The sequence below is a fragment of the Sparus aurata genome, chromosome 9, assembly GCF_900880675.1.
Source record: "Sparus aurata chromosome 9, fSpaAur1.1, whole genome shotgun sequence".
NCBI lineage: Eukaryota > Metazoa > Chordata > Actinopteri > Spariformes > Sparidae > Sparus > Sparus aurata.
The window spans coordinates 6779386-6851132 of NC_044195.1; the positions used below are offsets into that span (position 1 = coordinate 6779386).

The 71747-nt window shown below is 43.1% G+C and overlaps 3 protein-coding genes, 1 long non-coding RNA gene and 1 pseudogene across 6 annotated transcripts; all 5 read left to right on the forward strand.

Moving 5' to 3' along the window:
* Window positions 1–9085: 9085 nt before the first annotated feature.
* LOC115587694 (uncharacterized) lies at window positions 9086–13874 on the forward strand. Of its 3 annotated transcripts, none has more exons than XR_003985134.1 (4): window positions 9086–9158; window positions 12080–12211; window positions 12307–12398; window positions 13527–13873. It is a non-coding gene; the product is annotated as an uncharacterized LOC115587694 (long non-coding RNA). The 3 variants fall into 3 exon arrangements; XR_003985136.1 differs by lacking the exon at window positions 9086–9158 and adding an exon at window positions 9440–9489 and having other exon boundaries at window positions 13527–13874; XR_003985135.1 differs by lacking the exon at window positions 9086–9158 and adding an exon at window positions 11461–11569 and having other exon boundaries at window positions 13527–13874.
* Window positions 13875–23435: 9561 nt separating this feature from the next.
* On the forward strand, window positions 23436–24647 carry LOC115588565 (trace amine-associated receptor 13c-like; annotated as a pseudogene).
* A 2438-nt stretch (window positions 24648–27085) lies between these two features.
* On the forward strand, window positions 27086–43967 carry LOC115587560 (zonadhesin-like). Its single transcript, XM_030427458.1, has 19 exons — window positions 27086–27173; window positions 28664–28732; window positions 29386–29483; window positions 30459–30686; window positions 30842–30925; window positions 31118–31223; window positions 31313–31442; window positions 31670–31913; window positions 37315–37471; window positions 39397–39484; window positions 39630–39692; window positions 39869–40071; window positions 40944–41081; window positions 41559–41743; window positions 41827–41981; window positions 42132–42377; window positions 42469–42631; window positions 42803–42895; window positions 43395–43967. The coding sequence occupies exons 2-18, from the start codon at window positions 28687–28689 to the stop codon at window positions 42893–42895; spliced, it is 2427 nt and encodes an 808-aa protein (XP_030283318.1). The 5' UTR covers window positions 27086–27173; window positions 28664–28686; the 3' UTR covers window positions 43395–43967.
* Window positions 43968–52488: 8521 nt separating this feature from the next.
* On the forward strand, window positions 52489–53605 carry LOC115588522 (trace amine-associated receptor 13c-like). The gene is made up of 2 exons (XM_030429175.1): window positions 52489–52661; window positions 52789–53605. The coding sequence occupies exons 1-2, from the start codon at window positions 52489–52491 to the stop codon at window positions 53603–53605; spliced, it is 990 nt and encodes a 329-aa protein (XP_030285035.1).
* A 16140-nt stretch (window positions 53606–69745) lies between these two features.
* LOC115588537 (trace amine-associated receptor 13c-like) lies at window positions 69746–70964 on the forward strand. The gene is made up of 2 exons (XM_030429192.1): window positions 69746–70022; window positions 70148–70964. The coding sequence occupies exons 1-2, from the start codon at window positions 69850–69852 to the stop codon at window positions 70962–70964; spliced, it is 990 nt and encodes a 329-aa protein (XP_030285052.1). The 5' UTR covers window positions 69746–69849.
* The last annotated feature ends 783 nt before the right edge of the window (window positions 70965–71747 follow it).

Sequence of the window (71747 nt, forward strand, 5' to 3'; positions counted from 1 at the left end):
GGGAAGCACGGACTGCATACATTCGTTGACAGAAAAGAACAAATAACTGATAGTACTGAATTATGCCAACTACTGAACCAAATAACCAGCAGTCGCAACAGCAACTGCATAAACTGTAACATTCTGGATGTGTTATTTTAAGACTGGTTGTCACACATACCAAAAAAACAAACAAAAAAACAGTCCAGTACACATCACTCCATGGCTATATTTTTGACATCAGATTTTTTTTGCACTGGTACCCCGCACAGATAGAGTATTTCTGTTCGATTGCCATAAAACCCACATTTGTCAAACTGTTTAAAGTCTGCTCTCTGCTTTCAGCTGTTAACGCTGTGTTGCTTATGAAATGTTCTTTCCAAAATGGTCCTAGCCCTGTTTCTGCGACCATAATAGAGGTAACCAGTTACACTGAAGACCCTCTCTGTAAATGCCTGAGAGGCTGGCATCGACAGGAGGTTCAAGGCCAGAAGTTTCAATGTTGAAAACGCAGTGGAAGAACACTGAGTTAACCAATACTCAATGCTGGATTCCTCTACCTCAGCAGCAGTATGGTGGAACTCGGACAGCTCCCCTTGATATTTCAAAATCTCCTGCCTAATGTTTGTTGTCTTGGGCCTCGATGGACGATTGGCACTGAAGAACTTAAATCTACGCCGTTTTGCGGGGGTTGACTCTGGGGCCTCTGTACCCTCATTATTTGCGACTTGCTCATCATCAGTCAACTGCTGTTCTCATACTTGCACTCTTTGTGGCACAAGATGAGCAATGTAGTCCTCTGCCTTTCTGACAAGATCCTGTACTTCGATGTCATCATTTTCCAGAAGGGTTTCAGCTACACAAGTGTCCACAAAGCATGCTGCTGCAGGAACTGGTGAGAAGTTATCAGCTGTTATGTCAAGAAACACACTAAAGCGCCTATCCATGCTGGATAACATGCTGTTTTTTGAGATGCAGGAGTGCTGGCACAACAAAGAAAATGATTGAGTGTCACTTTCAAGCAACTTAGTGTGCTCCGCAAACTGCAGAAGAAGGTCTCTCTACATTCCGATGTTCTGCCACTCACTGGGCAGGCTGTCCCAGCCCATGGACTCAGCCAGAGCTGTGAGGTGCTCCTTGACTTCAGGCCAGTCTGACATCATGGCAAAGCAACTTGACCACCTGGTGGGACAGTCTTTTACCAGAACCAGAGCACAATTCTGCAGCAGCCGCTCTGTGGTGACAGATGACTTCCTAAACTTGTTCACCAAATACCTCACTTTCTCCAACAGCCTTTGGATTGGATTATTATTAAAATAACTTCCGGGGGCATTTCCGGAGCAATGCTGCAATGACATGTGCAGCCTGTAGATACATGCTAAGCGGCAGCACTAGCTAGCATAACAACAGTAGCCTCTTTCACACTCCCGTTTGCATGCGGGGATCCTGCGCCAATTCTCCGCACCGTCCTCTGTGTGAAAGTTTCAGATGCAGAGAGGGGGGAAATTTTGCTCCGGCGCTGATCTGCCTCTGGAGGTAGTATCAGGGCCGCATTATTGGTGAGCCGTCCCAGTGTGAACGGATAATCCGGAGGCGCGGAGCGGGGGCGTGTCGGTTGTGCAGTCTGATGACTACACAGGTCCTTCACTCAACTAGATACAGAGAAATGTCCCACAAAGCAACGTTACCCACATAGCAAGCAGGTCCGGGCCAGATCCGGCATCAAGCCGGCACCTCTGGCCTACATCTGGCATGGCAAATAGTATGTTAGCCAGATGTGGGCAAGGTCTGGCAGTGATGGCACCGTTTATGATATGGCATGCCAAATGTGGGCCAATCGTGGTTAGGTGTATGTGGCCCAGATCTGTAACAGACAGGTCTGGGCCAGATCTGGCATCAAGCTGGCACTTTTGGCCTATTTCTGACCTGGTAAATAGTATGTTAGCCAGATGTGGGCCAGGTCTGGCAATGATGGCACCGTTTATGTAATGGCATGCCAAATGTGGGCCAATTGTGGTTAGGTGTATGTGGCCCAGGTCTGTAACAGACAGGTCTGGGCCAGGTTTGGCAGTGATGGCACCGTTTGTGAAATGGCATGCCAAATGTGGGCCAATTGTGGTCAGGTGTATGTGGCCCAGATTTGTAACAGACAGGTCTGGGCCAGATCTGGCATCAAGCTGGCACTTTTGGTCTATTTCTGACCTGGTAAATAGTATGTTAGCCAGATGTGGGCCAGGTCTGGCAATGATGGCACCGTTTATGTAATGGCATGCCAAATGTGGGCCAATTGTGGTTAGGTGTATGTGGCCCAGGTCTGTAACAGACAGGTCTGGGCCAGGTTTGGCAGTAATGGCACTGTTTATGAAATGGCATGCCAAATGTGGGCCAATTGTGGTCAGGTGTATGTGGCCCAGATTTGTAACAGACAGGTCTGGGCCAGATCTGGCATGAAGCCGGCACTTTTGGTCTATTTCTGACCTGGTAAATAGTATGTTAGCCAGATGTGGGCCAGGTCTGGCAATGATGGCAATGTTTATGTAATGGCATGCCAAATGTGGGCCAATCGTGGTTAGGTGTATGTGGCCCAGATCTGTAACAGACAGGTCTGGGCCAGATCTGGCATCAAGCTGGCACTTTTGGCCTATTTCTGACCTGGTAAATAGAATGTTAGCCAGATGTGGGCTAGGTCTGGCAATGATGGCACCGTTTATGTAATGGCATGCCAAATGTGGGCTATTTGTGGTTAGTTGTATGTGGCCCAGATATGTACCCTGCTGAAAAAAGTCAGACAAACCATTAGGCATATTCTATTGGTTTCTAATGGTTCCTGGTGGTTTCTAATGGTTTCTAATGGCTACTTATGTTGTCCTAATGGTTTGGTTTGATTTTCTAAGGTTCTAATATCTCCTACACAAATCTACAGGACTTCAACGTACCCTACTAACGTTTCCTACGGGAGTCTAATGGTTCCTACAGGTGTCAGGCCTAGGCAAAAATGAGGACTCAGGTGCAGACAGAGAACGGTGAAAGCAAGCTTTTATTCTGATACCCAAGTATCGACTTCCGTTGATGTGACAACTCAACAGGCTATGAACTCTATACTCGTCTGAGCAGACGAGGGACTAAGAAAACAAAACGTGGCACATACACCAGAAAAAACAGAAAATCGCTCCCGAGGGAGGAAAACACAAAGGCTATAGCTACTCTGATCTGAATATGACAATTAAATCTATGAAATGTTAAACAACAGAAATCGCTCTCAAAAGAGGAAAAAGCAAAAGGCTATAAACAGAACTGAGCTACACTGAGCTATTAAAATTACAAATCAAAACGCTCCCGAGGGAGAAAAACACAAGATACTAAGAAATTAACTGAAGCACAAAAGAACACGCTGACCAAAACTTAAACAGTAAATAAAATCACTCAACATCGGAGGAATACTAGAATAAACAGAAAATCAAGCAAGACAATACTTCTCAAACTGTGGTAAGGCTGTGACTCGGGGGCTGGAGGTACATGACAGGACAAAATACTCTGGCGACGAGACAGGGGAAGACACAGACAATATATACAACAGGGAAGGGAGCACAGGTGGAAACAATCAGGGATTAGGGGAGACGTCAGACCGGTGACACGAGAGGAAGGGCAAGTGACCTGAAACGAGAGGAGAGTTACTTTTCAAAATAAAACATGAAATCCACGAGACAAAAAACCCGAGACAGGACAGCCCTCACCACAGTGTGACAGTACCCCTCCCTCTAGGGTCGACTCCTGACGACCCAGGAAGTTCAGGATGGTCCCGGTAGAAGTCGTCAATGAGGCTGTGGTCAACGATGTGACGCGACGGAACCCATTGTCTTTCCTCCGGTCCGTAGCCCTCCCAGTCCACCAGGAATTGTCTGCCCTGGCCCCGGTTGCGTACTGCCAACAGCTGCTTAACCTTGTACACGGGGCCTCCATCGATCACCTCTGGTGGAGGGGGGGGGTGCGGCAGCTGGAACCATGGAGCTCTCCTTGACCGGTTTCACTTGGCTGACATGGAAAGTGGGATGAACGCGGAGGGACCGGGGCAGACGCAGCCGGACCGCTGCTGGACCGACGAGTCTGGTGACTGGAAATGGTCCCACGAACCGCGGCGCCAACTTCCTGGAAGGTACTTTGAGGTGCAGATCCTTGGCCGACAGCCACACCCTTTGGCCAGGCTGGTAAGCGGGAGCAGGCCGTCTCTTGCGGTCAGCCGCTCTTTTGACGCGATCTCCCTGTCTAATTAATACCTGTCGGGCAGCTGCCCAGATGTGGCGGCAGCGGCGGACCATGGCATGGGCGGAGGGGACTGACACTTCCAGCTCATTTTCTGGGAAGAGAGGGGGCTGATAACCAAGAGCACAATTAAATGGTGAAAACCCAGTGGCAGATGTGGGTAACGAATTGTGTGCGTACTCTACCCAGACCAGGTGTTTGCTCCATGTGGAGGGGTTCTGTGAGACCACGCACCGGAGGCCAGTTTCCAGCTGTTGATTGAGGCGTTCGGTCTGGCCGTTGGCTTCCGGGGGGTAGCCTGAGGTCAGGCTGACCTGGGCTCCGATGAGCCGGCAGAACTCCCTCCAGAACCGGGACACGAACTGGGGCCCCCGGTCTGAAACGATATCCCTGGGGAACCCATGGACTCGAAATATGTTGGTCATCATGACCTCCGCCGTTTCTTTGGCGGATGGTAATTTGGGCATGGCGATAAATCTGACCATTTTAGAGAATCTGTCGACCACCGTGAGCACAGTGGTGTTACCTTGAGAGACCGGGAGCCCCGTGACGAAGTCGATGGAGATGTCGGACCACGGTCTGGAGGGGATAGGAAGTGGCTGAAGTAGACCCATGCGGGCCCTGGAAGTCGTCTTGTTACGTGCACAGACCGAACATGCCTCTACGTACTCCCGGACCTCCGGCTCCATGGATGGCCACCAGAACCGCCGGGAGATGACGAACATCGTTCGTCTGACTCCCGGATGACATGAAAGCAGCGAGGTGTGAGCCCAGTGAATCACCTGTGGACGTAGCTCGGGGGGAACAAATAAACGGTTATCAGGACATCCACTGGGTGACGGTGCTCCACCATTAGCCTGCTTTACCTCTGTTTCTATTGGCCAAGTCACCGCTCCCACCACACAGGTCAGTGGAAGGATGGTTTCTGGTTCCTTGGCCTTGGGCTCGGGGTCAAATAGTCGGGACAGGGCGTCCGGTTTAACATTCCGGGACCCCGGCCTGTAAGAAAGGGAGAAAGCAAAACGGTTAAAGAACAGCGCCCACCTGGCCTGGCGAGAGTTTAATCTTTTAGCTTTTTTAATGTATTCCAGATTTTTATGGTCAGTCCAGACTATGAATGGTTGGTCAGCCCCCTCCAGCCAATGGCGCCACTCCTCCAAGGCTAGTTTTACTGCCAACAGCTCCCGATTACCGACATCATAATTTCTCTCCGCTTTAGACAGCCGCCGCGACAGGAAGGCACAGGGATGCATCTTGCCGTCCTTTTCCGAGCGCTGCGACAGGACTGCTCCTACTCCCTCGCTGGAGGCGTCGACCTCCACCACGAATTGCCGCTGTGGGTCCGGCATGGTGAGGATGGGAGCCGAGGTGAAGCGTTGTTTGAGAGACTGGAAGGCTTTGTCCGCTTCTGGCGACCAACAGAACTGCACCTGGGTGGAAGTGAGAGCATGGAGAGGAGCAGCTATTGCGCTGAAGCCTCTGACAAACCGCCTGTAAAAGTTAGCAAATCCCAAGAATTGCTGAACCTTCTTGCGGCTGTCTGGTGTAGGCCAATCTGCTACAGCGCTAACTTTAGCCAGGTCCATCTGTACTTTTCCAGGGGCTACAATGAAGCCCAGGAAGGAGACAGTGTCGGCATGAAACACACTCTTTTCGGCTTTGACATACAGGTCATTATCTAGCAGTCTCTTTAAAACCTGGTTAACATGATCCTTGTGTGTGTCGAGGTCGGGTGAATAGATCAGGATATCATCTAAATACACATACACAAAATGGTCAAGAAAATCTCTGAGTACATCATTGATCATGGCTTGAAAGACAGCGGGTGCGTTGGTGAGGCCAAACGGCATGACGCAGTATTCGTAGTGACCACTGGGTGTGTTGAAACCTGTCTTCCACTCATCCCCTTCCTTAATCCGGATCAAATGGTAAGCGTTTCTAAGGTCTAATTTAGTGAATACCTGGGCTTGCTGAAGTTGGTCGAAAACAGATGACATGAGAGGAAGGGGGTAACGGTTCTTTATTGTGATCTCATTTAAGGGGCTATAGTCGATGCATGGTCTAAGAGACCCATCCTTCTTCCCCACGAAGAAGAACCCCGCCCCTGCTGGGGAAGATGAGGGGCGAATCAGGCCCGCCTCTAGCGACGCCGTGATGTACTCCCTCATGGCCTCTTTTTCGGGTCCCGAAACGGAGTATAGCCGGCCCTTAGGAATGGTGGAGCCTGGGATCAGTTCAATGGCGCAGTCGTATGGGCGATGGGGAGGAAGAGACAGGGCCTTGGTCTTGCTGAATACCTTTTGAAGGTGATGGTAACAGGAGGGGACCACGTTCAGGTCCGGGTACTTGGCGTCTGTGGCAGGGTTGGCAGAGAACAGGTTAATTTCGGTAACAGTCTTCTCCTGCATAGTCGGGGTAAAACAGTTTGTGATGCACCCTTCTCCCCACTCTCTGATCTTTCCCGTTCTCCAGTTAATGTGCGGGTTGTGAAGGAAAAGCCAGGGTTGTCCCAGAACCAGAGAGTGGGATGAGGAGGTAAATAGATAGAAGCGAATGAGTTCGTGGTGGTGGTCAATGTGCATCTGGATGGGCTCGCTGATGTGTGTGATGGCAAATAACTCCTTGCCATTCAGTGATCTGGCCCTGATGGGTTTAGCTAGCGGCTCAGATTTAAGTCCCAGCTTATTAGCTAACCCCCAGTCCATCAGACTTTCGTCGGCTCCTGAATCGATGAGCGCTTCTAAATCAGTGGTGGTGTGATGGTTTACGGTAATTTTCGTGAGGATACGTTGTACAGGACTAGAAACCGTAACATGACTCACCGTTCGAGACGTTTTAGCTGGGCATGAAATGACAAGATGGCCGACCTCACCGCAGTAGAAACACCTCCCCTCCAACTGACGCTTCCTCCGCTCTTCAGGCGTCAGTCGAGCTCTCCCCAGCTGCATGGGCTCCTCCTCTCGTTCTGCGCTGGTGTGAGGAGTCAGCTCAGGTGGTAGAAGATGTCTCTCCGTGGCTGTCGGCCTCCCACCTCGCTGTCGTCGGAGTTGGCCGAGTCGGTTGTCTGTCCGGATGGCCAGCGCGATGAGTGAATCCACATCTGATGGTAAGTCCAGCGGAACGAGCAGGTCTTGTATGGGGGCTGCCAGCCCCTTCATGAACACGTCGTAAAGCGCGGCGGCGTTCCACCCGCTCTCCCCCGCCAGGGTGCGAAACCGGATGGCGTAATCACACACCGATCCGCTGCCTTGCCTCAGATTGCTCAATTCTTGAGCCTTTTCCTGGTTGGTGGAAACCGGATCAAATGTCTTGGTGAGTGCGCCCTGGAAATCTCGGAGAGAGTTGCAGATGGATGAACCCCGGCCCCATTCAGCTGAGGCCCAAGCCTTGGCTCTGCCTCCCAGGTGCGAAATCATAAATGCAATCTTGGACCGGTCCGTGGGAAAAGCATGGGGTGTCAGTTCAAAATGAATCGAGCAGTCAATCAAAAATACCCTACACAGTCCTGATTCTCCGGTGTACTGAGCTGGAGGTGCCAACTTACAACCGGCTCCGCTGATAGCTGTGGGCGGAGCTGGTGGAGGCGGGGCTGCCGGACCCGGCCGAGTGACGTGCCCCAGCAGGTCTTGTAGCTGGGTGGAGAGCTGGCCCATGTGCGCCGCCATTGCCGTCTGGAACTCCTCCTGACGGACGAGACGCACCTCCTGGGTCCGCAGGACCTCCGACACCCGTTCTGCCTCTGCTGAGTCCATGTCTGGCCAGAGTATTCTGTCAGGCCTAGGCAAAAATGAGGACTCAGGTGCAGACAGAGAACGGTGAAAGCAAGCTTTTATTCTGATACCCAAGTATCGACTTCCGTTGATGTGACAACTCAACAGGCTATGAACTCTATACTCGTCTGAGCAGACGAGGGACTAAGAAAACAAAACGTGGCACAAACACCAGAAAAAACAGAAAATCGCTCCCGAGGGAGGAAAACACAAAGGCTATAGCTACTCTGATCTGAATATGACAATTAAATCTATGAAATGTTAAACAACAGAAATCGCTCTCAAAAGAGGAAAAAGCAAAAGGCTATAAACAGAACTGAGCTACACTGAGCTATTAAAATTACAAATCAAAACGCTCCCGAGGGAGGAAAACACAAGATACTAAGAAATTAACTGAAGCACAAAAGAACACGCTGACCAAAACTTAAACAGTAAACAAATTCACTCAACATCGGAGGAATACTAGAATAAACAGAAAATCAAGCAAGACAATACTTCTCAAACTGTGGTTAGGCTGTGACTCGGGGGCTGGAGGTACATGACAGGACGAAATACTCTGGCGACGAGACAGGGGAAGACACAGACAATATATACACCAGGGAAGGGAGCACAGGTGGAAACAATCAGGGATTAGGGGAGACGTCAGACCGGTGACACGAGAGGAAGGGCAAGTGACCTGAAACGAGAGGAGAGTTACTTTTCAAAATAAAACATGAAATCCACGAGACAAAAAACCCGAGACAGGACAGCCCTCACCGCGGTGTGACAACAGGAGTCTTCTATAGGAGTCTTAATGGTTCCCACATAAGTCTTATTGGTTCCTACAGGCGTTTCTATACACTGAAACAAGTCAGTCTAAGAATAAATAATTGTAACATAATTAATCCTGTGATAATAACAATACAAAACAAAGTTTGTCTCTAGACATGAATATATCAAGTTGTGAATTATTCTACATTTGTTCAAAACATAAGTCATTTTGATTGTTTTCCCTAACAAGCTGTATGTAAGCGGATCAACAAATCTTCTACACTTTGTATTTACTCCGACTGCCCTCCACCCCCCTGTGGTGCATTCTGGGTATTCGCGCCAAACGCCTGAGCAAAGACAGAAGGAGAAATTTGAAAAATGGGAGACTGAACTGTTAAGGTAAGAATTTAGTTAATGTTAGTGATATAGTTGGTTACTTACTACAATCTTTCAGGTTTAACATTGTTGTAGAAATAAGTAAAATAACTGGAGGCACTAGATGTAATTTGTAATTAACAATAGTGGCTTCAACAGACTTCTGTGTAACTTGAAACTAATGTTAGCAAGTTTTAAAATACTTGCTTCAAATGTAATTTGAACCTGACGTTTGCAAGTGACTATAATTTAAAGTAAGCATGGATGTGTTTCTTCTTTCACATTACGCTAATCAGACAGCGCTAGGTGCCGGTTTATGGCTGCATGCAGAACCAGAGTGATAGAGTAAACTAACGTTAGCAGGGCTCGACAGTGCGACTGTTTTGCTTGCATTTGCGAGTTGATTATTTCCAGTGCGAATAGAAAATTACATTCAGTCGCATCAGTGCGACTCCGACAAAACTGTAGTACATGCACCGTTTTGCTGTTTACGTGAGCACTGAGCAGTAAACACCCACATTTTTTCTGCCGTTTATCCGCAGTTTTGAACAAACGCCTCACTACAGTCGCTCAGTTTCTCTGGCCGCTCTGTGTCTGCGCTCGCTGCAGCTGCCTCCTCTGACCCTCCCTCTCCTGTTGCTGCTTCAAACATGACACCAGCTTTGGGACTGACCGGCTGATGATTGGCTGTTCGGCCTTAAGTCCCGCCTCTCTTGCTGTGTTAGATTTATTGTTCAGCTCGTACTGATGATGCGGGAACTACCGCAAAATACCCAATAATAGCCGGGCGTTTATTTGTCTCAATCACTTAACAGACCAGGCGTTTATTTGGGACAGGAGTTTAATTCCCTCCTCACAAAAATCCGGGATGAAAATGTCACAAACTTCGCCAGCTTCTCTGTGAATTCTCTGGCATCCTTCTGGGCACAACACGTGAAAAAGGCGAAAAAGAAAAACGTGCAGTGTCAGTGGTCACGTCTTCTTCCTTGATGTTTTTTCAAAATAAATTAGACTCGCAAGACAAGCATATATATAGTTTATTATTATGGTTATTATTATTATTATTATTATTATTATTATTATTATTATTCTGCATATTCTTGACTTTGAATGGGAACTGCTGTAAAGCATTTCTGTTTCTGATTCATATATTATGCAGTCAGTTTTCCATATTTTAAGTTAAATTAAATGAATCAAGACAGATGTCACATTTACATGTCAGGGTGTGGTTATTATAGGTAACTTAAAAAAAATTATCCAGGTATACTGATCCCTCCACTTTGGGATAATTAATGGTACTGTTTGTACAGTGCTTTCAGAAAATCAATCACCTGAAAAATGATAACAGAATTATAGGAGTGAGAGAAATGATACATACAATACTTGTTATTACGCAAACCCTTATTACTTTTTGCCACCATTGCCAGATCATACTGATTTTGCAGGGAAGACTCTCCAAACAATTAAATGGGAACAATTTCAGTTTATAAACAAGTCTTTTTTTTCTTTTTTTTTTCCAGAAAAACAGTTATTTTAATTTTTTTCGTGGCTGGGCCACTATAATTACACATGGGGCCAGTAAAACTCGAATCTACTGGCCAAGCGGGACAGTAAGGAAAAAATGTTATGTTGGACACTGGGAGGCAGCCGGGGCACTGTAGCTGTGAAGCTTTAAGACCTCCACACGAAGCAGCCTGGCCGTGTCCACAACAGAGGACCTGATGCGCATCAGCCTCGAGGAGCCTCCACTGGAGAGCTATGACCCAAGTCCAGCCGTAAAGAGGTGGCTTAGTTCCAAGCGGGTCAGGAGACCAGACTATGTTGACTGCTGGAGCAGGGACATTCTTCCAGTTTAAAAGAGCCAGTTCTAACATTAAAAATTAGTCTACAGGGTTAGGATTAGGCTAAATAAGTACTTTATTTGTTTGAAAATGACGTTTTTACCAAAATTGCTGAATTTTCATTGTGCTACTAGAAAATGTTGTGTGCTACTAAATTTTTCAGCATGGTAGCACAGTGCTACTTGGAAAAAAGCTTAGCGTCAAGCCCTGGTTAGTATGCATTTCTATCTATGGCACTGTGCAGAATCCCTCTCTATCGGCTAATACCGGGGGGGTTAGCCGTTAGCCAGGGGTGTACGCGACACACGGCGCCCATCGGTAACTGCTAACTCCTCACTAACGGCTAACCGTTAATGGCTAACACCGTTAGCGAGGCAGTAGCCGTTAGCGTGGGGCGCCTGGTGCCGCGAACACCCCTCGCTAACGGCTAACACCCCGGTGTACGGGGCCACCCCTCGCTAACGGTGTTAGCTGTGAATGAGGGGTTAGCCATTAGCTAACACCGTTAGCGAGGAGTGTTAGCTGTAAGTCGGCCGTGTGTGTTTGGGTTTGTGTGGCCGGTTTTTGGTCGCAGCGGTGGCTGCTAACTAGCAGGTAACTTAGCCTACATCTAGGTTGTTAAGTTAGGTCTGCTTGTTAGCCACGAACCGCAGCATAGGGCAGAGCGAGCCACGCTGCAGGTGATACACCGCGCCGAGTTCTCAAATAGAGAGCCCACAGTACAGGGGGCAGAGTGAGATGCGTGCTGCATAGACGATCTCTTTAGTGGTCAGTTACTATGTCATTGTGTGCTTATCAGATGATTTATCGTGTCAAGCACACTGGTGAAGGTATGCAAAAACAATTGTTGTGGGGAAAGTGGACACATGTTAGATTATTTCAGTTTATGGACCAGACAAAAAGTAATTTTTGGTGGCAGAGATTCTGGTCTTTCACTGAAAAAAATGTTGTGACAGCCCAGTCTAAAATGCAGCAAAAGTAAGCCTGATGAGGCTGTCAGAATAAAATGCATGACTGTTCTGTTTTTGTTGCTCTGTGTCTCTGTTATTCTTGTTCTCTGTATCTCAAGATGTTTCTCCATCTCACTTCTGACCCCTTTTGCAGATCAAGGATGAATTATGGAGGATCACACTAAAGCCACTACAGTTCACATTACTGGGGAAGTTGGACCAATACACACCCAGGCTGTTGAGCCTCTAAGCTGTTGGGAAGAAACTTGATGAGACCCGTGACATGGTAAATGAGGCATGTACTTATTGCAGTTAAATAGTTAGTTATATATTAGCATTCTGATGTTTGTACTTAGCATGATCTCCTTTCTTTTTTTATAGCACAACAGCATTGAGTCTAGAAGAGAGGCTGTGATCAGAGGCCTCATTCTCTATCTTGGTGAAAAACAGAGGAGCTAATCAAGGCCTACAAGGTAAAGAAAACTGTTTCAAAGCCCAGCCTGTTTGAGATGAGGTTGTGCAATCCAGAGTAGCTGATGGCTCAGTGGTATTTTAATTATTTTTTTCTTTTTTTTAAAGAGTGCCTATGTAGAAATGGATGGAATGTTATGATTTTAGCATCTAATTATTAATGATTTAGTAAAAGTTGGAAAATCATCAAATGTGGATGTTATCCTGCACGGAGAGCAGGCTGCTGCTAGCACTGCTAACGGTAGCCACACAGCATGTCAGCGGTCAGAGAAGATGACACATTTCATTAACATAGTTCAGTTCATTAATGTGTGCCACTAAGTGCCAGCTATATCAGCATTTGGTTGTTGAACAGTGGGATCAATGGTATCTATCAAACAGCTCCTCATTTAAATAAAAACGGAGTTCAGTTGTGTTCAGTGATGATGGAGAAGCTGCTGCTGCCGAGCTAAATGCCATCCCAATGTCTGACAATGCATGGAACATGACGTATAGCAACAGCAAAAATATTAACAGTAATGATAGCAATAATAATTATTGGGGGGGGTGCAGCTGTTATTTTCTTCTCTGAGGGGGGCTGTTGTAGAAATTTGTTTGGCAAGAACTGCAAGCAGGCTGATGTGAATGTGTGTGTGATGTGGGTACTGAATGTGGTTATGCATTGCTCCGGTCGAGCACTTATACCGGTATGCCAGTTTACTCTGACACAGGCTACATCCTTATTTTCATTTTCTATGTCGAGATACTGCCGGACTCGCTGCCACCTTTTACACTAGATTACACTATTTCTGGTGACGACAAGCGATGTTTGAAACATTTACATGACCAGTCGTTTAATCAGGAACATCCCTAGTGCTTTATATGTGTATTCTAACAACTTAAATTGCAGCAATGTGATTGCATTCGTCATCACAAAATTTAAATAAAGTAAAAAAACTGTGAAATAGTTTCATGAATTTCTTTTCCATTCAATGCAGGGCATGTTAATGGCCAAACACACTGATGGCTGTTGGAATGAGGTGGCATTCATATTTATTGAGCTAGTCATCAGATGTGTCACTTGTGAACTGTACTGTGATATTCATTAATTTGTGTGTTTGTATGTGTGTGTCTGACTTCTGATGCCACAGACCAAGAAATCGAGACCAGGATTACAAAATGGTTGCAGAAAGCACCTGATGGGAACAGCGGAGGAAGTGAGTAAATGAGAATGATGGACAGTGAGAGAAGCTCTCATGCGTAATGCATTTTAGACTTTTGATCTGAACTCTCTTCACCTTTTGTAAGGTGCTACTGCTGGTGGAACACATGGAGACGTGATGTTCCTATGCATGGTGTGAAAGTCTATGCCAAGTTGTTTTGTCTAAAATGTTCAGTGTTGGTTTTTAAACTGAAGATATGGAAGTGAATGTTAAATTCGTAATAATGTTCTGTAGACTCTTGACATGTTGTGTTTGCTGACAGATATGTTGTAAGTATATGTTTAGGTATTATGCAACATTCCGCTGCATTGTATGTTTTTGAACAGTCTATGCTAGAGGCTCTCAACTGATGGGTCAGGACCCAAGTGGGTCGTATATGTGAATGGAAAAATCTCAGAGTTTTATTTTGAAGTCTATAATTTCTGATACTGTGCTTTTATTATGAAGGATGTGTGTTTACCATGAATGCAGCATGGCTGCAGTCATATACTGCCAACTATACAACTTTTCAGTGTTAAAGGAGTCATCACCTGGTTTTTTACATATCCAGTCCCTCTCTGATAGCTTTGGATCAATTCTTAAAACTTATTAGAAAAAAAATAAATAAAAAAAATCAAACATAGAGCTTGTTCTGACACTTTTTCATACCGCGACTTTCTCACGCGAGATTATGCGCGAGGTTTTGACCGGTCCGGATGTGCATTGTATTAATATGTAATGAGGCGCACGTTGATTAGCCGCAGGAAGGACAGAGCCGGAATGGGGGGCGAGCCTGCATGTACACAGACTCCAAAACATAAACAGCCCCCTGTCATGGCACACACACTAAATGACGAACCTTACAGAATTCAGGCATTTATGTACGAGCCGGAGTCGGAAACCGAACGGGAGAGTGAAGAGGCAGAGACGGTGGAAGAGACACGTTTACAGCAGGATGTCTCTGAATGGTATATTCTTTTTTTTTCCGTCTTACTTTTCACACTCGTGTTTTACATGTAAGACCTGAGTTTTAATGCTGGCGGTCCCGATGTATGGCGTGAAAATGACAGAGAAATAAGCAGATTTGGCGTGCTCACTCTGGCTGAGGACGGCTGTGAGCTGATGCATATGCAAGTAGCCTCCTGTGGTAACGTCACCACAGGAGCAGAGTCAAAATCTCGTGCTTTAGGAACACGCACTACTGTGCGTTATTCCTGTTCAGAAAAAGAGCCAAAGCGAAAAAAATAAGCCACTTTCAAACTCCAGCTTTTCAGGCAAGTTTCAACAGAGGTCCGACACCAATATGCATGATTTAACGAGAGAAATTGCGATTTCCGGGTGATGACTCCTTTAAAATGTTGCCGCTTTTTGAATTGTGAAAAAAGTACTGAATGTTCCGATGCATATTGCACTTATCTGATAACACTTTGCATTGATTATTCAATATTGGAAATGTATTTTGGCAATTAGCTGTGAACATAAAGTCATTTGTATAATTGTACCTCTGTTGTTTTTTAATCCGGGCCAGATGCAGCATGGATTAGACTGACGTCTGGCCCAGCTCTGGTCCACATGGGGCACTTGCACTTGGCTGACATACTGCAAAGAATGACGCCCCCCCAGTGGCCCAGATCTGGTTAGCCAGAGCTGGCTCACACATGGGCCAGCTCTGGGCCAGCTGAGGTACTTGCATTCGGGTGACATACCGCAAAGAATGACGGTCCCCCAGTGGCCCGGATCTGGTTTGCCAGAGCTGGCTTACACATGGGCCAGCCCTGGACCAACTGAGGCACTTGCATTCGGGTGACATACCGCAAAGAATGACGGCCCGCCAGTGGCCCAGATCTGGTTTGCCAGAGCTGGCTTACACATGGGCCAGTTCTGAACCAACTGTGTGTCTTAGCAGTTGGCCCAGAGCTGGCCCATGTGTGAGCCAGCTCTGGCAAACCATATCCGGGCCACTGGGGGGCCGTCATTCTTTGCGGTATGTCGGCCGGGTGCAAGTGCCTTATGTGGGCCGGAGCTGGGCCAGACCAATTTTGCTATGTGGGTACAGGACCGAACAACAGTAACGTAGTAACTGTAACTGTCTTTGGCAACTTATATGAGGAAAACAAATACCACAGCTGTACGTGGAGAAGCGTCTGTCCTCCTGTCCGTCCTCTGCCTGTCCTCCCGACTCTTCCTCACATTTTTGCTCAAAAAACAGCGTCTGTCACCAGCAAAAAACTTGAACTCACCGAGTGTTTGTGACGAAAATAAATCACCCCGACCGTCAGCCCTCCGAACCGAGACTTCAGGGAACTTTCCCCCAGAAAACAGCCTCCGTCCCCGCGAGTGACAGAGTCAGACAGTGTCCTGTTTACTGATGGTGATTATGTATAATTATGTAATTTAACGCGAATAACTTAACTTCATCACTTTCCAGGATGTTTGGTGGGTAAGGATCTCAATCACTACACATTATAACAGCATCTATATGATTATAAACTGTCCACGGGTTTGGATTAACAGAGGGGAACACCTGGGGAAACAGGAGAGTGATAATACACACATAGCAGCCAATAAAATATGTTGTTCAATATCTGACTGCTTGTATTGCCTCATGACTGATGAAAAGTTTGCCTTGTTGTGTGCAGTAGAGTTTTGATGCATCGCAATGCATCGTAGAATTGAATTGAATCGAATCCTTACCTGGTGAATCGTAATCGAATCAAATTGTGAGGGCAGTGCCAATGCACACCCTCATACTATATTATTATTATTATTGTTATTGTTATTTTATATATATATATATATATATATATATATAAATATAAATATATATATATATATATATATATATATATATATATATATATATATATATATATATATTGTTGTTCAGAAGTTGTGACACCTTCTGCATGTGTGTGGAACGAAGCAACCAATATTCTGCCATTGTCAGTAATCATTGTGAGGACCTTCTCTCTGGGGATCCCCCATTCTTCCATTGACTCCTCCAAAAGTGTACTAATCGACTGGATCTGACCACACTGGCCAGCCATTGTTCCCCATCAATAGGCACTCTTAAGACTTAACTGGCACAATAAAGCAATTTATACAGTGCCAGGATTCTCACAGGCTATTATGGCATGGCCATGGCTTTCCTATTTTTTGCCTGAAAACACACATTTATCATTCCCATCTTCTGTAGACAAGCAAACACCACAGCCTATAGGTGACCTATTGCCATTTCCATCTTCCATTCAATATTGTGAGAGAGTGACCTGGATAGACATGCAGCAAAGAGCCAAACTACCTTGCAATGTTTCAATATGGCTCACTCTTATCACCCCTGGCAAAGCCAGCATGCCCCACTGCTTCACACCAGCCAACAACATCTTATTTCACAACAGAGCTACACCTGGCGCATCAGTGGGTCCACCATTCAACAGTCCTTGTGTGCTTGAACTGCCAGAAAACTCTAAATAACCTACGAACGAGTGATTAGGTGGAAAAATCTTAATACGATAGAGACCTACATGTGTTGCTGTCCTTCAGGTAGTGATTGGTTCACTCTGTTTTAAGGGAATTATTTGTTTTTCTTCATTGCATACAATTTTTGTCTCCAGGGCACTCCAATCTGCGCAAATGTAGTCAATTTATATGCATGTCAAAACTGTTCATAAAACTGCCATAATGTGTTGCTCATATCATTGTGTGAGATAGCTGGAATGCCATATTCTGATTTAATCTTATAATTGGTCCTGTCGCTTTTTCTTTTCAACAGCTGACTTGCTCAACATTGAAACTGGTCCTTGTGGCAAACATGAAGGCTCTAGAAATTCTCTTTCACAAGCATTCCAAGCTGGTATTTGACAGTCTTTTGTCTTTAAGTGGATGGTTGAGTGTTATGTTTCTTTTGTGATGATTGATGGAAGATAACACACCCACTCATATTTGCTTGAACTCTTCCATAACAAAACCGGTGAAACGTAAGTTTTTATCATCTAAGTCAACAAAAATGTCAATGGTTGGAGAGCATAACGTTGTGTTTTTTGGCATTGTGAGCTCCAGACACAAGTTTTCCACCTAGTGTATATATTGTGAACTTATTGACAGTATTGTCATATTGTTGATATGGGATTTTAGAAAATTGGACGCATTAGATGCTGCCACTCTTTTAGCTAATGAGCTAAAAAAATGCACATCATCCCAGTTTGGCCTATAAATGTCCAGCAATCTAACTGGTGTGGGTTGCATATCACCTGTAGCCAATAATATATCTCCCCTATATCCCTGTATATCTGCAAGCCTTTGGCTGTAAATTCACCATGTTTAAAAATGGTTTGAAAATGGTTCAAATGCATCTCTTGTAAGGAACTGGCATCCACATGCAGCTCTCTTAGATGAGACAATACCTTACCCCATTTTACTGGCTCCTTAATTCTATTCACATTTCATGTGGAATTTCCTCATTCTACACCAGACAGCCACTGAATATACAGTTAAAAAAATCATTTACGCTGACAGATTTTCTTGTCCTGGTAGTCGGCTGGATAAGTAGGTGGGGGAGATCACTTGGACCAACACCCATGGCCTAGGGTCTGTTCTTAGCTGCCCTGCTGCGTCCACACCACCCTGGGCACCCTGATAATCCCACTCTACAACCAGATAGAGGAGGGAGTTCAGTGAGCTTTTATAAATTTACAGTTTAATTAGGCTACTAAAGAGTCAAGAATTAGCTGTCTAGTGTGCTATATACTAACAGTACGTTCTGTGGCTGTGTGGGCTGTGCTTGTGTTATTCATGCAGTTGTTTAAAAGCAGCAAGCAGTGTAGTTGATGCAGCGGACTGTGAGCTATTGTTGCCGTGGTAAACTAATGTCCATGACTGGCTGTTTGTGCTTGTTTGGTAGAGTGGGCAGAACCTAGCAGCAGCATGTCAATCTGCTGTACCTAAAAGCCCAGAGATGGTCTGACAGCAACAAGCGACTCAAGAAGATGAGTGATTTAGACAGGAATATCAGCATACCCGGAGAAGGGCCACAGAAACTTACAAGCTAAGATTTTGTAAACCCCCCAAAACAGACATTTCCAGAGTGACCCCCCCCCCCCTGCATCAGACCCCTTCTATTAATGCCAAAGTGGTGACGGAAAGTTGAAACTGAAAAAATGACACTGAAAAAATACTGACATCATCGAAAATCCTGTCAGTGAAAAGACAGACATTGAGGAGAAATCTCAACATTTTAATGATAATTTATATGCCACTAACAACTATAAGACAAAGTGAAGAAATCTGTGATCAGTATGGCATTGTCCAATACTGCTGCGATCAGGAGTTTGCCCCAAAGATCCTGATCAGTGCACCCTTAAAGATATAAAATTTATTAATTCTGCAATAAAAAAGATTTTAACGACTTGACCAGTGTTATGTATATTGTTAAGGTGTACTTTCATCTTTCTAAACCCAGACAGATCTGCAAGTTTACTCAAGGAAACAATTGGTTGCTTCTGGCATCGGTTGTTGTTGTTAAATGTGTTAACATCAGCAGTTTAAGCTAGTTTGATGGCAGGAATGCATTACTCATGCAGTGTCTATCTGCCCTTAGCTAGTTTACACTAGCTGTAAGCTAACTTTAGCGACCAACAGCACATACCAAGGGTGCATGTCTGTGTGTTTAATTCAGGACAGCTTTTGTGTATTTTCCTTCTCACCAGAGACTGCTTTTCTCCCTTATATCCTCTCTCCTTTCTGTAATGCTGATTGTGAGGTTTAATAAAATTGGAAGATGAAAGTCAACATTACAGAACATAAACACCTGAAAATGGAGGTTAGCACTGCAGATTGATGCTGCAGCCATGCGGAGGAGTGAAGATTAATAGAGTTTTGAATTTCAGAAGTTTAAAAGTAATCTCTAAGGTCTCTTGGTTTTGGCAAACTGTCCCAAATTAGAGCAGTATTCAAAGTTACTCCAGGTGTCCAGTCCAGAGGGTTTGGCTATAATCCAGGCTGGCTGTCCAAACAATACCATGCAAACATATTTTGTGTTATAAAAAAGACACACTCAATGGAGTTGTAGGGCTGACGTGTATGCTTTGAAACCTCTACCAAGTCATCATGTCAGTCTGTATTTGAATGCTTCATTTTTGGTTTGTTTTTAATGATGACATTTTGTCGGCTGCTTTGAAAATGAGGCTAAAGACTGAAATGCCAATAAACTGGCTATGTTGTTTAAATAGTCTCAAAACCCATTTAAAAACCAGGTGTGTGCACATCATACAAGTGCACTAAATAAATACAGTGCTGTAATCATAGCTGTAATGAAAGCAACAAGAAGAAACAGTGGCTGATGTCTTTCCTCCTGTCATCAACTGTATCTCAATTCCGGGGCTGCATCCTTTCAAGGCTGCATTTGAATACCAAATGTGTCACAGCAGAAGTACAAGAATGGACCATTTCAAAGGCTCCTTAAACCCTTTCCCAAGAGTCTATGTCCCGGTGAGATTTATGCCCAATAATGTTGAGTCCATTTATAATTCATAATCCTTACACATAAGGAACAAGAACCCTATTTCTATTCATTATTAGGGCCCGAGCAGCTCTCAACCTGTGAGGTCCCTATTGTTTTTGTAGTGACGACTTTTTTGTCCCAAATGATTGCATTTTTCACTGCCTGAACATACCCCAAAACTCACCAAACTTGGAATATTAAGTCACACCTGCCGTAAAATGTTATAATCTATCGTCGTCCTGACTTTCCACCACTATCAAAGAAAGTGCGTCTTGGATTATAACTCCCACATACTTTGTCGCACACTCAAAAAAGGTTTAATTTGCAAATAGATGTTTAGCCTGTGTAGAAATGAATAGGATATAGCTATTATTTTAAAGAAAAAAAATCAATCGTCATGGCTATGTGTCAGCGCCGATGTGCCTTTCCATATAAAGCCATGTAGCTTTCAGAGTTTACCATGGGCACCAAAATGTAACATGGTATGTCCGTGTGGTAGCCCAAATGTTCACAGAGGTGAAAGGGCCAAGTCATCACTGTTTGCAGTTTTAAGAAACATCGTACTAACAAAGGACATTACCTGTCTTCCTTTCAAAAACATGCAGTATTTGTTGCCACAAACAAAGTTGGAAATTTACCAGCAGTCTCATTAAAAACATAGTGTCCAAAACAAAGTGTCCAAAGTTTATAGAACATCGGTTTTGTAAATACTTATCTTAGTCTTGTGGTCAAAAACATTGATCTAAAGCTATATTCTGAGACCTTTCTGTAAATAGTGTTATAAATATAGCAACCTATGTTCAAGCCATATCAATTTCAGGCTTAAAGGTACCATATCATAAAAAACACGTTTTCACTGGTCTCTATATATATAAGCTGGTCCCCCCTGAGCCTGCCAACTCCCAGAATGAGGAAAACAAGCGAGTCCTGCATGGTCTCTGCAGCCCACCCACTGGTAAAACGGTGCTCCTACAGGCTGTTCAGATTCTGCTCCTTTCATTACGTAACGAAAGGAGTCATTATCATAGGCCTACCTCCTCTGCGCGGTGATAGGAGACATCAGAGACGGGGGCGTTCATCCCCGAGGTGAAGTTCGGTGTGTCCAGCGGAGAGACAGCAGTGTTTCTTAACATTGTCGCTCAGAGCTAGACACGCAATTGCTCTGCTGTTGTTGTATAAATCAACATAAGTGCCTATATTCTGTCCCAGCTACAGAACAACAGAAGAGACAGTGGTTGTGTTTCATTTTTAACGACAACATGCCGGCTGCGGTTCGTGTTAGCTTGTATGTGTGTGCTAACCACTTTACATCGGACTGCTTCAGTAACGAGGTTCAGTACAAAGCTGGCTTTGCCTCGACACTGATCCTCGTAAAAGGATCAGTCTCAACCATACCGGACGCAGCAACTGCACCCGAGCCATCGATAATTGTCCCTGTGGTTTGATAGTAACGTTAGTTGCCCACGAGTATGGTGAAGTCAGCTGGAAATTGGCTAACTAGTTAGCTCCACTTCGGTTCGCTATGCAATGGTGTTTGAAACGAGTTTGATGTTAATAATATTATGATGGAGCTTGGTTGTCACAGTAGAAAGTCTGGAAACGTGCAGACTGGAGACACAGACGATGCGAACAGTGTATAATCGTTTGGAGACTGTGTTGGAGAAAAACACAGCTTTCGCTAGCTGTTAGCCATCAGCTACATGGTAACATTAGTAACTGTAACAACACATACAAACAAACTAACATTATTTAGACACACTAACCATTCTGAAACGTCCTGCTGCAGCCGCAGAGTCTGTACTACTTCAGGAGCCTCTCCTTCTGGGTCAAACTGGTTCGGTTGAACGAAAAAATCTCCGCGAGCCATAGTGTTACATCTACCGTAAACATTAGCGTATGCGACCGTTAGCATAAGGGGCTTCCTCTCCCTGAGAGTGACGTGGCAGGCAAGGCTCCCCAAGTAGGCGTTGACAGACGGCGCTCATTAGCATTTAAAGGTGCAGGCACAGAAACAGAGTGCTGTGAACAGAGCTCAGCAGAGCGACTTTTAGACAGCTGGAGTTCAGGACCATGGATGTGTTTGGGGCAATGCATATCGAATACAGAGTTGTTGGACCTCTGACAGCTGTGTGAAATTGATGAAAAACACTATAATATGGGACCTTTAAATCAACAACGAATATGAATACAAAATATCTGGCTAATGGTGTACCTGTTCATCCCTAGTTTGCAGGGGCTGACTCAATCAAAGGCTGCCATAAAGTTTGCCCCGAACACTGTCCTCAGTGCTGGACTCACACACCTTGTATCTGCCTTTTTTTAGGGAGTTATGAGGAGATTGTTGTAGGCATGGGTATCCCCTCTCTGGAAGGATAAAGTGCCGTGGAGGATGGTAGAGTAAACTCAAGTGGGCTGTGGCACATCATTGGATGACCCAGCCCAGCCCATATACATGTAAGTGAAGTTGCCTTGATGGTCACAAACTGTCTGATGGACAAAAAACATGTACTGTTCCTGCAGCACTGAGGGCTGCTCAGCTGCCTTACACGGACAGCCTTTGACAGCCGTCAATTGCACCAGCTTCTTCAATAATAAATGCTCGGTTTCATACCAGCTCTGCAAACCCACTCAATGTTGCCTCAAGTTTTTACGGTATCTTTGGGATGTGAATGACCTTGTGGTGAATGGGCACCATATCCTCTGATACTTTGTGGGCAATGTGTTGGACAGTGGAACAAGGCATTCAAAAACACTTTGGAGACCACCCTGTATGATGCCCCACTTGCTAGCCATCACAGAAACACCAGGGTTTAAATTGTGGCTCAGTCTGTGTTTCCATTCCTGATTGAGAATGTCCAGTAGCTCTGCAAGGTCCTTCTAATGCCCAACCTATAATGTATTTATCTACTTCTACTACTACTTTTACTTCAGCAAACTTTTAAAACAACAGTGTTCCCACTAGTACTACTACTACTGAACTGCTGTGATTTGAAGCATAGGATACAGTTATGATTACCTCCTCGTCGGTGTGCTTTTCAGTTGGCGGTGGACAACTTTAATGTATAATTTGTCAATATACGTTCTATATTTTTTATATGTTTTTATTTCTACATTTATATTTTTACTCAAACACATTTACAAGAGCAGAAAATTCTTCATCTATCATTTTCCTGAAGAAATGCAGAGGCCACACCTTTCAACAGCCTTTGTGTGTGGGTGATACTGTGGAGGAGGATGGACCTAAATCTGAAAATGAAAAGATAGATGTAGTTGGGGAAAAAAGGGGATGAGATAAATCAGATGTTTGACAGAACAAACAGCCAGAGGTCAGCAGCCTCTCGTTTCATCATTTTTCTTCAATGATGGAGACACTAGAAGAAACTGAACTCTGCTTTCCAAAACTCCTCAATACATCCTGTAGGAGGGCAAAGCGCCCACACACTGAGGCTGTGCTGATTTACATTCTGCTGTCCTTCATCTCTCTGCTTACTGCAACTCTCAACCTGCTGGTCATCATCTCTATCTCCCACTTCAAGTAGCAAATGATTGAATCAATTCATGAAAGTGACAGACATATAAATTAATTGTTCACAGAAAGAGAATAGAAAGTGTCAGATCTTGCTATGTGTTGACTCATGATTATAAACTCTGCTTTTACATTTTACTCATAGCTCATGTCTGCTAAATATAATAATGGAATAGAAATTGGCACTACAAACAATAACACATATGATGCCCCTCTTTCAATACAGGCAGCTCCAGACGCCAACCAACCTCCTCCTCCTCTCTCTGGCTGTTGCAGATTGCTCAATGGGCCTCCTCATGTCTTTTCAGATCCTTCTCACAGATGGCTGCTGGTTCCTTGGTGACCTCATGTGTGCTTTGTTTGGTGTTTTAGACTTCATTATTACTTCTGCTTCAGTAGGAACAATGGTGCTCATATCTGGTGACCGCTATGTGGCTATTTGTGACCCTCTGCATTACTCCACTAAAATCACTGTTAGAGTAGTTGTGTTCTGTACATGCCTTTGTTGGGTCTGCTCTGCTCTATACAACAGTCTAATAATGATGGATTTAACTTAAAACAGCAAGGCATTTCAAATTCCTGTGCTGGAGAGTGTGTGATTGTCATTCACTACATTGCAGGAGTTATTGACCTTATTTTGACATTTATTGGTCCTGTCACTGTCATTATAGTTCTGTACATGAGAGTATTTGTGGTGGCTGTGTCTCAGGCTCGTGCCATGCGGTCCTACATTACAGCTGTGACACTTCAGAGCTCAGAGACTGTTTCTGTCAAGAAATCGGAGTTGAAAGCAGCCAGGACTCTTGGTGTTGTTGTAGTTGTGTTTCTGTCATGCCATTGTCCATATTACTGTTCCTCTCTCGTAGGTCAGAACACCTTGTTTAGTGTGACATCTGTGCCCTTAGAGACATGGCTCTTCTATTTCAACTCTTGCCTAAACCCGGTGATCTATGCTTTTTGCTATCCTTGGTTTCGAAAATCCATAAAGTTTATTGTAACATTAAAAATACTTCAGCCTGACTCCTGTGAAGTCAACATACTGTAGAGACTGTGTAGGCACTGACATGTATACATTTCTACCACTTCTCTTGTACGTATATGTATTTATTGAAGAGCACGTCACAGAAATCTCTTGAAAGTCTGATTATATGTAATCTTTATGATCTCAATTTGTTTTTATATACTGTAACCTCAATATTATGTGCTACCTTTGACTGGTCCTAGTGTTAATGGTGAGTCAGCGTTCAGTGTTCAGTGTCAACTGAAGAAATAGCCCTCACATTTACACTGAAGAAAGGATAACTGCAACAATTATTGTGCTCAAATCAGATGTCAGATTTACTTTAGCAACAAGTACAGACACCTGTTCATCAGGACACTCAGAGGGGGAGCAGCTGGAGTTTTTGTATTGTTTGACTCTGATGAAGACACACATCAAATTAAAACATTAATACTGAATAAATGTATATCGACTTAATCTATGTGCTCCAGTATACTTTGGACTCGTTCCTGTGCTCTTACATTCCAGACTTCATAGCTCTTGATTAATACTTTGCTGATGTTTTTCCTGATTTGAATACCCTACTCAGAGAGTATCAGACATGCATTCAGCTCCATGTGCAGTGGCTGAAGAACATTTTTAAAAAATGAGTTTGTGAATATATATAGTTGTGAGTTGATCAGCATTTGTTCAAAGCACATCATTTTCAACGGCCTAGCCATTCTTCTTCGGTGCAACCAAGCAACAAGTAATAATCAACTTCTATGTACTTTAGGTGGGAGGAGCTGCAGGTTCCGAAATACTTTCTCCAGTGTTGAATTTTCAAATCATATTTGCTGATATAGTCAAAAATGTCTATATAAAGCTGATTCTAACTATTTAGTTCAACCAAAGATAGTCTGGCTAAAGGAGCAAATGGAATTTGAAGCTTTTTGATTGGCTCTGTCATGGTGCAATAGAGAGCTAAATCTTTCTGGTTTCCCTCATCGGACCATATTTTAGAAACAATTTTTACAGAAGTGAATGGAGTCAGACAAATAATTGTATAATCCTGCCTAAATTGTGCCATTAAATACACATATGAGGTTTGTCAACTTAAAAGATATTTTTTCAACTTGAGAAAATCTATCAAAAAGTCATAAAACTAATCAAATATAAGAATGTGAAAATACGTAATTGCCACCAATCCCGTAAGTCACATTGTCTTGTATTCAAAAAGCACACCAGAGAACTGAACAGTCCTGATATTTTAAGTACATGTTGAAAGGAACCCTTCCCAGTACCTGCAGGCCATTATAGAGATAACTCTGATAATAGCCCAAACTCATTTCGAGCACAGAGTCCCCTTTCACCATGATGCACTCAACACCCAAATAGTACCCAAATCTTAACTAAATGTACTGTCAAAGTTTGGGTCAAATGTTTTTCTTCCTGCACTCTGAAACATGAAATCCAGGCATTGATCAGTCCTCACATGCGACGCTCGATTACAAAGAAATGTGGAAAACGAGGAATGTTTATCCTAAAATCAGCTTAAAGCACCCATGAAAATAGTATGCTGTCACTGAATCTGACGGGAATTTGGACTTTATGTGTATTTGCATGTGCTGCTGCCTGCAAGGGAGCTTGTGCGTGACATGATGTAAGGCAACTCTCTAAAGCTCTTTCTTGTGCTTGGTTTGTGACTGGTTTGCCACACCTGGGCTTTTCATGTGTCAGAGATCTTCCCTGGAGGTAAAAGTCATCAGTGACACTTCAAATAGAACTGTCAAACTCTTTCCAGCCCTCCTACATACCAGACTACATGTCTCTTGATTTGAAATGAACATTTGAGGTTAAAGATTTTCTCTTTTGTGTTGGGCAGTTTGATTGACATACCATGTCCAACCAGTTATTGAACACTCACACGAAATGTGTTTTTAAAAAGTAAATATAGACGCAACAGAGACTCTCTATTCAGAGCCAAACAAATGATGACTCATTTGACCTTAAACCCAAACAGTATCTATACATACTAATTAAAATGTTGGTAGATCTTTACATGAAGGCCATGCCAGTACTGTTTTCATACAGTACTATATAATATATGCTGTATTATACATTACATGTTTTAAGACTTACATTAAATATTGGCCACTTCAAGCTCTTTTTCTTTATGATGAGTGACATAAAAGAGTTTAGTTTAGATTCTCACACATGCTAAATAACTAAGCTAATTGCATTTTGCTTTTTCAAAGTGTATTGTATCTCATAATGGCAGTAATTAGGCACCTGACATTGTCAAGTTGTACTCACATCCTGCATCAGCAGCTGTCACTTAATTGCAGAGTATTTGTTGACTGGAATGTCCCCTGACAGAAGCTACTTTGCAACAACGAAAGAATCTGTGAGAATTTCTTCATTCTGCTGGGGAGTAAACAAGTTTAAGGACACGTATAAAGACAGAGTCAGGGGACAAGGACACAGAGAGAGAAGGTGGACAAATAAGTCAGAGTGCTGACGCATCCAGTTATATTCTCCTCAAACACAAAGCTGCTTGGCATCCCTGGTCTCCAATAATTCTTCTAGAGGGTAAGAAAACCTGGAAATGTTTGCTAATCTTTTGTCTGTACATTTTAAAAATTATTCAGACAACTTTTTGTACAGCTGGATATAAAAAAGACAAAAGTCTTGTGGTAAATTCAAAAAAAAAATTGAATGATATGAATAAATAAACAAAAAAACAAAAACAAAAGCAGTTACAGAGACCAGAAAATACAACTGCATGTTTGTTTAGATTTTTTGCCACACTGCAGGTAAAATTTTCTGACATGCAATTCCCTCAGAAAAAGTCAATTTTACATTTGTATACAGGAGAGAGAGAAATTCTTTGTTATAATTAAAACGTAAAACCAATTTTAATTGAGTGAGCTTCATCGAAACATGACTTTTGAATTAATTCCAGAAGAGTCTACAGTGTAAAGGAGCTGATTTCTCATTTTGTGACATAAACTGTATTCTGAAATGAACGTTTAGGCATCTGATGGAAACATTGGCCCCTTTGAACTGCTTTCACATTACTTTAATAATGAATGATGAAGGCTCATTAAATGTCAACATATGCACAGTGTTGGTTTGGAAAATTACAGACAACAAGCTATATATTTCTTCAAAAACATACAGTGTCAGTATGATGTTTTGACTAACTTTTAGAAGGTTACCACATATATTTATTGAGTAGGGATTAAAGGAGGTAGTAAAGGAGTGTTGGTGATAAACTGGAGAGTCTCACAGCCTGGGGAAAGTAGCTGCTCTGTAGTCTGGTGGTATGGCAGCAGAGACCTCCATGTTTTTCCAGATGGCAGCAGGGTGAACAGACAGTGGCTGGGGTGAGTGATATTATTGATGCTCTGTGGATGGTACCAGGGATGTTCTGGGTGGTTTTAATAAGCTACTATAGAGCCTTCTTGTCCTGTGCCATGTTTCTTGTCTGTAAAAGTTGACCAGAATTTAGCTTTTCTTAATTTCTGTAGGAAGCAGAGCCTTTTTACTGCTTTTTTAACCAGTGTGGTGATGTGTGATGATCAAATGGGTGGAGGTAAGAGACGTAAAGGGAGAGACAGGCAGGAACAATAATCCAAAACAGGACAGATGTGGACATTGTGACAGTCGAGCTTTCATCTACAGTGAAATATTTTATCTCTGTTAAGCATTAAAGTTGCAACAGAGTTGAAGGGGGTACATGGGTCATCAATAACGACCAAGTATCTGTGTGACTGCATTTATTTATTCATAATGGAAATCTATATATTTTAATCTTCAGGTAAAAATATATACGTTTTGAACCCTTGTTTTAAAAAATGACAGTAAATTGACTGTGTAACCTTGACATATTCATCCATTCTTTCCCTTTCAAAATGCATGTATTTATATTTTTTGGAGAGGAAGGGTCATTAAAAGGAAGAAACTTTCAAATTCAAATATTACCATTACATTTTAATAGAGAATATTTAAACAATTCATTGTTTTTACAAAGTTAATTTTCAGGTTGGTAGTTTGTGACTACTGTGACTGTGTTTCAGGTCCCTGTCGCCGGACTGCCAACATGTTCTACTGTGTACTTTACCTGGCTGCACTTATCTTGGTGTCAGGTAAGATGGCCTCACAACTCAAACACAGAGATGGGGAGATGACACTACATCAGGTCACCAGTATGGGCTCCAGGAAGCCACTGTCCCCTGTAAATAAATTGTCTGGCAGATTCAACTTTCAGAAAATTCAACTTGCTGTTTTTTTTGTCTTTGGAGGGCGCCTGGACAACTGTTTCACCTTGTTTCAACTGCTGACTCTAGCAATATATTATGGCTAGAGTCAGCCTGGTATATTTTCCTCATCTAACTCTCACAATAAAGTGCAATTGCCTAAATGTGAAACACTTCCATTAGACTTAATCACAATGTAGTGAAGCTACATGGTAAATAGGCAGAACTTGATTGGTCCTTTATTGGATCCTTGTAGTTTTCAAATAGATAATGTGTTTGGACTAAGTACCTTTCCTGTTTTCAGATTATAGCGTCTTTAATGCATATAGCAAAAAATAAACCTAGATACAATGTTAACTTGACACAGAATAGTGTTACATTATGTGAGTAGCTGGCAATCTCACTAAGAACTGTATAAGACAGAATTTCATCTACTATCTGAAATATTAACATGTCAGCCTCCTCCCTTTGGATTCTGTGGTCTTGATTTATTGATGTTGGACCAAATATGTTGCACAGAGCATGTGTCTTCATAACTTCAGGTACTGCTGCAACAAACCAGACGTTTACCAGTTCTGGGGAGATGAACATCACCTCGTGCCCCATCACCTATTACGGACAGAAGTATGACAAAATTTATGTGAGTTGTATAAGCTCTCATGATACATGCATGTCTTTCAACCTGCTGTCATGTCATTGTCCTTTGCTTCCACCTTCAGCGTAGACCATGTCTGCAGGATAATAAACATCAGGACCAGAATAAGAGGACTGAATGATATTAAAATATGATTGACAACATTTCAGTAAAAATGACTTGCATAATAAATACCATAGACACATTTCAACTGTATCATGCAAAGAATGAACTTGTGTGGTAGAGAAATGATAAATATCTAATTATGAGTTCATATGATTACCAAAATGTATTGCAACAAAAATTAAGTAACACATTTACTAACATGTTCTCAAGTAAGAGTTAAAAAACTTAAGTGGAAAAAATCTCAGATATGTAAGTGCATTTGATCCGTCGACCTATTCTTGTTTCCCTGAGTCAGGAGTCCCAAAATGTGACCAAGATGTGTCTCTTTTAGTCCGCAGTGATTTGCATATCCATGGGGTAAAATCAAGTCAGAGCAGGTGACAACAGTCATAACATTTGATTTAATATTCAGATATTCAGACAAAAAAGAACAGATACATGTCAAATATCTGGTTAACCGGTCGTATACAGTATATACATGTATGTAAAATGTACTTTTACTCGTACTTAGGTACATTCAATATCAGATATCTGAAGACTTTGACTCCAGTACTATTCATATTTTAACATGATAACTTCACTTTTTCTCAAGTATGACTTTTGAGTACTTACTATACTGCCTAAAAACATCCATGTTCTCATGCCAGAATAAAGCTTTCAAAAAAGGACAAAAACATCTTCAGTCATGTTACACAATTTGAAATATCATATAATATTTGTATACATACATACAAACAACATGAGCTTAAACTGTAATAAATGAATCATTTAAAATAATAAACCTTTTTAAATCAAAACTTTTCTGGTTACATTTATCGATTAGTTGGTTTTGTCTCCTTTGTGATATTTAAACAGGTGGCCTTCAGCGCTGACAGATTTGCAGTTTGCTTCAATGGCTTATATAAACCTGGAATCAAAAATGACTGTATTGTGATGTCTGGAGGAACAGCTGACAGAGGCGACCTGGCAGTACTGACAAAAGAAATACCTACTGGATCTGGAGTTCATAAACTTCTGCCAAACCTCAAGAATGCTGGGAAATGTGTCAACATAATACCTTTAAAAGACAGTCAACAGTCTGAAGTGCGTGTTTTTCAATGACTGTCTGTTTTTTAGCATCAGTTTTTTGTTTTTATTTTATAATTAAATTATTGTTTAAATATTTCAAATCATTGCCTTTTCTAAGAAGTACATCGTTTCTTGGTAGTCTCTGCATCTTGTCTTTTTTCTGTTTCCAGATTGAACAAGTAGAACTTGGCAATTTTGGTACACAAGCAATTCTGGCAATCAAGACATATTCTGCATATACAAATGTTGATGTTGTAAGTATAGTTACACAAAACAAAACAAACAAAACATATGAATAGTATAAAGATTATCAATGACATATAGTTTTTAAAACAAAATATTTAGCTTTAGCTCAGTTTTGTGTTTTCCAGAGTCCTATTTTATTTGTCTTAATATTGTCCTATTAAATAATTAGTTAGACAGTGACTATTTTTGGCACTTTCTAGGAGGCAGATTCACAAGTAAATGGCCTTACAGTGTCTAAACAGAAATTCCAAACAGCTCAAACCAATAAGGGTGTCATCACAGACATGAGTGGATGCAGACTCTCAGGTGAGTAAATCTAGTGTTTTCTAGAAGGTAACTGATATTTAATTGGGTTACAATATGAACTACCTACATACAATTGTCCAACCTCTTAGGTGTTGTTTATAAGACAAATACAACAGTAAGAGACCCAAACATCTGCTCTACTGTTACCTGCGATGTGAGCGGAGTTGCTACTGCTGTCAGCGATTGTGGTCCCATGGAGCATTGCCAAGGGAATGGCAGGTATAAATTTGAAATAATAATTTAAAGGAAACATGACAGAATAAACACAATTTTCAACTATGATGTTGGGTGGCACAGTTATTTTTTGTTTTAAAGTGAAACCCAGTAAGTTTACAACCTCACTAATTCCTAAATATGTATCTTTTAAATTGTGTCCTGTTCAGTCTTTAATATCCACTAATGGTGTTATTTCCTGTTTTCTGTCTATCTCTCCCTACCTCCTTCAGTTGCATATTAAACACCATGTGCACTGTGACAGGCTCCACTGTAATTGACTTCATAGGCAGAGTCCACTCTGTCCCGGACAGGTGCGGTTACACTCTTATGAGGCCCTTGTCAATTCCAGGCCTCCAAGTGCTGGGGGTTTTCCAGGAAAGACGCCGTAAAGATGTGAGTTTTTTGGACCGTGTGATACTGCAGCTGGACAGTGCGGGTGTTCAGATTTCGCTAGAACAAGGCGGCAGAGTTCAGGTACATTCCCTACTGCCACAGTTGCTCTTGTAATGTGTTTGTGTGTCATGTAGTGTGTAGTTACATTCAGAAAATGTCCACGTTTTCTATCTCATCATGGTTGCATTGCCACTGTAAATCTTGATACTTTTCTGCAAACCAATATTTTCAAACATTACATTTCTTTATGTTGCAACTTCTCATTTTATTAGGTTCAAATTTTAATTTCATGTTGTGAATGCAGCGCTTATGGTCTGGTAAAGTTTAGGCACAAATGCCTCAGTTAGGGTTAGGAAAAATATCATGTTGTCACTGGCTTGGTAAGTTTCTCAGTAAAAATGTAAATATGAGACATAAGACATCTACAAATGCATATCCATGGTTTGCAAAACATTAACCGCCAACATTTTATTATGCCGACTGGGCTGGCCTCTAGGCTACACTTGTTGTGGTCCTGCCTACCATTATGCAACACATATCAAAGACAAAAACATTTGCTAATTTTTTTCCATATTTCTGAAAATGTGCAGCACAGCAACACAGCTGCTATGTGGGACACAGAGATCCAGTATGTCCAGCCTGTAAGTTAGAGTTTAAGAATTAAGTCAGTGCAGTGCAGTGAGGTAACTGTTCCAAACCATAAGAACAAAACCTAGAACTGTTGCAAGGAAAACCGATATTGTCTTATATATGAATACTTTATTAGAGAGAAAAGACAAATCAGACTGAGTTCATGCTATGGCAGGAAACAAAGGACATAAGACATTATTGGAAATGCACATTAACTGTGCAAATTTATTTCCAACAATTAATTTCCAAATGTTCCCCACACCCTATTACATCATCTAGTAGTTATATAATATTTGTAGTACCACATAATAATTATAAACATAAAAAGTAAAGTAGTGTGTTTCTTATGTTCAACTACTAGAATGCAGACCACAGTACTCTTTGATATGAAACTTCAGTTATGTCAAAAATATAGGGACAGCTCTGAAAGGCATTTGTTGTTCTCTATCGTCTTGAGATTATCTCTCCACTCCGTTACATATTCCATATGTATGGGGCATGACCCCCGCTGCTTGTCAGGGCACTTGGATATTTCTTTAAGACACACCGGCTTGCCCGGCCACGCCCCATTGCGTAGCTATAAAGCACCTGCGCCGGCGTGTAATCACTGATTGTTTGATCTCCACTTGTGCGTCAGGGTGCAGTGTCACACAATCTACAGAAAACAAAAAACAAAAAAGAGAAAGAAAAGTAGGGAAAGAGAGGAGACTGTACAGCTGTGTATCCGCTTACCAGAGTAAGTCGGGGCGTCTGTCTCTGGCAGCCTCCCTGGATTGCTGTGCAGAACTCTTTCTGTCCTCTCTCAGCGGAGCCATCATCCTGCCTGGTCGAGCCGGAGGCCCTCTGGCTCCCGGCAGTGGTGGCTGTGGGCTTCCCGGCGTATTGCTCGCGGCTCGTGAGCTGACGCGCTCGGTGGGGTTATTACACATCGTGCATCTGGTCTGGGCCAACCGGAGGTCTCCGGCCCCCGGCCTTGGCGGCGTCCTCTCCCTGGCGTATTGCCTGCGGCACGCGGGCTGATGCGCTCGGCGGCGAACGTCTCTCTCAGTTCAAGCACTCTCCCGCTCCCCGGCGCATTGCTCGCGGCTCGTGAGCTAACGCACTCGGGGGATACGCGCTGAGTACTGTTAGTGTCCCCTCTCCGGCGTATTGCTCGCGGCTTGTGAGCTGTTGCGCTAGTGGGGTACACATCGCGCACCTGGTCAGGGAGCCGGGGGTCTCTGGCTCCCGGCCTCGGCGGCGTCCTCTCCCCGGCGCATTGCCCGCGGCTCGCGGGCTGATGCGCTCGGCGGCGAACGTCTCTCCCAGTTCAAGCACTCTCCCCACATCCCCTCGTGAACGAGTACGGCCCTCACAGCGGCCGGCACGCAGAGTACACTCAAAAAGCAAATAACAAGCAAGAGAGCTGCGGTGCTACCGGCTAGCAGGTAAACAGGAAGTGGCGAAGCACTTCCGGTTTCCGGCCCCTGGCAGTATGGCAGACCAGGAGGGACATTGCTGTGTGGGCTGCGGGGTGGCCATGCCCCTAGAGGATGGGCATGATAACTGCGTGCTGTGTTTGGGACATGAGCATGCTCTGGTCTCTAAGGAAAATCCTCAGTCGTGCATGGATTGTTTTATTCTGCCTGCACGTACTAGGGAGGCTCGCTGTCGCTTTTTTGCTGCAAAGCGTACAGGCTCCCATGTTTCTGAGGGGCCGAGACAGAAAATTGGGAGAATGGCGACAGCCTCGGAGGGGAGGAGGGAGTATCTAGGAGCCTGGCAGGCTCCGTTGCCGCCTCTTCAGCCTATGGTGGTCCGGCCTCCGCTTAGCTCTTTCCCGCCCCCGGCTTCGGGGTCAGGCAGGGAGGAAGAAGAAGCCGAGGAGGAGGACGTGGATGTGGAAACCGTCTTTTCCTCCGATGACAATGACCTCTCTTGTGCACAGCACACAGTGGGCGAGGTGACAAGAGGGGAGTTGGCCCACCGGTTTGAGGAGGTGATTAACAGGGCTTCCAGGGTTTTGGGCGTTGCCCTCCCTGAGAACCCTGGGGCCACATCTTCTAGGTTCGAGGAGGGTACGGAGGTGCGCCCTGCATCAACCCAGGTGCCCCTCCTACCTGACTTCAAAAAGCTGCTGTGTCAGCAGTTTCCAGTCTCCAGCTGCTACCCACAAGTGGTCTGCGGCATGTCGCCGTTTCTCCAACGTGCATGACAGGGACCAGATTGCTTGTGGGCTACTTCCCGCAGTGGACCGAACCCTCACTCCACTAGTTTCTCCCTCCAGCTCCATCCTCGGTAATGCCACCTGCTCTAGCAAGAACTGCAGGGTTATGGATAGTCTGCTCGCTAAGCTACATAAGGCTATGGCGGTGCAGTCAGGCGGACACCAGTGTAGGCGAGGAGCTGCGGCTGGCCTCCTCATGCCTCTCCTCAGTGATGAAGGAGCAGGCTGAGGCAGCAGGCTGTGCCTTAGCTTCCTTCTGGGTGGCCAGGCGCCACTTGTGGCTGTCGCAGTCCCAGCTTCAGCAGGGGGATAGAGACTGCCTGCTTAAGGTGCCGGTGGAACCCACCGCAATGTTTGGGCCCCACGCTACGGCCTTGATACAGCAGGCTCAGGAGAGCCGTCGCTTTGCGAAGGAGGTCTCAGGTGGTCTGGCCAGGTGCGCCACGGGCCCTGGGAGGCCAAGACCGCCTCGGCCTCAGCCGGCACCAGAAGCCTCGACATGGGGTCAAGGGGACCTTGGACTCCAGTTGGAGGCTTCCCGGCAGCGCAGGTACCGCAGACAGGGCAGAGGGAGAGGACCACGTGCTAAGGCTCAGAGTTCCTCCAGGCGCCCCCCGCCCTCCTGACAGCCAACGGGCCCCAGCTGGGGGCCCGGTGGCTGTCGGGAGGACGGCCTGGTCGGCCCTGGGGGCAGACCCGTGGGTGGTCTCAACCATGACCCGCGGATACCGTATCCAGTTTCTACGCCGGCCACCAGTAACAAGGACACCCACCTTTACAACAGTGGGCGATCCTCAACAGAGAGCAGTCTTGCAGGCGGAGCTGTCCACCCTCCTGGAGAAGGAAGCTATAAGGGAGGTGCCCTCCGGAGATCACCAGGCCGGGTTCTTCTCCCGCTATTTTTTGGCCCCGATGAGAGACGGGGGGCTCCGCCCAATTCTAGACCTCAGGGGGCTCAACAGGTATCTCCGGCCCCTGCGATGCCGGTTCCTGACAGTCCCCAGGGTGAGACAGGCAGTCACTGCAGGAGACTGGTTTGCCACCATAGACCTCAAAGATGCGTATTTCCAGATACCCATCTGGAGGGGTCACTGGCGGTTCCTGCGGTTCGGATTTGGATGCGGCCCTCTCCCCCCTGAGGCAGGGAGGGATCAGGATCCTGAACTACCTCGACGACTGGCTGGTCTGTGCAGTCTCGGAGGAGCAGTGCCGCCACCACGTAGCCCGGCTGTTGAACCACGTTCAGGGCCTAGGTCTGCGCCTGAACTACAAGAAGAGCAGGCTCGAGCCTTCCCAGGTGACCACCTTCCTGGGCATGGTCCTGGACTCGAGGAGTGCGACTGTTGCCCTGACCCTGGAGAGGCAGCAGGCTTTCAGGACTTGCCTCACCCTCTTCCAGCTGCAGGCTCTGGTCAACTGATGGCTCGAGTGTGGTTCTCCGCCCCAACCCTGCCTTCCTGCCTAAGGTCCTGACGGAGTTCCACCTGGCTCAGTCGATCGAGCTCCGGTCTCTCTCCTCGCCTAGCGCTGGCGAGGAGGTTGAGCAGAGCCAGTCCGCACTATGCCCGGTCAGGGCCTTGACGGCGTACATTCGGCGTACTCAGGCGGTCCGGAAGTCCGACCAGCTTTTTGTATGTTATGACCATGGGCGTTTGGGCAGGCCTCTGTCAAAATCCAGGCTGTCGCACTGGGTTGTGGACACGATCCGACAGGCTTATGTGCTGGTGGGTGCGCCTGTTCCACCAGGGGTCCGGGCACACTCCACTCGGGGTGTGGCTGCCTCATGGGCCTTGTGGCGGGGGGCTTCCCTTGCTTCCATATGCTCCGCCGCCACATGGTCGTCTCAGTCAACCTTCACTAGGTTCTACCAGTTGAATGTGGCCGCCAGCCCCTCCTTTGGGGAGTGTGTGCTGGGCGTGGCCGGACGGTAGGCATTTTGTCTCCCCCTCAGCCTTGCATCTTGCGGGCTGATCGTGCGGCTGCTCCGTGAACAGGCTGGCCTTTGCGTCTTGCGGGGCCCTTGCCTGTCCCCCTTGGGTCAGTCTTGCGTCTTGCGAGCTTCCCTGGCAGCCCTTTCCCTCCCATGGCCGGCACTAGCGCCTTGCAGGGCCCACCCCGGGGAGTTGTATATAGTGTACATTTGTAAATAGTTCGTTTGTTGCACATGGGATTGTGGGTTGCACCGTCTCCTCACGGGGTGTCTTAAAGATCTACCCCATACATATGGAATATGTAACGGAGTGGAGAGATAGTCTCAAGACGATAGAGAACGTATGGTTACATTGTAACCGTGGTTCTTTGAGTGAAGAGACTATCTCTCCAGCCCCTAGGCCACTCGGAGACACGTTTCGCTCAAACTATCAGTGATTACACGCCGGCGCAGGTGCTTTATAGCTACGCAATGGGGCGTGGCCGGGCAAGCCGGTGTGTCTTAAAGAAATATCCAAGTGCCCTGACAAGCAGCGGGGGTCATGCCCCATACATATGGAATATGTAACGGAGTGGAGAGATAGTCTCTTCACTCAGAGAACCAAGGTTACAGTGTAACCATACGATATTTACCTCAACTGAGAACGGTGTCTTTGTGTATTTGTAATGTTTGAGAAATTGTGTCCTTTGTCACTTTGCTCCTCTGCTGTGATTAAGCTCAACGACAAAGAGCTGACACTCAACAACACAGATCAAGTATTCCACGATGTGGAGCTCTCAAGGGACGAGATGGGATTTACTGCTAAGATATCAGCCTCCAACCACACACTGTCTGTCTACTTTGATGGCAACACTGCACAAATCCACATGAGAGGTACACACAAATTAAAGCCTAAATGTGATCAATGAGCTGGTATGAAATTGTTGATCCCCCTTTCATATATTACTCAACATGTTTTATAGAGTAATGCCAGTTAGAGGGGCAGCTTTCTCTGTTGCAGATAAGGCAGAGAAGACATCAAAGGGCCTGAACACCCACACAGGTGTTTTCAGTCATTCTGGCTGATTAGGCCTCAGCTCATGTTCAAAGTGAGCAGAGATATGCTGGGGACTGGTGTGGTGTCCGATTACTCCAGTCTTAATGGCTTAAACAACCTTTACAAGAGGATTAGAGAGCTGTCTGTCAAGCACATTCTTTACTTGCACGCACAGTCAAAACACACATTTCCACACAGCAACTCCCAATCATGGATGTTCATGTTTCATCTAATAAAAAAAATATCACCTGTAAATTTAACTCAATTATAGGGTATTATTTGGCAAAACCACCAAATCTGGCATTGATCTGATACAATTAACAATCAACATAACACTGACCAGAGTCATCAGATAATTTAAAAATATAAAAGCACAGCTCTGTCTACATCATCACTCAGAACCTTTATTCGTCATAACACATCGCAACCCTGGTTGAAAAAGATCAGAAAAGGCTCAATTTCTTAAGTGAAGGGAAGCCTAAATTCTGGAGCAAGATCCGGATAAACTTTTACAGAGGAGCACTAGAAAGCATCACAAACTGACATGGTTTATCATGGCCCAGGACAGGAAGGCTCTACAGCGGCTGATTGAAACCACCCAGAACATCACTGGTACCATCTACCAAGCATCAGTGACATCAGTGAAATGAAATGCTTGCACAGAGCCGAAAGATACTAAAAGACAACACCCACCCAGACACAGTCTAAATTCACCCTGCTGCCATCTGACAACAGATACAGAAGTATCTGCTGCTGTACCACCAGACTACAGAGCAGCTTCATTCTCCAGGCAGTGAGAGTCCTCAATTCATCATCAACACTCCTTTATCCAAAATAGATATGGCACAAAGGACTCTTAATCCTTTATCTAAAATAGATTTTAAATCTTTGTGTTTTAAAAACATTGACATTAAATTTATCTTGTAACTTTGTATAATAATAAAATGGGGGAATAAAAAAAATATTGCTGAAGTGCAATTCCCAGTGTGTTCCATTTAAAAGGGCATTTGTAAGATATGGCCTGAATTTTAGTTTAAAACATTTAAAAATGGTTGTGATGAAACAACAGTGTCGACGTCATGTCAACGATTTATATGTACTATGTTGCAGAGATGTCAACTGAAGTCCACCATGTCTCATATTTCCACTTTGTACCTCAAGAGGCGATATTTTATTAGTATAGACCCCCATAGTTTCAGAATGGAGATGTAAATTCACATCATTTGCTACTTGGTCTAGCAAGTTAATGACATAAACTCACAAAAAATATTTTTATACCTATTTTCATTAAAAAAACAGAAAAATACAACCATACACCTCTTTTACAGAACTAAGATCAGCATAATTGCCTCAATAACAAACCTTAAACAGATTTCATTGAATCTCAACATAGATTTAATCAAACTTACAGAACAGTCTTGGTTGTCTTCTCACAACCACCTCTGGTTTGGGCCAAGTATATACTTAATTCACAGATATGTTAAAATCTTTCTGTTCTACGTACCGTTTTCACTCTGCTGATGCCCAAGTCTCTAACTTCTCTGCTGCTTTGTGCCTTTTATGTCCCCAGCTGCCATGTCTTCTCATCCCTTGACTCATAGTCCTGGTCACCCTAACCCTAATCATTAAAGTTAAACGTTTATTTTTACTATCTTCTGTTGCTTATAATGTGTGAATACCAACTGTCCTTCACTGTGCTCTTGTGCATGTCCACTTTAAAAGTTAATTAATCTGTCAAGCGTTATTTCCTAAAACTGACCAGGACCAGGAGGAGCACTGATACATGGTTTATGTGGCGATTCCAGCAGGTCCCTTAGTGAGGAGAAGATCTCTAAACACTCTGCCGCTGGGTAAGACCTCACCAACACTTACTAGCAACCACCTTTCTTTTTTGATTAAATGGTTTTGGAACATGCGTGCGACAGTCTCTATCCTGTAGTGTTAGCATGATGTTGTTGGCCAGTCTTTGATCTTTTGCTGTTTGTTTCCCCACAGCTGTGGGATACAGTACAGTGATGCTGATGACAGTACAATCAACTGCAATGCCACAACTGAATGGTAAACTCTCTTTAAATCAATAAACCTCTATGGCATGCTTCACCACATTTATCATGCGGCAGTCACTTACACCCATTGTGGACATCTAAAACCCTCATAATCCTGTTTATTCTAGTAAACTTGTGTCTTACTGACCTTAATGCTTGAACCCTCTTGTCACATTTTGACTTGAACAGGTGTAATATCCTGAAGCAGACTCCCTTCACTGCTTGCAACAAGCACATCAACCCAGAGCCTTTTGTTACTGCCTGCACACGCACTTTGTGCAAATACCCTGCAGTGGATGGTCTGAAGTGCCAGTTCCTGGAGGCCTATGCTAGGGTCTGTAGCTACCTCGGCAATGTCACAGTGGAGAGCTGGAGGTCAAAGATCGGTTGCTGTAAGGCTGTTTTTCAGCATCCTTGGTTATGTTTTGATATTACCTGATAGGAAATGAACTCCTGAATTTTGTTTAATAATAACACAGCTTTGTTTTAAGACAACTGTTTTTGAGCAACCTGTAGATGTTTAACAGTGACTTTATATCCTAAATTCAAGTCATTTTTTTCCTTTAAAAAGGACAAGAGAAATCTGTCCTTTATGATAACAGCCAGTTTTTCTCGAATGCCAGCTTTATTTACATGTTGGTAAAAAAGGGTTTCTTTGCAGTGTGAACTGATCTTGTGTAATATGGCTAAAACAATATATCTTGATGTGTAATCTCTACAGTCTAAATAAAATATTTCTTTAAAGTGATCATCTCGACAAAACATCCTCCAAACATGCCATTAGACCAACACAGACAAGTTGAAGTATTTACAGATGTTAAAATTATACAGTTCAGTATTGTTTTGAATAAATAGAACTGGAAAACAATTTTAGACTCAAAATGAAAGGTTCTGTTAGGACGGCTTCATTAGTAAATACCTAAGCATGCTATTGTCCTGGTGGGCAAAAAAACTTATGAAACAAACAAACAAATAACCTAATAAGTAGATCAATATAACTGTAAAAGTTAAAAAAAACGTATGATCCATTTAGATACATATTTATTAATTGAGTCATGTATTGATTTTAGGCAGTTTAGAGGTATCAGTACGATCAAATGATTGTTAAGTATTTGATTGGCACTTATTGTAAATGCATTCATTCACAGACTGTCCAGTTTATCATAATTGAACTAGAGCATTTTGGCTTCTGATCAGCCACTTGTATTTATGCATATGAAAATGGTCTCTGTTTCTTTATCTGTGTGTGTTTGTGTTTTTGCAGCCAGGATCCTTAAGGCTTACTGCCAGGACAGGTTCTGCAGTGCCCATGAGTTCTGTGGAGAGCGGAGCAAGGGTGGGAAACCCCGCTGCCACTGTCGGGCCATTTTTGCCTCAAAGTACAGATCAACAAGCACTTTTGGTGAGTCAGCAATGAAAGAAGTCATTACTGCTATTTCATTAGAGGCTGAAAGAAGCTGTTTCAGATATATGGTATAACAGTGGACTATCCATAAAAGATATATTATACAGAAGATTAGACGATGATACTGGGCCCATACTTTCATTCATTATTAAAAGTAGCATTTGGCCAATTTTGTTTTTATTAATTACCCCTAATTTTATTTTTTATTACTTATTTTTTTAAATAGCCATTTTTAAGCTTTGTCTGTATATAATCTAGCTTTTATTTTTTTGATTTTACAGACTATTTGTCATACACATATTTATTGAACTTGCATGTTAACTTAATTGATTCAAAATGTAGGGGTCTGGCATGAAGATAAAAAGGATATAAAAATACAACCTTTAAAGATACTTTCACTTTTGAATTTATGTGTGTATTCCTTATCTGTAATGTATAGCTTAATTAATACAATGTCTTATTATGGGTGTTCAGGGGAACCAACGGTCTGCAGTCAGAAGTCTGCTTCAATAAATCTGGCTAATTGTCTCTTAGAGGACAAAGGCATTGACTACTCTGTCTTACACCTAAATGACCCGGCCTGTAAAGGAGAAATGGACAACCTAACCCACATGGTGACATTTGATTCCAATAGCCACAATTGCGGTGCAGTGCTCACGGTGGGTGCCCTCTTTTGTTGAGCTGAATTAATAAACTGGTATGTGCACCTGAATGTTCAGTAACAATGACTGTGTCCATTTAGGCAAACAAAAGCCAAATCATCTACAAGAACACCATCATGACACGGAACAGCTCCCTCTTTGGCCTAATCAACCGTCATGACCCAGTGCACATTGACTTCTCCTGTTATTACAGTCAGCCTGATATCAAGAGCTTGGCCATCAAACTTAAAGACAGGTGTGTTGCTGGTACACAGTACTGTATGTAGTTCCTGTGTAGTCACCTTTTTGTAAGCAAGAGACTTGTTTATTTGAGTGTAGACTGAATCCTTGTATATTTAGGGCGTGGGTGAGTGGAAACCAAGTGATAAATGTCTTTGCTCTCCAGCTCTGTGAACCGGCAAATTACTTCTGGAGAATGGAATTACAATTTGACCATGAAGCTTTACACCGACTTTGACCGTAAGGTAGCCATCCAGTCAAGCACTGAAATTGATCTAGACCAGAAAGTCTGGGTGGAACTGAAGACAGGTGGATTGGATGACTCAATAGTCCGTGTGGTGACTGACTCTTGCTGGGCAACCAATCAGCCTTCGCCAAGTGGAAGCCTGAGATATGACCTCATCATCAAGGGGTGAGTTACACGTTGATGTTCATGGTGATTAAAGCATTCTTTTATGTTGCTGGCCAGTCCCAGTCATGTCTGCTTTGCTGTTTTTGAGCAGCTGCCCTAACCCTGCTGACGAAACGGTGAAGGTGGAGGGAAATGGGTTGGGAACGTCCAACTACTTTTCTTTCAACATGTTCCAGTTTTCCGGCACCACTGGTGATGTGTACTTGCACTGCAGATTAGTGCTGTGTGTCAGGCAGGGGGACACCTGTGTACCGGTATGCCCACTTCCTAAATATACTCACATAAATAAAAAATAAAAGGGTAAATGATCAAATTTGATAACATAGGCAAGACATTTTTTATTGTGCACCGGTCATTGTTTGGCCTCAAAAATCTGTGCTGACCAAAATCTAAAACTGAATCTCCATTTTCTACTGGCATCCTAGAGGTGCAGCCAGGCTGTGAGAAGGAGCAGATCTGTCATGTCAAAATATGAGGACGAAGAGCCTGCCTTCATCAGCATGGCCTGGACTTATTAGGTAAGTGCAACACCCCCGCTTATTAATGGCATCAGTGCCAAAAACCCACAAACTAAAGAAAAGGCCTGTTTTCAGCTTTGTGACAAGCATTTTTCAGATATGCTAATAGATTTTTGAGTACTCCATACCAGCAAAGATGTATATGTCGTTGACCTCACAAATGGACTTTAAACTATGTGCCTCACATCCCTTACTGCCCACATGCAGCATTGGTAGCCAATGGTTACTTGACTGCATTCACCTGTGACATTGCTACATCATCCAGATCCAGATTCAGATGCCTATAAAGGCTCTTGGGTCATTACAAATTACAATCAATACAAAACAAAGACACAAACTGACCAAATATCCGCTGAGTTCTCAATAAAATATCAGCCAAATTCCTGATCACCAAAAATGATTGAAATCAAGATATGTGTTTCACTGCCGTTTTAGAGAAGACACATCTGTTTTATATATGGATTAACAACTAACCATTACTTGGATTTGTTTATCTTAGGTTTCTATGGAGATGTGGACTACCAGCAAATCCTGATGAAGATCTGTCATCGGTTATCATTGTTCTGAATCTCTGCTAACATAATTGTAACAATGGCACAAACACAGATCTTTCTCTTTTCTTAAATTTGTTTTGTCTTGTTATGGTTATCTGTGTTTTTTTTTTCCTGGGATGGTGAACATGATTTCTGCAGTATTGAAAAGGTACCGATTTGATTAAGTGTCTCACACAGGCAAGTTCATTAACTGTCAGAGAGCCCGACAGAGAGGAAGAGCCCAAACCTGATAGGTGAACACATAAACATTAATACTGTAAAATACCTGTTGTACTGTATGCTTCAGTGGAATGTGGGGATTTCTTTGTGATTTAAAGATTATATACAAAACATACATGCAAAGGTGATTAAATAAGGGTATGTAATGATGCTTATCAATAAGAGGAAGAGTGACAGTCACAATCAGAGCATGTGAGCGGAGCTGAGCAGCGAGAATTTCTGCTCCCCGCTTACGTGGGTGTTCGCTCCTTCGCTCCATCGCTCAAAGTCATACCAGACAGCTCCGCTCAAAGACCACTCTCCGCTCACCTAAAATTTCATTCGCTCCATGCCAAATTTAAAAGAGGGAGCAATTCCTGACGTTGCAACTATGTGACCTGCAGGGTTCTCCCCAGACGGTGGAACAGCGGCGCTGCGCCGCTATACTCATTTTCAATGTTAGCTGCTTTATAGCGGGTGTTAGTGGGCTGCCGCGGTCTTCTCGTAAAAAAAGCGCCCCCCCCCCGGCTGACGGTGACGAGCGTCCATTCGTCCGTCCGTCCGTCCGTCCCCTGGCTGACGATGAGGAGCCGGGGGACGGACGGACGCTCCCCCCCGGCTGATGGTGCGCCTGCCTGCTTGCTTTTCGAAATATTTTTACAAACTCCATCTCTCAACGAATGACCTCCTTGAAGGCACACGTGAGTCTGTGTGGACTTGTGCATGCCCTAGACTCGTGGAGAGCGGTATTGGAGCGGAACTGGAACGAAACGGAACCATCGCTCTGGCCTTTGGATTAAAACCCGCTCTGCGCTCCGACTATATTTCGCATGCTCCACTTCCCGCTCGCTCCGCGCTCCGCTCACATGCCCTGGTCCCAATATGCTCCTAGTTTTGTTGAAAAGGATGGCTTTTTCTGGGCTTTTCTGTCTTTTGCAAGTACTCTTCTGACTAAGTCTAGAGAGGCTAACAATGTTGTGCAAACAGTTTATGCATGTTTTGACAATTAACTAAAAAAATATTCTGGACAAGTATTCTAAAAAATGTTCCTGCTGCATCCTTACAGTTATTTCTGCTTGATTATGATAATGATTTCACTGTTATCACAACTAACATATCACCAAACCTTCATGATGCCCAGGTGGAAGGAACAGCAAAGATTTGCGCAAAGTAAGTTTCAAGTCTGTATTTTGTGCCACATGATTTTGCCAGGGCGTCAGTGTGATAAGAATAAACAGTTTCATGGGAGTGCTGCCCTTTATTTAATTTTTAAAATGTTTGGGATGCACAGCAATCTGCCAAACCAAATGATTTAGTTCAAAATAGTAAATACATGTAGCAAATGGTGATTCAGGTTATTCAGCATAAAAATAATGAACTTTAATTAAATTAACTGTGAGTCTGGCAATTCATATAATAAGACAATGCTTTATTCGTCCCACAAAGGGGAAATTTGCAATTTGCATTTCATTTTGATAAAGTTCAAACCCTGGATTATTAGCCTGCAAACTACATTAGTGCACTAAAGTTCAGCACAAATGACCCAGACCTGGTGGAGGTCTGTGCTTTAATCAGACCATTTTTGAATAATATATATATATTATAAATTACTGACAAAAATGTACATGCTATGATTATATTACCAGTACTGACTGACTTAAAAGAGATCATTCATAAGTGGTGTTGTTGTTCAGCATACTTGTGAACACCAGCGCATGTTCATGTAAAGTTCATGTTACCATGTGTGGAACCACATTGGATTGTTAAACAGTTAGCTTTACCCCTGCTGCAACTCTGATGGTGAAAAAAGTTTGCTTGACTTTGATCCGTGGGGATATTTAACGTTATTTATCGCTAACCTGCAGCTCTATGAACTCTTTGAACAAGTCTGCATGTCTGTCAGCTGAAAGTGGCGTGAGTGCTCCTGCTGACCGTCCTAGGCTTGTTGAAAAAGCAGACGCACGGAGCGAAATATGGAAATATCTCGCTAACGTTGCTGAGAGTAAGGGCAAGCCCACGGACACCACAAAGCCCATCTGTAAACGATGCTTTAAATCCGTAATGACCAAGAGAGCCATCACGTCTGTCTGTCGTGCTCTGCTCTGTGACTGTCTGTCACTGTGAAACCATGCCCACTCTGGCTGCAGGCAGTGAGGAAGCAGATACTAATGGAGGAAGCGGTACTAATACAACGTGAAAAAGTATTGTTCTCAACAGCTGGGTACCGTGGTTCCTTTCTAGTATCGGTTTACCGTGCAACACTATTTCCGGCCATTTCTGTGGCGGCCAAAAATGTCCCTTTTCACGAGAATGCACACCATCCCTCAGGACATTCTGGGATAAGTGTACCAGCATCCAGAGTGAACCAAAAAGTAAACAGTGAGCTATTTCATCATTGCTTGCTGCACAGTGTTTCCCCAAGATATGTCAACACTGTAAAACTGACAACGCAGTTATTACCCTGTGGTTTTGGCGTAAGGATATTGGGTCGATTGATTTGATTGACCTACCCAAGTGGAACCCGAACTTCCAGTCTAAGATCAGAACTCCATTCCATTGAGAGCCTCCTGGATGATGTTCTCCAGCGGCAGTCCTAATTCCTGCCTCAGTACTCTAAGAGCTGTATCATAGGCAATTGGACTTGTTTTAGTTCCTTGAAAACGTTTCACAACTCTTTTAAGAGTTCTAAGTTACTAGAGGGGATTTGCAGGTTTATAAGCTCTGTGTGGGAGTGTCCTCACATAATTGTTAAGGACACATGTGAGCTCTGAGTTTCAGAGTCGTTAGGGCCACTTGTAAGTTGTTGATCCAACCGTCCATCATGTGAAGGCCAGTACTTTTTCATAAATATTTTTACAAATATTTACATTCAAAGTAAACCCTTCTTTTGAGAGAGTTGTGGTCAGGTTATTGGTCCCTGACTCTGGGCTAGTGCTCTGTTTTATTGACTTTATTGATTACTTTTTGTTATTAATTCTGAAAACTACTGTTAGCAATTATTAATTGCTAATAAACGGACCGATCCTACCTGTGTACTACAACAAAGTTGTGCACAGATGATGGATTCATGTTCTTAGTGTCGTGTTCTTGTGTCTGGTTTTGTCTTGTGGTTCCTTGTATTTGATTTCCATGTCTTTGTATCGTGTCTTATGTTTTGATTTTCCATGCCCTCATGTGTCCTTTAAGTGTCTCCTATGTTCTTCCCGCTGTCTCCCTCTGTCTGTCAGCGTTCTCATCCATGCCTTCCTCTTGTTATCTCACCTGTTGGTCCACCTCACCTGTTCCTCGTCTTGTTGTTAGTGTCTGTGTATTTAGTGTGTGTCTTCCCTGCGCTCCTTGCCCGGTCATTGCCTCTGTCTGTGTCCATGCTCCTGTTCATGCGCCTGCTCTTGTCTGTTCCCAGTTCCCCATGGTATGTGATTTTGGACTTGAATTTTGCATTTTGCCTTTTGATTTGAACTTTGCTCTTGATTTGAACTTTGTACTTTTGGTTTGCACTTTGTTCAGCTATCTTGGTTGCTACTTTGCTTTTGTCCCTTTTGTCTAGTTTTTGGTCTAGCTCCATTTTGTTATTTGTTCTTGTTCAGCTTTAAATTAAAGCTCCCCATATCTTTGCCTCCTGTGTGTAACTGCATTTGGGTCCAACTCCTTTCTCCTAAGCCTTTTAGTTTTTCCCCCTTTAACCTAAACGTGACAGAATGACTGGACCTGGTAAAATGGACCCAGCAGATTACACCAAACAGCTCCTTGACAATGAGGAAAAATTGTGGTGGGATCTTGATGTTAAGACGGACATAAGGGAGATGCTACAGATAATAGCAGAGTTTAACAAAACCATGTTTGATAAGCCTTGGTTGTGGGCAGTTCTATGCACTGTGGAGCTAATGACTGAAGTTGCTGACCTCAGGAGAACCTTGCTGGTCAAACTAAACAGCAGCACCTCCCAGCTAGCTCCCAGTGTTCTCCCTCAGCTCTAGCCTATGCCTCAGCTCCAGCCCCAGGCCATAGCTTGACCTCAGCCCATGCCTCAGCCACAGCCAAGCTACCAGCCTGGGCCCATGCCTCAGCTCCGGCCTCAGCCCATGCTCTCCCTCAGTTTCCCCTTTTCCTGGTACCCGCCTGCCCCCACCAAGAAAGCAACATTCTCGGTCGCGTCCTGGCTCCCTGAAGTCTGGCTCTGGAGCCCCCGCTCCATTGTCAGCTACCCAGCCGACGCTTTCTGGGTTTGCTCCGATGATGGCTTGGCTGACACCCACAACGACACCTGCCAGTAGTCCCCAGTCGACAGCCCGGTCAGAGGCCCGGCCGAGTCCAGTCCCTGCTCCTCGGTCGGTGGCCCGGCCGAGTCCTGTGCCTGCTCCTCGATCGGAGGCCCGGTCGAGTCCTGTGCCAAGTCCAGTGCTACTCTGGATTCATGTTCCAGAGTCATTGGCCGTTGGTCTAGTAACTTAAATACTGGAGGAGGACTCTTTATTGTCACAAACATTCAGACTCTATACATCACAGTGAAATTAGTTCCCTTCATTTAACTAATTCCTGAAGAGCAGTGTATAGCAACTGTACAGAGGCATTGCCTTGGTTAATGGCTGGAGAATTAATACAATATACCTGTTATTGGAGGAGAGGGAAAGACCACACCATCCACCATCCTAACCCAGTGATGAACCAGAAACCTTTTTATTTTGGTAGGAACACATGTCCTCGTCTCTGAAACTCAAAGAGGCCCTGTTTCTAAAGTTAATTACTTCTTTCCATTCCCAAGCTGACTGTTTTACTCTGAAGGTGCCTTGCAGTCTCATCACCTCTTTACCTGACAAGGAGGACGATGTTTGCCTTGCAATAAAACTTTAACATGGACGCTCCACAGGAGAACTTCACCTTTTCTAATTTATGACAGGTTCCACCATCCAAACAATTCAGTAACCCTGAAAAGGGCAGGCAGGCAACAAGCATGCAGGCAGGCAGGTGAATTGGCTGAAGCAAGCAAACGAGGCAAACTGCGACAAAAGAACACAAGGAGGGTTAGCTACACCAGCTAAGGGCACGGGAAAAACAATAGACCTAACGGAAGCCAGGATCTCGACAATAGTACCGCTCTTGCTGACTGAACGATCTTGCTACGAGTGAATCTCAGGTCGGTCTTCTTATACTGGGGGGAATGATTAGTGCTGATGATTTCCACCTGGCCATGCCCACCAACTCACAGACAGGCCGACATGCAGGATCACTCACAGGGGGAAACAGCCAATGACACAAGAGGGAAGAGGAGGGCTGCCATGATGCCATCATGAGTCCTGGTACGATTGGGACAGACTTTATAGAAATCTTATATTTGAAGCTTTCTGACATGTTTTGTTAACAAGTATTAAGCCATGGTGAAATCTGGGAAAGGTGAAACACGATCTCAAATCACAATCCCAGGCCATCCCTCTGGGTCAGCTTGAATAATAAAACAAACAGACATGCTTTCTCTCGCTCTTTTATCTTCCTTTAGCTCTCCTCTCTTATCTCCCCCCCCTTTTTAAATCACACTCTCCATTTTATTTTTCATGTTCTTTTTTAAAACATTTTCATCTTTTACTATACTTTTATGTTTGCGACACAGTGATCTCAACAGAAATCAATTGTGTGTTGACTTTTCTCAATTTTATAATTTGCAGTATTGAATCCCTTCTTTTAAGGCTTCACTTTTGTTAAAACTCTAACAGAACAAAGTTCTGTTTTTTCATTTTGTTTTAATATAGCGTTAAGTATCACAGCCTGATTCAGAGGAAGTGAATTCAAATCACTGCATGAAAAGTGGGATTTTCGCCCCGTAAACGCCCAGAAATCTCCCTAATTTTCGGCAGTTAACGACAATTTACATGCTGTGAATGTGGCGTTCCTCTGTGCCGAAAACTGTCGGAAACGAACCATGACATCAGTGGAGCTCCCAGAGGTGCGAACGGCTCCAATTTGCATATGAATAGCAGCGAAACCACGCCTGGCCAGAGAATGTGTGGGCTGGCCTGAATATCCTCACTCAGTATTGGATGAAACCACTACTCATAAACAAGCAAAATCACTCGTGATTGGTCACCCTGGGTCATAATAATGTAAAGAGAGAGAGAGAGAGAGACACACATATATATATATATATATATATATATATATATATATATATATATATATATATGCGGCTGCGAAAGGACGGGAGTCGCACAGTTCATCCAGACACCCCGCCATCTTGTGCCGTCTTCCTCCTCAGACATCAGGTCCATGGCGGCGCACTTCCAAAGGTCCACCTCATCCTCAGCTAGCACAGATCTCGCTTCCAGCAGCTGTAAAAACAAAAAATAAAGACGATCAGTACTGCACGATGCACTGCGTGTGGTTACAACACATCTATTATTTAATAGAATAATAGTCACATTGACCAAAAACGGATCTAATCTAATCTTAGCCTCTTTGTCCTTGATCGACTCCGAGCTTGACTCCAAGCTTAACTCCTCACAGCGTCCACCTGCGATGCAAGATCTGCTTGTTTTTTGTCCTGCGTACTGTCTCGTAATGTCTTACAGGAAACAGAAACAATTAAAGAGAGTGGTATGAATAAAGAAACATAAGTCACAGTAAAATTAAACGAGGGAGAAAACAGTAACAGTTACTTACACACAATGGCGTCATTATCGGCATCGTGTAAATCTGGACTTGCAAACGTGGCTCCGAGCTAATAGGAGTTCATGGCCTTGTTATGAGGCGAGGTTAGTTTGTGAAAACAAAATGCTTGCAGCGATAAACTTCCGCGTTCCTCTGCGGCAGCGAAGCTCCGTCCGTCGGCGACATTCTTCGTGGCGACCCGGCCTCGCTAGCCTAGCTCCTGATAGCTAGCTTAGCTCCTGTTAGCCAGCTTAGCTCCTGCTAGCTAGCTTAGCCGAACTTGCTTCGTGTCCATTAAAACACAAACAGTTCGACTGCGATGGAGAGTCCAACTCACACACTCACAGCACGTCGTCCGACAACAGCTCACAGTCCGTTAGTGATAAAACACGACACTGACGACACACACAGTCCACTGTCAGCTGCTCGACGCCATTAACTCTCCGCTCCTTCTGCCTCGTGACTCATGCTCCGGTCTACCCAGTAGTGTAAAAACTCTTACAGGTCATGAACTCTCACCATAGTAGAACGTCTCTGCTCTCACACGCAATAAGAATTACTTTTCAACTGCTTTTAAAACCCATGAAATTATAGAAATACTTTCTTCTTTTTTTTTTATATATCTTGGTTATCTCAAAATATTTCATGCAAATTTTAACTTCTTAACAACTGGCGTTTTATCTTTAACTTTTTCCCAGGAGAGAGAGAGAGAGAAACAAAGGAATAAATAATCTTTTTTACTGTGTATGACATACACAGTAATTAATCTAGCATACTTTCATTAAATAAATCAATTCAAGCTAAATATAAGGGTCTATAATTAGGCTATACTGAGCCTCATCTATTTATACCAGAGATTTTCTTAAAATGAAGTTAACACCTTTTAGAAAAAGGTCACCTGGGGTAAAACTCCCCCTGCTACCCTGATTTGCATTTGTATAGCTCACAGCATTTTCATTTACATGTTAAAGCCTCCCCTAGAATCAGGGGGAGGGGGGTCATGGGGGGACAACTGCCAAGCAAGGCCCACTACAATTTCCGACAATTTACGTCAGTTTTCGGTGTTGCCTGCAAATTGCCGCGTGCAGTCGCAAACCTGAAATTCCACGTCAATCTACAGTGCCGCATACTGAAGAAAATCCCACTTTTCATGCAGTGAATTGATTAATCTTGTATTAGGAAACAACAGTTTCAGCCTCCGGTTATTTTAATAAAGAAGTTGAATTAGTTTTTGAGTCAGAGATTAAGAACCACTGCTTGAAACAACAAAGAAGAAAATCTTTATTAAGACTATCATCATTAAAGACGTTGCAGTAATTTGTTGCCTCAGAAGCCTTGCAAGCGGTTTCCAATGAAAGAAAGACATTTGTGAATTGACCGGCTCTGCCCCCCAATGCTCACAAGTGGACTTTCCCGCTGGGCCTTATGCCAAGAGTTTCGTCAACAGAGTAAGAGACGAGACGCAACTTCCCTCTGGCTATTGGACCGGCACTGCCAACAAGTGTTTGAGACAAGAACACCGGAGGAAACCAAAGCCTCAGACTTTAGCCATCTCCAAATAAAGTAGGCTGAACCTCATGCATACAGCTGGATTCACACCCGATGAAAACTGTGTTAAGAAATACCTGCTTCAGAATATGAGACTGAACATATGGATTTGAAATCGATTAGAGCTGTTCAAAGCTAAACTTGTCCAGTCAGATTTGATTAGTTCCCTCCGGATTATTCAAATAGATAAAACAACGGAGGTGGTGCCTCATTTACGAGTGTGTTATTAATCGCCAGTGATTAATTACATTTATTATAGTAGTGTATCTTCTACATTTTTATTTTTTTCCTATCGATCATAATCTTAGTACTAATTCCATTTTTTTAATTATAGCCTTTGATTTGTCACTCTGACTTGAGCGCAGATGTATCCTGATTTTGTGATGAACATTGAGATAGCTCTAGCTTTACATTCAAGTCCACATGTGGCCGTGATATGTTTAAGCTTTATTGAGCTCCAGTTTGAATGTATGGTTGAGAAAAGCTTAAATTAGAAGGGAGGGAATGATGAAAATACTAATCAGAGTAAAGGGGGAAGGACAGTCCAAGTGAGGCAGAATCTTAGAGGAGGGGCAATAGAGCCTATACAGTTATATCGTGTCTAAACTTTAGTCAAACACTGCCAGAGCTCAGCGGATTCTCCTCTCTGTGGTGATGGTGACCCTGGAAGAAATTGACCTCTGCTTTCCGGAACTCTTCAACAGCTCTTGCAGAAAGCCAATACGTCCTCACTTTGGGACCATGCTGAGTTACATTCTGCTGTCCTTTATTGCTCTGCTCACTGCAGCTCTTAACCTGCTGGTCCTCATCTCTATCTCCCACTTCAAGTAGTCACTCATTAACTTGTGAAATTTTGCGTACTTTCAGCTTATGCTCTATCTGCTGTTATCTGAATAACTGATGCATATATATATATATAATATTATATACAACATTTCCGGTCTTCCTTTCCAGGCAGCTCCGCACCCCGACCAACCTCCTCCTCCTCTCTCTGGCTGTCTCAGATTTCTTCGTGGGCCTCCTCATGTTCTTTCAAATTATCCTCACAAATGGCTGCTGGTTCCTTGGTGATCTCATGTGCACTCTGTATCTGTATCTAGCATATGTTATAACCTCTGCCTCAGTAGGTACCATGGTGCTCATATCTGTTGACCGCTATATAGCTATTTGTCATCCCTTACATTTTCCCACCAATGTCACTCAAAAAAGAGTTCAAGTCTGTGTTTGTCTGTGTTGGATGTTTTCTGCTCTTTTTAACAGTCTGCAGATGAAAGATATCCTGAAACAACCAGGCATTTATAACTCCTGCATTGGAGAGTGTGTGATTTCAATTGATAATGTTGCAGGACTTATTGATCTCTTTGTGACCTTTATCAGTCCTGTCACCGTCATTGTAGTTCTGTACATAAGAGTATTTGTGGTGGCTGTGTCTCAGGCTCGTGCCATGCGGTCTCACATTGGAGCCGTCACTCTCCAGAGGTCAAGGAAAGTAGCTGCTAACAAATCTGAGTTGAAAGCAGCCACGACTCTTGGTGTTGTTGTAGTTGTGTTTCTCATATGTGTTTGCCCATATTATTGTGTTGCTCTTACAGGCCAGGGCACCATACTTAGTGCTTCATTTGCTTACTTTGTAACGTTTCTGTTCTATTCTAACTCCTGTCTAAACCCTCTGATCTACACCTTTTTCTATCCATGGTTTAGGAAATCTGTTCGACTCATTGTTACACTTCAAATACTGAAATCTGACTCCTGTAAGATCAATATACTGTAGAGAGACAATGCCTGAAAGAAAGTCTTTTGTATTTTATAGGAATTATGTTTGAAAACGTTCTGTGAACCATTTGAAGAACCGTAAAGTCAGGCCAAGTCAGTTATTTACAGATAAGCTGATAAGTATATCCATTTTCAGAGGGAAGGTGACAACATAATCAACTCCTTTGTCCTGAATCTTGTTGTCGTTTTTAAAATGACAGATAGCTATCTAGCTGATGAAAAGGATTATCTTATATAGTGTCTGCCAGGTAAATAATATAAGGCAGTTCTGGGTTTACTTATACTGTTTAATCAATTAAAAAAAAAAAAAAAGCACAGATGCATAATATAACATGAGCTTTGTGTTTGTTTAATTTCTTTTCCAGTTTTTTTTTTTTTTTTTAGTAACAATAATAGAACACTGCAAACTGTGATATGTGTAGATAGCAGTTCACTAATGTGGCAAAGGCACAAAGGGAAATACCTCATCGGCACCCAGACAGTTCACTGGTGTCTTTTCAGAGGCAGGGAATATCCAGGCTTATACAATCAAATAAATATCTTGGTCAAACTGATTAAATAGTACTTACTGGTATGTCCAGCGTGTTAGAGGATGTTATTAATGCAATGCCCACAATCCCTTGATGCTATTTAATGTTATCTGGAATTTGTTACAAATTGCTAGATAAAGTATGTGATTTGATCAGAAAGCTCTCAGCAGGCCTGTGTTTTCTGGACACCCATAAAGGTGCACAAAAAGAAGGCAGGAACTTTTTTGCTTTTTAGGTTTGCTGACTTGAAAACCTGACTGAAAAACATTCCTAAGAGGTGCAAGGAGGCTTTTGCCAGTTGAAGAGGGACATATCACATATGTTATGAATATAACAGGGCTCAGTGCAAGATATATAGGGGCATTCAAAATCAATTCAGTATTTCAGTACTGTATAAGGAGAGGTATCCATGCAACATTTGAAAAATCCAGACACTCTACTAAATATCTTACCACTCTGTTATACAAATCAAATCAAATCAATTTTATTTATATAGCCCAAAATCACAATCATATTGCCTTAATGGGCTTTACGATCTGTACAGTGAACAACATCCTCTGTGCTTAGACCCTCGATTCGAATGAGGAAAAACTTCACATGTTGATGGAAAAAAAAACCTTTTAACAGGGTAAAAAAAAAAACAATCGAAGAAACCTCAGGAAGAGCCACATAGGAGGGATCCCTCTTCCAGGACGGACAGACATGCAATAGATGTTGCATGTACAGAAAAGAGCAACAAATCACAGTTTACAAGTTACATTAAAGGAAAGTCTGATACAAGTTATGTAAAGTGAGTGGATCCAGGAGACGACTGAGCAGGACGCGGCATCACCAAGTGGAGCCCGAGCCACACGATTATAGTTAATAGATTAGTTAGTTAGTTATTAGTTATAGATAATTAGTAATAGACAGAGAGAGGCATCAAGATTAACAGAAATATAGATAGGGGGGAGGAGGAGAAAGAGAAGGAGGAGAGGGAGGAGGAAGCTATAGAGAGTGTAGAGAGTGACACAGCTTGCAGCTTGTGGGAACAGAAAACAAAAACAAAGGTTAGAGAAATGCAATATTGATCAGAATAAACAGATTGTTTCTCGTCGGCAGCACAGTGTAAATCTAGTACTATAGGAACTCACTGAGACTGACACCAGTCCACTGAAGAAGCTTACATTTGATATCAAGGGCTTATGCTGCTGCCCACCTGGAACAGGTCTCTCTTGTAAATGAGACCCTGGGTCTCAATGAGATTTTACCTGTATAAATAAAGGTTAAAAAAATAAATAATAATTAAAGGCTAAATCAAAGAAGTGAGTTTTGAGTTTAGATTTAAAGGCGTCAACAGAGCCAGATTGTCTGATGTCAGCTGGGAGGTTATTCTAGAGAAAAGGAGCACGATAGGAAAAAACCCTGCAGCCAGCTGACTTCTTCTTAATCCTGGGAACCATCATGAGCCCTGAATTTTGAGAGCGTAATGCCCGAGTTGAAATATATGGTGTAATTAGATCTGACATGTATGACAGGGCAAGGCCGTGTACAGTTTTGTATGTCATCAGCAGCACCTTAAAGTCTGATCTTAGATGTACTGGGAGCCAGTGCAGAGATGCTAAGATTGGTGTAATATGATCACATTTGTGACGCGCCACGGCAAAACCAGCAGCAAGTCGGCTGGGAGGAATTCATGTAAACAAAGAAACTATCGTTTTTTTTCTAAATTAGTGATTTTCGTTTTTTTGCAGAATGTGCAAGTTGAGATCATGAAGAAGCCACACCATGTTTCAGATAACAGTATTGGTTGCCTTAAAAGTATACATTTTGTGTTTGAAATCGGGTAGAGTTTCAGGAAATGCTGGCGCATTGTTGGGCGTGTGCGGCGATACAGTTAATTTGCATACTGGCTACCTTTGACCATTCACAGGCTTTTGTTGGTTTTTTTCGGCCAATCAGGTGCACGTTAGTAGCGAACCGCATGGCTACTTATGCAGCCCCCAGCATAAGTTCTGCCACTTCTGGAAGCTGCATTTCATCACTGAATGAAGATGGACCGGGAAAAATGCATTGCAGAAGAGCTAAATCGTGGCTGTTACAGCTCAAATCTATGGCAGTACTTTTGCGAGATGCCAGATACTTCTGGTTATTCCGACGCCGATTTCACTTCTGATTCTGATGAGTGCACTGACAATGAAAGCAACTGTATTACACTGGAGAACATGCCTAATCTACAGCTGACCTTAGCCGAAGATGAAGACGAGGAAGAATCTCTCGGCCTCGCAGCAGAGGAGCTGGAGCGGGAGATATCAGACGCTATATCTACGGTAACATGTGAAGGGGATAAAGACAGCGAAATGGAGAAAATCCGTAACTTTGACTGCAAATGCTACGTAAGAAGAAAGGAGAACTCTCTCATTGGGACACATTCGTGTAGCAACAAGCTTTCTCCAGAGCTTATGTACAGCATACGGTTGGATTCTCTAGCTGCCGAAAGAGAGTGGCAGGACATGCGAATTATTGGACATCTCGAGGCAAACAGACGCACAGTAGTTACTTCGGACATGACTACATCCACCAAAAAGCCCCAGACGAAGAGAAAGCGCCCCCCGGACCACTTATTCCATTGGAGGCAATGAGGTCTGCAGGAAAACTTTTCAGTTTCTTATGGGATGAGTTTCCACCAACATCCAAGTTATCTACTTTGCGTTATGTGTTCATTCGAAGTCGCAGTCAATGTCACAGGGATTACAAACTGTTATCTCATGTTTTTGTTTTCATGTTTAAACCTTACCCTACATTGTTATTAGCTAGCTCAGTACTGTCGTTTTAAAATTATATGCATATCGAAACTAAGCTGTAATGGGAAGTTTTGTCTTGTAATGTGAGCATCTGCTATCAATTTGAATAATGCTTGAATTGACTGATGCTCATGATTTAGCACCTAGTTTACTGGAGGATAGTATGGATGAATACATCCAGAGTCAGGTGACAATGTGCCTGTTAGCATTGCTTGAATTGACTGTGATGCTAATGTTTAGCAACTAGCCTACTTGAGGAACAGTTTGGATGAATACATCCAGAGTCAGGTGACAATGTGCCTGTTAGTATGACCCATGATGCGAAACTTCTTTGTTTTCCTTTTTCAGAATTGGCAAAGACACCTTGACTGATATAATCAAACACTTTGAGGAGAATGGGGCAAGACCACGGTTAAGGAAGAATCACTCACAGCCAAGGCCAGCCAGGTTAATCAGCCGCAGCATTATCAACCGAGTTGTGGAATTTACAAAAAACTATGCAGAAAACAATGCCATCATGCTGCCTGGCCAACATCCTGGGCATAGGGATTGGCATGTGAAGTTGCTGCCAACCCATGTGTCTAAGGCCTCAGTTTGGCGTCTCTACGTGAAGTCTGCTAAGGAGTGTGGTATGTGTAAAAATTGATTTCGAATTGAGTGCTTGTAATGTGAAGTAATGTGAAGTAATATTAGCAATTACAGTATAATTAATCGTAAGTATTATCTGTTTTTTCAGATGAGCGTGCAGTTTGCAAATCAAGCTTCAAAGCACTGTGGAACCAGCTTCTCCCACACATCAGAAGTTGCAGGCCACGTACAGATCTCTGCTGGCAGTGCCAAAACAATAACGAGCAGCTGGTACGAAGTGCAAACCTCCCAGATGATAGAAAGTCTGAAGCGGTCAAGAAGCAACACGATCATCTTGCCCTTGTGCAAAAAGAGAGGGCTGTGTACAACGAGATGACTGCTGCCTGCAGAAAGACATGTGCTGACTCTAAGTTGTCTTTGGGACCCTCCCCATCAGCAAGCAAGAAGATCAGGATGCATTACAGTTTTGATTTTGCACAGCAGGTACTATTTATCACACATCATTTACTTCACTTTATTAAATGTCCCTTGAAGGGCGATTTGGTTTGCAGCAGACACACACGGCAAGCGTTACTGTACAATAAAGTGCATGGAGAATAAGTAGCCTAATAATAGTGCAAATGCAGAATAGCAGCAATATAGTAATCTATATCTATATTTATTAGACAGTTATGAATAGACACAAATGTCTTTCATTTAATCTAATCCCCTTTCCCTTTCTCCCTCTGTCTCCTTCAGATACACTGTCCCTCAAACCCTCTTCAGCCTGGGCCAATGTACTTCCTGACTCCACGGAAATGTGGCCTTTTTGGTGTCTCCTGTGAAGGGCTGCAAAAACAGGTGAATTTCCTGATTGATGAAGGCATGTCGTCAGGTAAGGGGAGCAATGAAGTCATCAGCTACATGCATCATTTCTTCAGCTACTTCGGAGTTGGAGAAACAGACGTGGATCTTCATTGTGACAACGGCAGTGTGCAAAACAAAAACAACCTCATGCTCTGGTACGCTGCCTGGCGGGTTGGACACAAGCTTCATGAGACAATTGACATCCACTTTCTTATTGCTGGCCACACCAAATTTTCCCCTGACTGTGGCTTTGGACTAATCAAGCAAGCATGCATGAAGACAAGACTCAACACTTTGGCAGACATCGCTGAGGTTAGTTTTCATTTTTCGCTGAACAGTTTTGGGCTTGTGTAAAAAAAGTCAACATAGAGCTTTTAACATTAATGACTTCAGTGCTGTTCTCTGTTCTGCTTCAATGAAAGGTTTAACTTAAGATCTTTTTTTCTTCTTCTGTTCTTTTTTTGTCACCAGGTAGTGGAAAACAGCTCTCCTGAGAGTCACCTCAATATCCCACAGCTTGTTGGAAATGCAGATGGCAGAGTGTTAGTCGAGACCTTTGACTGGCAGCAGCATCTGAGTCCCAAGTTCCGAAAGCTCCCAGAGATCAAGAGTTATCAGCACTTCAGGTATTTATATTGAAACTTTCACATTGTGTTCATATAAGAAATAATTTCATGGACATGATAGTGTTTTATGAGAAAATAGCTAGCCATGTTTAAAGTGCCCTGTTATGTGCTTATTCTGTCACAGCTTTGATGCCAAGAGACCAGGTGTGGTGCTTGTAAGAACTCACTGCGATGCAGAACCTGTCGCATTCCAGCTACTGTGCGATTCAGCGGTTCTGCCCCCTGTTGACAGTCTTCCTGTCCTTGCCCCACCTGGACTGAACATTGACAGGCAGACCTATCTTTATGAAAAAATCAGGCCTTTCTGTGCTGACGAGGCAAGAGACATCACATGCCCAGCGCCAAGGGTCATAGCACAGAAGAGTCCACAGAAGAGTATGCAGAAGAGGGTGCAGATGTGATATCACCAAATAATTGGACTCTCCTTCACAACTTCTCCAAAATGTGCTGATCAGCCACAGGAGCTCATTCAGCAACAGACTGATCCATCTACACTGCACTTCCAAATTTCAATTGCAATGTAATTTCACTTATAGAGCACCAAAACAATACACATGTCTGATGGCGCTTTACAGAGTGTTAAACAGATGTGGCTGTAGATGTGTCGATGTGGTTTATACCTTGGATTATGGCACAAGGGATTGTAACATCTTATCCTGTGTATGAATTAATGATATTCAGGGGCTTTTTGTAATAGTAGCATTTCCATTTCAATAAAGTACCTTCTAATTCTGATCAGTCCACTAAAGTGCTTAAGGAAAATAACACTACATCAACATTAACTACATGACAACTGCTTTTGATAACCATTGTTCAAACCACTACAATACTTTCTGCCCTGCAGGCTAACAGATACCAGATGTCACTGAATCAATGTAGGGGGTAGGGCTTATCTAAATTAGATGCAAATGAGCACCATTGTGTTGACTAGCCAGGTCTGAGAATTTCCTGCTGTGAGAATTGCAAATGTTCGAGGGCTGTTTTCTCCCTAAAGGCTTTTCAGATGTGCATACATTCAAATGGCCACAACTTCTTCAAATATTATCAGATTTCCATGTGTTAGACATAATTGGAAAGATTAGAAACTACACTTTCAGAATTTGTAAATAACTCAAAATGCCGCTCGGGAGACTTGTTGCTGGTTTTCTCATGGCTGGTCACATTTTCCTGTACGTGTTAAGACTCTGGCTTCAGCATTCTGAACCAGCTGAAGACTTTTAGTGCTCTCACGTGGAAGACCTGAAAATAAGGCATTGCAGTACAGTGTTGGGAAAGTTCACTTTCTACATGAACTAGTTCAAAGTTCAGTTCACACATTTTAAAATGAACTAGTTCAGTTCATAGTTCATAATTCAAAATTTTGAACCAAGTTCACAGTTCCAAAAATGAACTAGTTCATAGTTCTTTTTTTTTCAATATGTTGCTGCGAGCTATTATTTTTCTAAATGATTGCCACAGCCCATATAGAACCACAGACAGCTATTATTCTATCAGTTTAACACTGAAATTGCAGCTCTTCGACAATATTCTGCAAAACCAGGTTGTTCGAGAGGCACCCATCTGCAGTCAAGATGGCCGACAAGGGCGCCGCCATATATCCAATCCATACCGGAAGTCCCAACCGGAAGTCAGTTGATCACCAAAATAAAAACAAAATAAAAGCCTCTATTTATCCAATCCATACCGGAAGTCTCATGCGGAAGTTAGTTAATCACCAAAATAAAACCAAAATAAAAGCCCAAACAATCTCTCTAAACGTGCCTATTTTTTAAATTTGCATTTCCTATAGAACAACGTGCCGCAGTGTCGGGCGCCATCCTCGTTGCAAGACGCCAGAGCGGGAGAGAGAGAGAGCTCTCGATAATCATATCTAACTAAAGAGGAAAGAATGAATGTATGTCTCAGTTACTGACTGCAGGGATCGAAATTAGCACCCGCCATCCGCCATATGCGGGGGAATTTGTGTGCTGGCGCCTGGTGGGTGAATTGAATCAGTTTACCAGCAACTGTGACGGATTCATTCCAGTCAGATCTGATCCAATTAATCTTAATGATCTATATCTTGGTTAAGGCATAACAGCGCGCTTTATACGACCCAAGAGTTAGATCCGGTCAAATTATGTTTCTGATTCGACCAAAGTGTCAGCTGGACTTTAGGTGGCTGGAAATCCACAACTACTTGAACAGCCATAAGCGATCATTTGGACGCTAGATTTTAAACTCTATAATCTCTCATGTAAATACCCGATTGAGTGATGAATGCATTTATTATGTCATGATATATTTTTCTTTAACGAAATTACACCAGAATGTACATTTTAACAAGTTTAATTATACATTTATTAATAACATAGTAAACCATTATTTTTGCATATTTACACAATAATTTAATAGAGAGAATTTAGAACAATTAAAAGTAAGTTATTTGATTATAAAATGATTTTATAATAATATATAAGTTAAAAAAAATATAATAATCGAAAAAGCTGGAAACGAGCTGATCTCAAACAAAAAAAGAGCCGTTGTGATCACTGGTCCAGTTTCCACAGACCACCTCCGCTCTCCTCACAGTTACCACACACGGGCTTGTGGCATTTCAAGTGTCCGACGTTTGGTTCTGTTTGCAGCTCTTTTGGACCGGCACTGCCTCCGTGTCTGCTGCTGCTGCGGTGGTTGCTTCCGCTGCTGCCCACCTTGTGCCGACTGCCGCGGCCGCTTTCCCCTCCATGTATTCTGCCCTCAGCTCCTCTGCCAGCTGCTGCAGGACTTTCCTCCGGGCTCTCCTGCTGCTGGTGCTCCTTGAATAAGATGCGGGCGTTGATCCAAGCCAGGTGGAGGATGTTATAGAAGACCGACACTGGCTATCTTTCCGCCTTTGACGGAGTACTCCCTCGCATCTGGTCCGGGACGTCCTCGCCGTATTGGTGTTGTAGTATATCAGACTCTGGTGTTGCCTTCGCCCCACTAAAGGTGCCCACACCTGTGCAGGTGCTCAGGATGCAGACAGTCTTCCTCGGCTGGTACACAGTCAGAGTCGCATCATTTCAGCACTTCGTGTTGTGAACAGTTCCGCTCGCTGTTTCATGGAGGGAGGAACTCCCGTTGTTGTTTGCCCATGGTACCAAACAAGCTATTTAATACAACTATATAATTATTAACTCACAAGTAAATTCACAAAGACGCACAGCTGGAGACCGCTAACACAGTTAGAGACAAGAGAGACAATGAAAGCAAACCACGCGAAAAATGGAATAATGAAACCCCGCGAAGTGTTGTGCGGTCAGTTTGACCGCTTATGGCCGAAACAGGTTAATCATATTTTGTGTAATTTATATAAAAACTATTCCAAGTTAAAATACAGACACTTTTAGGAAAAGTCATGTAACAGCAGTATTGCATTTTTTCATTCAATGTTATAAGTTGTATTTTCTCTATAAGTGTCGATGTTTTCCTCAATTCCTAATATATACAATTAATGAAAATAAATTAAATGTTAAATAAACTTTATTTAACATGGTAGATCCCTTTGTATTGGGCCATTGAGATTAATGGGTAGTGGTGGTAAGGACTTGGTGTTTAATAGCTGAACAGTGGTAGTTGGCCCATATCATTTCCTGTTATAGACTGACACCGGCCCCCCACCACAGAAAGGAAAGTTGATGTGGCCCCCACCGAAAAAAGTTTGGGGACCCCTGCTGTAAATCATTGGTGATGATACAGTGCAAGGACTGTATTGCCCAGATTTTATACAGGATCTTGTTTGCAGGAAGCTGGCATGCTCTCTCCGTCTTTCTTGTATATGGCCGAGCCTGTTTACCAGAGGACGCTTTCATTAGGCACAGTACATACTACCCACACATTGTTTGCTCAAAGGCATAATAAAGAAACTAAGCTAAAAGACATCAGTCCAGCTTGTCGTTTCCTCACCTACCAGGGATCTTCAGGGATCAGGGGGGGCATCATGAGCAACACAGTGGCCACAGACACTGTGATGCAACAGAACGGAGGAGTTCCTGGGTCTGGAGATGTGTTCATTTTTATGTGCAATATTGAATTACAGTGTTGGCCTTATTTGTGTGTGTGTATGTGTGAGCAGCCCCTCACATACACATATATATACTCACACACACACAAACATTGTATTTGTGTTTAATAACTGTAATATTAATATTTACAATCAATAATAATTGTAAATCAATGAAACAGTAACATAAATTAACATTTACCATGCACTAATTTGATAGTAAGTATGACATTTGTTGTGACCGTTTATCAATTCTCTATTTAATTTGAGAATTCAGTTTATTTATTCTTAGTTATTCTTCAGTCCTATTGTTTGTGTGTGTGTGTGTGTGTGCCCCCTACCACCACCACACAAACATAATATTTACATTTTTATTCATAACGTTATTGAAGCTAAATCTATGAAATGTTAACATTTATGTTAGTGATTATTATAGGCTTCTAACTCACTTCTGAGTAAAGTCGTGGCGAGACAATTATCTAATCAATTACACTGTTGCGATAAACATGTAAATGCACAAAATGCATAGAATTATGTTATGTGTTAACCATACAGTCTATGGTTAACCTTACGTGTTTTTTTAAGATTTTATTTTGGTGATTAACTATCTTCCGCTTGAGACTTCCGGTATGGATTGGATAAATGGTGGCTTTTATTTTGGTTTTATTTTGGTGATCAACCAACTTCCGGTTGGGACTTCCGGTATGGATTGGATATATGGCGGCGCCCTTGTCGGCCATCTTGACTGCAGATGGGTACTCTTGGGTTGTCCAGCTGCCGCTGGGAGATGAAGACAGCGGAGCCGCTACTGTACGCTGTTAATGCGTGTGGGTGGTAGAGGATCTGTTTGGGCTGCCGTGTCTTTTGATTTTTCATTCACTCGCACATACCTTGAAAGGCTAGCCAGGATCTTTAGTTCAATGTGCCGTTTCAGGCTTGCTGTTGACATTGTTGATGTACGGAGTTGCTTCTTAAAACCCGGCGGGCAAAGTTTTCACAAAAAGCTCAGATTTTTCCCACCTGGATCATCACTGACCTTTTCATAAAATGGTTTTAAGTAATCATACAAAGATGCCATATTAATGGTGGCAGCAGAGTCTGAGGTAGTGCTGCTGCCTTTATTTGTTTTTGCCTCCATGCTTCACATGTTGACGACGCATGCGCGGTGCGACTCTGTGGTGGCTGGTTTTGCCAGTGTTGTGTCCGTTCAGGACGAATTAATCTGTGTGCGTTTGGTAATGCCTCACTGCATGTTTGGTATGCAGCTGTTTCTGTCTGAAATAGTTCAGTTTTGTTTTGATCGAAAGTAAAGCGAGCTGCGTGTAGAAACCTCTCGTCCAGCATCCTTTTTATACACAACAGCCTGTTCACGGTGTGTTTTAGCCAGTTTTCGCCCGGAAGGCTCGATGGAAATCTGCCACAAGAAGAGCGCGCCGTTCACAAACGCCAGAATGAACGTGTTCACAATAACGTTCATCAGGCAGAAATACGTGCGTTCAGTTCACGTTCGCCCAAAATATGAACGAGTTCATTTATTAGGGGATAAATGTTTGATTTTCAGGTGGGTAGGTGTTATGACCCTGGGTCATTATTGTGTGTATATATATGATGCTGCTCTTTCCCTCCTCCTCCAAGTGTGTGAGCAGTCTGCTCTGAGTGTGTGTGTGAATGATTGATAGCAGGTTGGACCTGCTGATTGGCTGGAGACGCTTGATTGCTGCTCCAGGATTGGCCAGAGACGGGAGAGGAGCCCTTTTTGAACCACCGGCTGACTGCAGTCTCCCTCTCCAACCATTCTCCCACATCCAACTGGGACCAGTGTTTAGTTTCATTAGGATTCTGTGTTTGCATCTTGTGAAACCTAGTGTAATTTTAGATCTGAGTATTTTGGTAAACTGTGAACCACTGTATTGAGAATTGTGTGTGGTAGCCAGTAGGAGGGAGAAGCCTTTTCTTTAACCCTTTTTTCTCCTGTTTTCCCTAATTTAGGAGTTAGGTAAGAGATTGTCTTTTGATTAATACTTTTGTTTTGTATAGGGAAGGTAGGGAGATGGATGATTTTGTTTGTTGTTTTGGCCATCTGATCGACCTGCCCCTGCTCCATCCGTATCCATCCACACATGTATGGTTCGCCTCTGATGTGCCTCAACCTCAACAACCTCCAGAGGTGCATCAGAGCCCCAGTGAAATTTAACCCCTCGCCACAGCTGAAACTTTAACACAGAGGCGGATTTGGAGAATTGGCGTAGGATCCCCGCACTCAAAACTCAGTGTGAATGGGGCTAGTGCAAGTGTGGCGATACCAGTTGAACTGCGAGTGGCAGATCTAGAGAATCGATATAACACCAACAACGCCACCTTAGCACTTGCACCTAAAGAGTATACTCCTTTAACTTTAATTTCTCTGAGGGTTTCCCAAAACCACCCATACACAGGTTCGTACACAGATGAATACAGACACGATGTAAAATAATTTAACAAGCTTTATTACTCACAATAAAACAATTTCATTTATTAAGTTATGTCTCTAAAACATTTATATAGTTATTTTCTTTAATCTCTAACACAAGTGATGTTCCACCTACACCAATACAGTGGTTCAGTTAGGAAGTGAAAGGCAGACCACCACGGCTAGCTCTGGCAGAGGTCACTGCACTCAAATAATTAAAAAAAAAAGAAACAAAACAAAATATTTATTTACAAATCACTGCAACCCAAAACGGAAGAAGAGAAACCATACAAGAAGTATAAATGTGGCAGGTCCTCCACTATAGCTGCTGCAGTAACCCCTCCCACCCCCACTAACGTCTCGCGATCTAATTGAGGCGGAGCACACGTGAACTCAACTACACTTTTTAAGAGAATGTCTATACGACGACAGAGCAACTATTTCCTGCAGGCTAACTAACAAGGCAAGGCAAAAAAAGAAAGAAAAGAGGTTAGAGGCAAGGCAGGGCAAACAGCAGCCTCATGCCAGACAAGCTTTGAAAGAAAACAAAGTCAACTGTTAGTGACAACATCTAACCACACTAGCAGACACAATAGCATTTAGCTTATAGCACTGGTTACCTGTGTCCCGCACACATCAGTGCTTGTAGCTGCTAGTGGCTACGGCAGCAACAGCAGCTAACCGGACGGGGACACACATACACACCACCCCAGCCCAACGCTGCAACCTACAACAGAGGACCGTCAGCACAGCATCGTATTACATCTTCACATCATGAGACTATGCTACATACCTGCAGAATGCACACGGCACATACACGCCTGTACACTACGGCGTGGCGGAGCTGCGAGCCAGCCGCACTCGCTTCGGCAGAGGAAAGAGAAAGACTAAACGACCGGGGGGGTATATGAACTGCCCCGCATTAGCGGGTGAGGACGCGGCTGCACTACAGGTGCCGGTAAGGGGCGTGTCACACACCTGCCGCGATCGCCATGCCTGCTGCAAAATGAACAGACTGAGGGACACCAGAGAACTGAAATGCATACACAGTATAAACCATCTGGTTACACAAGCAGCAGTGTACTGTCACAGACTGAACAACTTCATCTAGTTTATTCAGCTCTTTGCTGGGAAGCATGCCCTTACCAACATCAAGCTAGTTAGTCACATACAAGATAAGTTTGCTAGCCATGGTGGTATTTGGACTGCAGCTTACACATGAAAATGGATTCCCATAACTGCCGTGCTTAGGATAGTGAAACACTGAAGTGGCCTTGTCAGACTCCGTCTTCTAAAATTGCAGCACAAAACTTCCGCTCAGAGTAATTTGACAATGGGCAAACTTTTTTGGCTCTGTTCCCCAACCCTATTTCACCATTGAGAGTCCTACAAGTGCCTGGGATAATTCCTGGTGAGGACAGAGCTTCTATGTTGCCATCGGCAACCACCACCAATTGTAATCTTTCCCCTAGCTTACTTTCAGCTTTCTTGCTAGGATGAGCAGGGGGACTTCCATACACCTACCACAAGAAACTTCCAGACTTTCATGTGGCGTGGTGGGGTTCAGATAATTAAAACGTTTTGGGAAATTGGACTGTCACACCAACCTCTGACACTGAAAGAAAAATGGATGTGCTAAGCTTTGTGTCAGCGAAAGCCAAACAGCTTTTACACACACACACATACCAATGTCACCCATCAACTGACAATGTCAAGTGGCAAGTCAAACCATGTTGTCGTGTGCGTGTCCTTGGACGTTGTCTCCACTTTTAACATGTCTTTACAGGAAAATCATAGACAAAGAGCAGGTGGGCAAGAACGGACACATCACCGTGTCATAGGTTTACATATTGTTATTTGTGATCATCATTTTGTTACTCTTCTGTCCCATTCACTGCAGTTGTTTACTCCATTTTTTACTGTTTATCTTATATTCTTCAATGTGTTTATTACAGTTGTTAGCTACATATACTGTCCTAGAATGTTTCCATTTTACAAAGTTTCAAAGAAAATTTCTTATATTTGTTAAAACACAAGGGTTTAAAAACAAAGAAACATTTAAGCCATTTGTGCTACATCTAAAATGAAGTGTTGATGGGTCTCACCGCTTGGGGAATGAAGCTGCACTGTAGTCTGGTGGTATGGTAGTGGATACTACTTTTGCCAGATGGCAGCAGGGTGAACAGACTGTGGCTGGGTGGATGTTGTCTTTTAGTATATTTTGGCTCTGTGCAGACATCACACTTCATTGATGTCACTGAGGCTCTGTAGATGGTACCAGTGATGTTCTGGTGGTTTTAATCATCTGCTGTAGAGACTTCCTGTCCTGGGCTGTGATGAACCATGTCCGTTTGTGATGCTTCCAATCAGGATGCTTCCTTTTGCTCCTCTGTATAAGTTGACCAGAATTTGACTCCAGAATTTAGTCTTTCTAAGTTTCTGAAGGAACTAAGCCTTTTCTTTTTCCTTTCCTTTTCTTTTCTTTTCTTTTCCTTTCTTTCCTGAGGAGGAAAGTGGACTCAAAACATACAGCATCGAAGTTTGAAGTTGGGTCCCTGCTAGCTTAGTCCGTTAGTGATAAAACACGACACTGACGACACACACAGTCCACTGTCAGCTGCTCGACGCCATTAACTCTCCGCTCCTTCTGCCTCGTGACTCATGCTCCGGTCTACCCGGAAGTGTAAAAACTCTTACAGGTCATGAACTCTCACCATAGTAGAACGTCTCTGCTCTCACACGCAATAAGAATTACTTTTCAACTGCTTTTAAAACCCATGAAATTATAGAAATACTTTCTTCTTTTTTTTTATATATCTTGGTTATCTCAAAATATTTCATGCAAATTTTAACTTCTTAACAACTGGCGTTTTATCTTTAACTTTATCCCAGGAGAGAGAGAGAGAGAAACAAAGAAATAAATAATCTTTTTTACTGTGTATGACATACACAGTAATTAATCTAGCATACTTTCATTAAATAAATCAATTCAAGCTAAAATATAAGGGTCTATAATTAGGCTATACTGAGCCTCATCTATTTATACCAGAGATTTTCTTAAAATTAAGTTAACACCTTTTAGAAAAAGGTCACCTGGGGTAAAACTCCCCCTGCTACCCTGATTTGCATTTGTATAGCTCACAGCATTTTCATTTACATGTTAAAGCCTCCCCTAGAATCAGGGGGAGGGGGGTCATGGGGGGACAACTGCCAAGCAAGGCCCACTACAATTTCCGACAATTTACGTCAGTTTTCGGTGTTGCCTGCAAATTGCCGCGTGCAGTCGCAAACCTGAAATTCCACGTCAATCTACAGTGCCGCATACTGAAGAAAATCCCACTTTTCATGCAGTGAATTGATTAATCTTGTATTAGGAAACAACAGTTTCAGCCTCCGGTTATTTTAATCAAGAAGTTGAATTAGTTTTTGAGTCAGAGATTAAGAACCACTGCTTGAAACAACAAAGAAGAAAATCTTTATTAAGACAATCATCATTAAAGACGTTGCAGTAATTGGTTGCCTCAGAAGCCCTGAAAGCGGTTTCCAATGAAAGAAAGACATTTGTGAATTGACCGGCTCTGCCCCCCAATGCTCACAAGTGGACTTTCCCGCTGGGCCTTATGCCAAGAGTTTCGTCAACAGAGTAAGAGACGAGACGCAACTTCCCTCTGGCTATTGGACCGGCACTGCCAACAAGTGTTTGAGACAAGAACACCGGAGGAAACCAAAGCCTCAGACTTTAGCCATCTCCAAATAAAGTAGGCTGAACCTCATGCATACAGCTGGATTCACACCCGATGAAAACTGTGTTAAGATACCTGCTTCAGAATATATGAGACTGAACATATGGATTTGAAATCGATTAGAGCTGTTCAAAGCTAAACTTGTCCAGTCAGATTTGATTAGTTCCCTCCAGATTATTCAAATACATAAAACAACGGAGGTGGTGCCTCATTTACGAGTGTGTTATTAATCGCCAGTGATTAATTACATTTATTATAGTAGTGTATCTTCTACATTTTTATTTTTTTCCTATCGATCATAATCTTAGTACTAATCCATTTTTTTAATTATAGCCTTTGATTTGTCACTCTGACTTGAGCGCAGATGTATCCTGATTTCGTGATGAACATTGAGATAGCTCTAGCTTTACATTCAAGTCCACACGTGGCCGTGATATGTTTAAGCTTTATTGAGCTCCAGTTTGAATGTATGGTTGAGAAAAGCTTAAATTAGAAGGGAGGGAATGATGAAAATACTAATCAGAGTAAAGGGGGAAGGACAGTCCAAGTGAGGCAGAATCTTAGAGGAGGGGCAATAGAGCCTATTCAGTTATATCGTGTCTAAACTTTAGTCAAACACTGCCAGAGCTCAGCGGATTCTCCTCTCTGTGGTGATGGTGACCCTGGAAGAAACTGACCTCTGCTTTCCGGAACTCTTCAACAGCTCTTGCAGGAAGCCAATACGTCCTCACTTTGGGACCATGCTGAGTTACATTCTGCTGTCCTTCATTGCTCTGCTCACTGCAGCTCTTAACCTGCTGGTCCTCATCTCTATCTCCCACTTCAAGTAGTCACTCATTAACTTGTGAAATTTTGCGTACTTTCAGCTTATGCTCTATCTGCTGTTATCTGAATAACTGATGCATATATATATATAATATTATATACAACATTTCCGGTCTTCCTTTCCAGGCAGCTCCGCACCCCGACCAACCTCCTCCTCCTCTCTCTGGCTGTCTCAGATTTCTTCGTGGGCCTCCTCATGTTCTTTCAAATTATCCTCACAAATGGCTGCTGGTTCCTTGGTGATCTCATGTGCACTCTGTATCTGTATCTAGCATATGTTATAACCTCTGCCTCAGTAGGTACCATGGTGCTCATATCTGTTGACCGCTATATAGCTATTTGTCATCCCTTACATTTTCCCACCAATGTCACTCAAAAAAGAGTTCAAGTCTGTGTTTGTCTGTGTTGGATGTTTTCTGCTCTTTTTAACAGTCTGCAGATGAAAGATATCCTGAAACAACCAGGCATTTATAACTCCTGCATTGGAGAGTGTGTGATTTCAATTGATAATGTTGCAGGACTTATTGATCTCTTTGTGACCTTTATCAGTCCTGTCACCGTCATTGTAGTTCTGTACATAAGAGTATTTGTGGTGGCTGTGTCTCAGGCTCGTGCCATGCGGTCTCACATTGGAGCCGTCACTCTCCAGAGGTCAAGGAAAGTAGCTGCTAACAAATCTGAGTTGAAAGCAGCCACGACTCTTGGTGTTGTTGTAGTTGTGTTTCTCATATGTGTTTGCCCATATTATTGTGTTGCTCTTACAGGCCAGGGCACCATACTTAGTGCTTCATTTGCTTACTTTGTAACGTTTCTGTTCTATTCTAACTCCTGTCTAAACCCTCTGATCTACACCTTTTTCTATCCATGGTTTAGGAAATCTGTTCGACTCATTGTTACACTTCAAATACTGAAATCTGACTCCTGTAAGATCAATATACTGTAGAGAGACAATGCCTGAAAGAAAGTCTTTTGTATTTTATAGGAATTATGTTTGAAAACGTTCTGTGAACCATTTGAAGAACCGTAAAGTCAGGCCAAGTCAGTTATTTACAGATAAGCTGATAAGTATATCCATTTTCAGAGGGAAGGTGACAACATAATCAACTCCTTTGTCCTGAATCTTGTTGTCGTTTTTGAAATGACAGATAGCTATCTAGCTGATGAAAAGGATTATCTTATATAGTGTCTGCCAGGTAAATAATATAAGGCAGTTCTGGGTTTACTTATACTGTTTAATCAATTAAAAAAAAAAAAAGCACAGATGCATAATATAACATGAGCTTTGTGTTTGTTTAATTTCTTTTCCAGTTTTTTTTTTTTTTTAGTAACAATAATAGAACACTGCAAACTGTGATATGTGTAGATAGCAGTTCACTAATGTGGCAAAGGCACAAAGGGAAATACCTCATCGGCACCCAGACAGTTCACCGGTGTCTTTTCAGAGGCAGGGAATATCCAGGCTTATACAATCAAATAAATATCTTGGTCAAACTGATTAAATAGTACTTACTGGTATGTCCAGCGTGTTAGAGGATGTTATTAATGCAATGCCCACAATCCCTTGATGCTATTTAATGTTATCTGGAATTTGTTACAAATTGCTAGATAAAGTATGTGATTTGATCAGAAAGCTCTCAGCAGGCCTGTGTTTTCTGGACACCCATAAAGGTGCACAAAAAGAAGGCAGGAACTTTTTTGCTTTTTAGGTTTGCTGACTTGAAAACCT

Excerpts from the sequence above, each read along its gene's own strand:
- LOC115588522 (XM_030429175.1), top strand. The coding sequence starts at position 52,489 with ATGGTGACCCTGGAAGAAATTGACCTCTGCTTTCCGGAACTCTTCAAC. Across the intron at positions 52,662-52,788 it reads ATCTCTATCTCCCACTTCAA|GCAGCTCCGCACCCCGACCA; the intron begins GTAGTCACTCAT and ends CTTCCTTTCCAG.
- LOC115588537 (XM_030429192.1), top strand. The coding sequence starts at position 69,850 with ATGGTGACCCTGGAAGAAACTGACCTCTGCTTTCCGGAACTCTTCAAC. Across the intron at positions 70,023-70,147 it reads ATCTCTATCTCCCACTTCAA|GCAGCTCCGCACCCCGACCA; the intron begins GTAGTCACTCAT and ends CTTCCTTTCCAG.
- LOC115587560 (XM_030427458.1), top strand. The coding sequence starts at position 28,687 with ATGTTCTACTGTGTACTTTACCTGGCTGCACTTATCTTGGTGTCAG. Across the intron at positions 39,485-39,629 it reads TCTAAACACTCTGCCGCTGG|CTGTGGGATACAGTACAGTG; the intron begins GTAAGACCTCAC and ends GTTTCCCCACAG. Across the intron at positions 42,378-42,468 it reads TATGACCTCATCATCAAGGG|CTGCCCTAACCCTGCTGACG; the intron begins GTGAGTTACACG and ends GTTTTTGAGCAG.